The sequence below is a fragment of the Rhipicephalus microplus genome, chromosome 2 (assembly GCF_043290135.1).
Source record: "Rhipicephalus microplus isolate Deutch F79 chromosome 2, USDA_Rmic, whole genome shotgun sequence".
Taxonomy (NCBI): domain Eukaryota; kingdom Metazoa; phylum Arthropoda; class Arachnida; order Ixodida; family Ixodidae; genus Rhipicephalus; species Rhipicephalus microplus.
The window spans coordinates 260,631,974-260,704,062 of NC_134701.1; positions in this window are offsets into that span (position 1 = coordinate 260,631,974).

A 72,089-nucleotide genomic window follows, 5' to 3' on the forward strand; every position below is an offset into this window, starting at 1 on the left:
AAAACAAGAGCAACCTTTTGTGTTTTGTTTCCTATTTTATTACCACGATGCAGCATTTTAGATAAATTAAACGAAGGAAAAGAAAGAAATGTAAAAAGAAAAAAACAAGCCACTGTTTGCACACCACACTTGCGAATTTCGTCAGTTATGCTAATTCACTTAAGCTGCGTTGCACCCTCATCTAACGGTAGCAAGTCCGCGACTATCTTGACAAAGCTTCTTCCTAGACAGTGTCCCTCCTTCACCCCCTCCACTGCCTTCTTCTAACGTGAGCCGTTCTCTCACCCTCTGAACGTGACTTTCTTTTGTGTGACACCTGTGCGGAAACAGAGGACTGCTTTTATGCATGCAAAACACCTGAGATACAAGGAAGTAAAAACGATAGAGAGGAATTTAAAGAACGAGACAGGAATAAAACGATGAAGATGCATAGACGGATACGCAGCGAGAGAGAAAAATACAGGAACGCAAAGCGTTAAAAAGAAATTAAAAATTATAGCGCACAATTGAACAACAGCTCCTTTCCACAGAGGAGAGAAAGAAAGCGATTAAGGCGGATAGAGAGGGGGTATGAAAGATTTTTTTGAACGTCAGAAATAGCCAGAAAGTAATATAAAGAGCTGCTTATGTTTGTCAAAACTCAACTTTTTTTTCCAGTCTGCGGCTTGCTGCAGACGAGTAAGTAGAAGCACAATTTCTATTAAGAGGAGTCAAGACCATTAGGTACGCGGAAATGCGTCTTAGAAATGATCAACTCAGTAGAGTCGTGAAAGCTCTGCTGTGTCAGCAAAAGGCAAAGCGAACAATTTAGTGTTGAATCGTAGGATCGCACTGGTTTTTTTTGCTTTCTTACTTTTTTTTTCACGTATACATGTTTGAGTCCTCAGCGGGTGCAGATAGCACTTACAACCGAGGGACAGGGTTCATAATCGTCCGATAGACACAAACGTAAGCAGTATTCAAGACACTCTCATTCATGGCACAGGTTCAGCACACATTTCGAAAGGAGGGAATGAATGCCAATAGAGAGAGAAAGAGGACAATTTTCTTCGTGATCGGGTCGAGAGAGAACGCTATAAAAATAAGAAGCAGGAGAGTGAGTGGTGCCTTTTGTAAGGAACCTCTTGACTGTCACTCTACAGTCCCTTTTTAAAAATGAGAGTGTTTTATGCCTGGGTCTAACACGACTCCACTGACGTATTTCTGTCACGGATATGACGTGGTGAAATATATTTTAGGACTGCACAGAAAAAAAATTAAGAAAGAAAGGGTCTGCCACGGGGCGTCAAACCAGCGCCTTTTTCATCCACAGCGCACGGCGTTAACCATTACTCCACGGAGTGTTTTTATTGTTTATTGTTTTTGCTTTATCACTTGTTATCCAACATTATGTACATGAACGATGACGTAAAGGTCACGACAACAAGTAGTTCTAGTCCTACAGAATACACACCAATTTTAAGCTTCCGAGAGAGCTGTCGAGGGTTCCACCCTTGGCAACCACTCAGGTACATATTTCTGTGTTTTCTGAAATTCCACAAATTTCAACATGCACTCTCGGAAGTATGTGCATACTTGCAGGTCGTACATCTGAATCACAGTGGAATCCTCCCAAACGAACCCGCCATAAACAGCGGACGCCTGTTAACTTTAATAAGTCAAATGACAAACCATCTCTATTTATTATTTATCGGGAGAAACCTGATACCATGTGAGTCCAGCGGGAATTCCTTTTTGATTGTTCTTTGCAATGCATCCCTAAAATACATGTTGTAGGCCCGTGTACTCAGATTTGGGTGCACGTTAAAGAACCCCAGGTGGTCAAAATTCCCGGAGCCCTCCACTACGGCGTCTCTCATAATCAAATGGTGGTTTTGGGACGTTAAACCCAACAAATCAATCAATCAATCCCTAAAATACACTCCCATTCGACAATGCAAAAAAAAAAAAACGTGGTCAGTAATTTCTGGCTTATTAAAACTGAGACAATCTGACCGCTAAGGTAGAAAGACACCCCACTCTTCGAGAAACACCTCGACGCGCGAATCACCACTGTGAAGCCTAAAAAAGAGGGTCTTTGTGGCAGTAGCCCCTTGCACTCTTTCAACTCTTTTAAAAATAGGACGTCTCGCCTTTCACTACGCCATGAAGCTTACGTTGTGAAGGTTGCTAACGGCAAGCCATTAATATAGACCATATACGTTTGGAAATTCTCAGAGTTTTGTAACTTCAGCACATTTTGGTCATCAGTAGCCAGATGACGTGGAGGCCTCGAGTTGACCGAGCTCTCAAGGTTGTCACCTCTATCGTTTCGATCAGTCTCATTTCCACTGAGCGTGGTCGTTCCTGAGCGTGCGCTATAGGACTCGTGATTCGAGAGAGCACCAGGGATCACTTCGCTCGCTGCCACGACCGTGTCAACGAACAGTGCACGCTGCTCACACACGAAGAAGAATTGTGACAGTTGTTCGCACTTGTCTTGTGTATGCATGGGCTTTCGTTTCGTGAGTCGTCCTTTCTGTTTGAATAGCGCGCTTTGAGTGTGGAGCTGCTACAGTTGCTAGTCTGCGCAACTATTGTATATGCTCGTTTTATGCGTGTTTTCTACTTTAATTGCGCCCTGCAAGTGCCGAGCTGGTGTTAGTTCTTCGCGTGATTTTGCAACTTATTGCGGTAGCATTGATTATTTCGCCCTCGTGGCGAAACAATGCGCAAAAAAAAAAAAAACACTTAACTACCTCGGTGATGGCGCGTTTTACTTTAGTGTGATGCGAACTCCTAGAAGAGGGATCAACCACTTTTTTTTTCCATCCCTCGTTTCTTTGCAAGGTTTCTCAGATGAGTAACATAGGCGAACCTGCAGCTGATAGGCACGCTCTTCAAAAGGATCGTCGTTGCATCATCAGCATATGACGATGACGGTGTTGAATTCACGAACTATTTTTGATCCTTCTCACGTTTTTGCCCCTTCTCGTATAGAAACTGAGCTGCTGAACCATTGTCGTGGCCGCCACGTCCACAGGCACGCGTTTAGACTGATTTCTTCAAACTAGCGACCTGTGGTGCGGGTCAAAGATGTCGGCTTCATTGCCGTCGGTGGGGAATCCTCTATATTACTAAGTCTTGCTCTCACATCTCTTTTGACAATGATGAAAGATGAGCAGTCTATAACTACCGGGAGAAAATTAGCAATAAATCTTCGGAGTGGGCGCTGAAACATAAGTTGGTGTGACGTAATACATAGTCGCACACACGCTCTCTTTATTATTGTACAGTAACAATGTCTCGGGTACACACACAGAAATTTTTCGAAAACTCCATGTCAAATAATATTACTACTCTACGCAACATTAACAAGACCCTAGATAGAGTATACTTCTGTTCGGTACCCTAATGATAAAACATTAACAACTATAATAGAATCATTCAGAATCGTTGAGCGTGTTCCATTAACTCAGAGTATTCTCGCTCAGATAGCAGTTAACTAATAAAATTGATCCTTGGTCTAACTAATTTGAAATTTTCAAGAAAAGCTTCTCGTCTCTCTTTTGCAAAGATGATATACTATAACAATTCACTTAAACAGGACCTCATCTCAGATTCCTTATAGCTATCATCACCTTTGATCATCAGTGTAAAGTTTCCATTCTTTTTCATCTTACTTATCTTTTTTCAGACTCGTTTTTACCAAAAAAAAAATGAATGCTCAACGGAACCGCCTTCCCCCTCCATAGCCTGCATCGAGGACGCTTCATCCTTCAAAGCTGCACTAATTGATTGCGTCTTCAGCCTGCTTAGTTTGTTTGAACATGTATTTTCATTAATATGTTGTAGTTCCATAGTATTTTTTGCATTTTATGTTTTTGTATACACTCGCACCTCTGTAATGCCTTTATGTGCCCTGAGAATAAAATAAATAAATATACAAAAACTTGGCGTACATAACACGCTAGAAGAGATCGCCGAAGCTCAGGAACGTGTGCAATGGACCCGACTCACTACCACCAAGGCGGGCCGCCATATTCTGCGCGAGCTCGGCTTCTTCTCCTCGAGGGCCAGGGACCCCCCAGAGTTGACTCTAATTCCCCGTGAAATCCGCGACCTTATCACGATCGCTCCCATACCACGAAATGTACACCCCGAATACAACAGAGGCAGGCGCCTTGCGCGGGCGACCGCCATTCTCAAGCGCATAGACATGGAAGCGGACAACGTCTCGTTCGTGGACGCCGCTGCCTATCGACACAACCAAGCATTCGGCGCGGTCGCGGTATCATCCGCGCAGCAGACTCTTAACTCAGCCACAATCCTCACCCGAAACCCCGAAGTAGCGGAGCAAGTAGCTATAGCTATAGCTACGCTCGACAGCAAACGGGAATTCATCTACAGCGACTCCAGGCCGGCCATCAAAGCCTTCGAACGCGGAGTCATCTCTGACCAGGCGTTACGTATCCTGCGCAATGCGGACCCGAGTGCCCTGAAGCACCACACTGTCATCTGGTTCCCCGCCCATCTTGGCCAGGTGCCGGGTGCCCTATCCAACCTCAACGAGATCGCCCATGATGCAGCGCGCGCACTTACCGACCGCACTGCCACAGGGCAACCTCATCTTGCTGGGTTGGATACCAATCGGGATGCACCAATTACGTACAATGAAATTACAAAGCACTTTTACTTGGAACGCCGCATTTTTCCACCCCCACATGCGAAACTTAACCGACCGCAGGCATCAACCCTACGCCTATTACAGACACACACGTACCCAAACCTTGCCACGCTTCACGTTTATTATCCCCATGCATACCCCAGCGACACATGCCCATCATGTGGACACACAGCGACACACGAACACATGCTCTGGGAGTGTAGAACAACTCCTCCCGACTCTACCTCAAGCAAGTGGGAGAGGTCCCTCAGGAGCTCACTTCTCGCCGACCAGCAATGGGCCGTCCAGCAGGCCCACGAAGCGGCCGCCAGGTGCTCCCTGTCAGCCCCTACGTGGGAGACGCCCGCTACGCGCTAAGCACGTCCTACAGGACCGAAATAAAGTTTTTTCATTCATTCCATACAAATAATATTTGTCTGGTAGTAGAATAGTTAAAATAAACATTGCTATTTTTAACTAATATATTATACGATATTTTACGTGCCAAAATTACGATAGCTTCTCTCATATTCACATGATGGTTTCGGGACGTAATATCATGTTATTAATATCACCATTACGATATGAATAGGCTTTTGGGTGCGCTACAGATATTTGAACCACCTGGTGTTTTTAACATGCGCTGGCTTCTCGCAGTGCACGGGTGTGCTAGAAAAGACATTGTGTAATTCGGTTGACAAAACAAAGCGTGAACAATTTCAAAAATCATACTACGTACCTAGTATGATTTTTGAAATTGTTCACGCTTTGTCAAGAAATGAAAAACATAAAAATTGCGTATAAGAAGTCATCTATTGTTGTCAGCTCGGGTTCACCAGCAGCTCTTTCCTAAAGGAAAGGGAAATCTCCTTTTCCGTCTAATAAACAGGAACTACTGACTGCAGTATATCGCAGGCGGGCGATAAAGAAACAAAACATCACGGGGGAACACTACTCGTAGGAGTGCCATAGATAAGAGAAGAAATCTACTATGTGTCAGTATCGGGATTCTTAGGTTTAGTTAAGCGCGCATATTTTACGCAACGCCATCGTGTCCGTTTTATTTATTTATTTATTCGTTGAACTTCATTACTCGCCGTAACAATCCTAGGCGTCTGGTGGCGACTGAGTGAAAAAGGTCTGAGCTGTGACTACAGTGTCTCACTAAAAGTGTGCAGTGCGCCGAAGGCTGCCATGAGCGCGAAAGTGAGCGCACAATGTTGGCCTAAAGTGCTACTTCGCTGAGACGCCAGCTCTAATGCGTACGTGACTTCTACACCACTGTCGGAGCGGCGGCTGCAGCTCAAGTCGGGTTACAAGTCTCTGGCACAACCACGTGCTCCGTAGTTATATATACGCCGCATCCAGTGGTCAGGTGAGACGAGTGTTATTCAAGTTAGCGCGTGCACCGCTGAGAGTGCATTTCACCTTGAGAAGTGGACACCGCACGTGGAGCGTTCAAGCTGCGTGTCTCAGTTCTTGCGAAATATGGCGTCCCAGAGGCAGCCTTTAGTTAACGAAGCAAACGATGTCAGATGCATGGTTACCATGGAAACCACATTCGGTATACGTGAGGTGAGTTTTCCTAAATCTGGAACTCGATCTCTTGTTTTGTATTGGTGCTTATTGGTCTCGTTTAGTGCTCTCGGGGACATATCGTCCGCAGGGTCCTAAATGTCACCTGTACGTCATAAGGAAGCCGCCTCCATGACTGCACGTTGCTTGTTGCCTCTGTGGTGTTTGTGAGCCTCCTGCAGGTCTTCTGAAGGTCGTGTGAGTATTGCCTGTAAGTTATCTGTATGTTGTTTGCATGTATAGCGTGTAGGTTGTCTGTCGGCTTTATGTGGTTCGATGTAGATTAACTGAAGTAGCAAATTGGGCTAGTGGGAACATACTCATCATGGTCAGCACACAAAAAAGAAAAAAAAAAAACACAAGAACACAGCACTTGTGTCGTGCACTTTCTTGTGTTGTTGTTTTTTGTCTCTTTTGTGCGCTGATTGTGATGATGACAACGCAGAATAATTGTAGGTGTTTTTATGTGGTCCGTAGGTAGTCTGTAGGTCTTCTAAAGGGCCCGTTTAGAGGTATAGGTATTTCTTCTCAATATTGCCGTCGAATTGCTTGAATACCTTGCGTAAGTTCAAGCCATACGTGAACAGACGATATGGCCATGGATTACTGAACAAGCCATAGCTTCAGCATGTTTAGTTTTTGTCTATAGAACGGGTGCTGGCCCAGCTTTTTTTACGCTGCATAAATTTACCTAGGCGACGTATAAAAGCAGGAAGTGGGAATGGTAACGGTGGCACCATGTTCAGTTTCTCCGGTCGTGCAGTGCCCATCCGGACTCGTTCTCGCTGAACGGCCAAGCAGTAAAGTCCAGCCGATACCGAGACGGAGTTTAAACGAGAGTAAAAGCAAGGGCTCTCAGAACCGCAGAGAAGACTTAGTTCACTGTCTGGCAGCGGAAATCGCGTCAACTCACCGCCAAATGCGTCCCGGCACACTGCCATGTTTTAATACGTTGAACGCTACGATCACCCTCTCCAGGTCTGGTGAATTCCCCTTCTACACTGCTTGTATAAAAAGTACAGAAAGAAACCGAGTGAAAAAATAGTAATAAACAGATAGGAAAAGAAATACGGCATCAACTTCCGAAAGCAATAGCGACCGGTCTTTTACGAGGTGCAAATTAAAATAAAACGTATCTAAGTTCAATCACATAGCCTTTGGGAAGTATTGAGTTTTCCGGAGTTGGGCAGAAAGCGCGCACTAGGTGGATATTTGTGTGAGCCTCATTCTCTACTTGAACATTGGTTCTGGCTAATATAGCAAGTTTTCATAGTCGTAGCCTAATTATAAGAATATTATTGAGTTCTTTTTTTTAGTTCTTACATCTGTCAGAAAATTATACTCTGGGTGCCCCCAATTTTTAGGAGGCCAGCAACAAGCAAAACTTCAATGAAATTTTTATTGCGTGGGAGAAAAAAACTCATCAGATACGCTTCTATGGCCAGGTATTGGTGCACTGTGGACCGGAAAAAAGTATTTGGATATCTAAAAATGAACGGTGCACTATTGTGCATTTTATTTCGTCACCGCACTAAAATGTGGCGCGTGCAGCTTCACGTCGGGAAATGCAAATCTTTGCGATAGTTTGTAACGAGAGCGAACTACGCAGACGCGGACAAGATAGACAGGGACCGCGTCTACGCAGTGCGCTTTCATTTCAAACAATAATGTATCAACAACTCGCCCAACCAACCATATTGACAAACTGTGCGATGGTCTCCCGATGATGAAATATTCCCTGGATTTCGGCCTAATAACACCCCTATAGAGATCGTAAGAACATTCAAATACATCGGCATTCGTATGCATTCGTATCGGCATAACGTACCCTGAAAGTACCGCATCGATTTTACAGTGAACTAAGTTAATCACACACTTAAATATCACTGTACAAACTTTTCACTTGCATAACTATCAATTAAGCTATCGCTATATATGACATATACTGGTCGTCCATTTTAAGAATTCGCATCGTCAGTGAGGAACGCACATCATGCCGCCTTCATTACAAAAGAATTGATATCTCCCTAGTTGATTCCGGTTAGATGAAAATGACAGCAAAACAGAAGGAGACACAGAAACACAGTAAACAAGACAGAAGCCGAAAACACTGCCTTTTGACCTTATTACTGAAGTACAGTTTTCGGCTAAATATTGGTATATTCATAGAACTGAAACTAGAGAAAAACAGCTGGTAGCCTAAAAGCGCTACTTTGCAATCACGAATGACATGACTACAGTGTATAGCGAATACGTCCCCTAAACTGCATGAATAGTTTACGTGCTGAATAAGCTGTTCATAAGCAAGGGACCGCAGTGCAACTTAATGTTGGCACTTGCTAACTATATATACGAAGCATAAAAAATAATGTAGCCACTTTATTCATAAAGAGCTGCGCCGTTCACGAACATTTTTTGCGTTATCAGACTTCAGCCGATTATTGCCTTCACGCGATAGTCCCCCTTAGAGCTGTGCTTACAAGAACTGTAGATGTTGACAAGACAACAGCCAAAAAATTAAGAGCAGCTGATAACAAGCGTAGATTGATTAGGTGCAAAAGTTACTGAGAGACGAACCTGGTGCAGGAACCTAATAAAAGGAGAAATAAATGACTATGTCAAAGTCGATATTTCATATTGGTGTATCTGCCATGGTTAGCTGTCACAGGTTTCTACACTTGCTTAATCAAATGGCAACGTACCGAACACGCGACATAGTTTTTCTTAGTATCAAATGTCGTTGCGGGTGTCACTTAACAAGCGCAAGTTCATTTGAATGCACGGTGACCATAGTGGCTCAGATATTTCATATTAACAGTGTTTGAGGGTTACGTGTTACCAATACTGTTTCAAGAAAACCGAAAAGAAAAAATTGACACCTGTTGTTGGGTTCCAAACAGCACTTTTTATCCGAAAGGATTGCAAGTGCGTGATGAGCGCTACCGGTTAAAGGTCAAGTTCAGGTGTCTGGGACACAGCCTTTCGCCAGGTGTTGCGTGAGTGCATACCAACGCTGCTTATAGGCGACGCCATGGCGGAATTGTTAGCTGTTATATTCAGCAACGGCTGTTCTATGCAAAAGAATGAATGAATGAATAAACTTCATTTAAAGTCTGGCAGTTTTCACCGGGCGAGGTGGGGGAAGAGAGGATTAACCGCTGTTCCTTCCCACTCTCCGTCGATTATAATGGCGGTGCCTCAGGTGATCGCTCGAAGTCTTTGCACCTGGGCGGCATCTTCAGCTTGCCGGACGGCCCAAATCTTGTTGGCCAGCTCGTTGCTGGTGAGTGCCATCTCCCAGCGGCAGCGCAGCTGACGCAGCCGATCGGCAGCAGTTACCACAGCCGCGGCGGAGGCGAAAGAACGCAAGCTCCTTCTTCACGAATGCGAATGATTATTCACGAATGCAAATGATTATAACACGCCAAAAAATTTCAAGTAAGGAGACGCGTGTATTATTTTTTTCGTACTTTGATAAGGATCCCTTTTGTTTACATCAGTACATCGCAAATGAGTAATCAATTTTATTTATTCATTCCGCTGGTTTCTTCAGTACGTTTGTTTTCGCTTTCGTTTCTCGCATTCACACATGGCAGCCAGTTTGAAGGCATGCGCTGACGTCAAAGTTCGATCTACTTACTGGCCATTGTAGCGATCAAGCTATGCCTTGACCCAGCGGGTCATTCGCCACACCGGATTAGTGCCAAAAGGACAGTCTCGCCACGGCTGGACGGAGGAAGCAACAGGGGCCGACTACACGAGACGGCGCCCACTGATTGACAGCGGCGCCAACTGTGTGGAATGTTGCCAAAGAGGGTTTTAGAGCCGCTGCTCTATCTCCCGCCTGGGCCACGCATCGTTAGCGCGTTAACCGGCAGACGACGACTGCGCTGGTCAAAGGGCTCTCCCCAGAGGATTCCACGAACCTGGCACCTCTCGAAAGGGCACGCTAAGATCTTGCCGTGGGAACGCAGCCCGAGGCCGGCACCAAAGGGGTCGAGGCGCCCGTGCGTCTTCCGCTCTCCCCCTCCCTGTTCTACGGCAGCGCTGCGACTAGTGGCAAGGGTGTGTGTGTATGTGCAAGCCTGTGTTGTGCCTCTATGAACATACATGATGGGCGGTACTTCACTGAGAGGAACTTCCTCATCACTATTGGTCCGCATTGTTTTGTGTAGTGATCCCCAACCTAGGGACCTAGGGAACGGGGGTCAACAAAAAGGGCGTGCAGTGCCTCGCCCAACTCTCTTCTCTTCTCTTCTGTCTTCGTCTCGACAACTCACTGTAAAGATGTAAATAAATCCGTTAAGTTTGCTCAAAGCTCTCCCCTAGTCCTTGGCTCGACGGAGCGACGGCGACCGGCCCCGCTACCCGCAGACTGTGGTCGCCACGACCCGCAACACCATGCGCAAACGCATAGATAAGCGTTGTGTGTTACACAAAAAGGGCAAGTCACTAAAACGATGAACATGTCCTAATATTAGCTTGGTTTCGAAACATGCCTTGTGTTTCAATGCCAGCGGGACCTTCAGCACGCACAAAGATTACTGGATAAAAATTCGAAGAAGCAGTCATTCAATGTCGGAAGGTGTAATTTATGGTACACATCTCTTCCTATTGCTTCTTTCTTCAAAACTTAACTGCAGTGACGCTTTGGAACAAGAAAATTGTGGCTATTATCCTACAAAAAAATTGCAGCCGTGCGGAAGCTATCGCTAAGTCGTCGAGCCTTCTCTGTTCGTAGCTTTATTCTTAAATCTGAATCAAACTATCCAGAAGGTATAACATATAAACCTTAAAATTTCTCAGCAGGATGCAATCGAAACAAACCGCAGATGTATGCAAAGCATCTTTCGGAACCGCATAGGGCTGACATAAAAGTAGCTGCATTTTCCGTCTGCGCCATCCCGATTCTATATAAAACGAGACAGTTTCAAAGCTGGAAACAAAGAACACAGACGCCAGAGGACTGTTACTAGGGGAGAACCGTGACAAAATCATAAATGTTTAAAGAGGCAGCATTTCAGCGAGTCGCAAGCGCGTCATGGTAAGGAGCACATTTGTGAAGAGCCTTAACTGAACAATAAGCGGATATATGCAGATTTCTTTCTTTCTCGCAACAGCAGCAGCCGCCTAACGGGCGTTTCATGCGCAAGCATGGCCGTGCATGGGCCACGCTGGATTAGTGGCGCACGAAGAGCGGCTAGCGACACGTGGCGAAGGCTGCTCAGCAGGTTGGTACGCGACAAATAAGAAAATTTAACAGTGGACGCTTGTCGTCCCAACATTGCGAAAGCTGGTGGGCAGAAGCTCTCCCATTCACACCGTTTATTATTCTGGGCTTTTTTTTCACATTGGTAGAGACTTCTTCTCTGTGCCGAAGAGGACAGTAGTAGCCAAATTGTCGGGTGATATGTACGTGGGGGATTACTTCAAGTTACACATGAAAGCGCGAAGACAAAAAAAAAATATTTTGTTGTTTACCGCCACCCACACATTATATTTAGCGTATTCTGCGCGCTTTGTTTTTTCATTCTGAAATCGTGGCTTGTTCCTATTCTCCTCTTTTCTTTTCTTTTTTAGTGTCGAAGCCTACAATGAAGGCGGCGGCCAGCTAAGCCTCGCCTAGAGCGCAAAACCTCGCTGCCCATTGGAACGTGGCTTGCACAGCAGAGCTAGCGAGACAGCATTACGTTTAAAAATTCACGCGCGTGGTTCTTTGGGAATTGAAATGCGATCCAGTGAGAAAGGACTAACTGCAGCGGTGAAAAAGAAATAAAGAAAGAAAGAAAAAAAGATATGGTAGTCCTGAAACAACCTAGCTGTATTTTCCCGCTTTGCGTGTACCCCGTATGTAGAAAATAAGGTACGTTTGGGCGGCAAGTAGCAGTGTCCAAAGTGCCTTCGACAGAGAGTGGAAACGAAAGTACTCAAGACGACTCCGCATTGTCCTTGCCATACCAAGGCGAGTGAGAGAGAGAGTAGAGACCAGCAATCACGTCGACCCGACACTGAGAGAGGAGGAATGGAGCAGGGTGAAGTAGAATGAACGAGAGGAGGAAAGGAAAAAGAAGTGCTATACGTGCAATCAGGTAGAAGCTTTCACAGCGCAGGAAGAGGAAGAAAACCTCCAAAGCATCGGCACGTACGACTGTGCCTAGCCACAGAGAGAATGTTTTGCTGCGTCCGTTCTTTGACAGAAGCATAGAAAACAACTCAAAAAAAAAGAAAAGAAGAGAGGAACCACTGCGGTGTCATTAAAAAAAAGCTTGTACAGTGTTTACTATTGTTACAGAACTGAGGCGTCAACGTGTAGCTAGTTTCCACAACTTCTGCGTTGCTTCCATGGATAATCCATGGCTATATGAATTCCGATGTAATTAAAGTTTGGACACAAAATAGGCGCTTTGGTTTTCGTATTTGAAATATTTTCAGCTATTTAAATTGATGTCGGCTCACTGAGCCAACTTCTAGGCGTTTACAGTGACGCGCTTGACTTTACTTCGATTCCTCCAAACAGTACGAGTTGAGTTTTTTACATTCATTCATTACGAAATAAACGCGAAAGGATGAAATGCGCGTTCAGTCGGAAGAAAGGCTTTCTTTTTGCGTTTATTTTCATTATGTATACTATATTGCCAAATTCGTTTTCTTTTCTTCCTGCGTGCCATGCCCGGATGATTAAACGCGCCGAAAAGTTGGCGGGAAACTCGCACTCCGTCACTGCGTGCACACGCACTGCGCAGTTCCTCCGTCGCCGGCCAAGATTAATTAAGGGTGCTTCACGGCAGTTCTGCTCCAAGTTGCTGGCGGTAATGATTATGTGGTATTAATTATAATGGCTCGTTCATGGTCGCGACCGTTGGTGTGAACGCTTTTTTTTTCTACAACCGTGTGTGTTTGGGCTCTGGCAGCGCGCGGGCTCCATTGATACGTGTTTTTTTCCCAGTCGAGCAGCTCGCTGTAGTTCGCTGCTCCTATAGCCCGACGCCTGATAAGGGTACCCAGCTCTGCTGGTGGGCGCCAAATAAGGTTCATTTTGTGGACGACCGGTAGCGGCAACACGTGCATCTGCATGGCTTGCGTTCCCCTGTGTCTGCAAATAGAACTAACCCCTACTCCCGGTGCTTCTTGCAGCCTTCTTCACTCCTTTTTTTTTTTCAGGAAAGAAAAAAAAAGCAGAATTGCCGCTGATGATGGTGACTACCATGTTTTACTGTCTTTTCTTTCAGGAAACAAACAAAAAAGAAACAGTTATTGTAAAATAAAAAAAAAAAACAGCTCTGTGGGAGCTCAGTAGAAAAGAACTAATTAGTGCTGTTGAAAGCAAGCGCGAATGTTAGTTTGGCTACAGATTTACTGGAGACTAGTAAGAGTGAATGTCAACGTAAAAGATGTTACAGCTTCAGAATGCGAGAAGTGTTCTTGCTACTCTCAAACTTTGCTACTTCTTTGGCAGCAGTGTACAAATATGCATACAGAATTTTGTTATCCGAGAATCTGGAGGGGTGCCGATGTCTACCGCAGGACGTATAAAGGAAGAAAAAAGAATGTTGGGACTGCTTAGGCAAATGAAGTAACTCTGTCTGCAAACGCGCCATTTCCATTAGTAGATGCGACACAGCTTATGGTCGGGGCTTGTTTCTTGTTCATCGTCGTAGCCACGCTAGGACTCGGAGCTCCCACTAGATGGTTCAGCGGTATAGAGCGCTCGCTTCACTCCGGTGCGGGCTCTGGTATGAGTGGAGACCACTAGTGGCGCTGCGCTGCTCTGTATAACGAAAATAGTTACTGCTATGCCTTCCTTTTTCTGATATACACAGTGTAATAGTATGAATGAAAACATGAGCGTGAGTGCGGCGGAGACAAGGGCTCAAAAAGCGGCTCTGTACGCATACTTCAACGTCTGTGATCAATAAAGAGTACACTTTTTCAAGACTCTAAGTCTTCCCATGAAAGCTTAGCATTAGTGCACGAGCGCTAGCCACAGCAGGTGCGTCGCCATGAACCTAGATGATTCCGAAGTTCTAAGCCTGATTGTATTATCCTCCTTCAGCTTGAGTATATTATAATAAAGCCTGAGTATATTGTCATATAGCTTCAGGAAGACAAACTGCTATAGCTCAAGTGTCCTAATCAAGTCATGGAATCGGAGGCTGTACTGACACGCCCTCTGGTATTGGAGTTGACTGGCGAACAATAAAAAAAACACGCATGTCACGCGCAACGAAGAAAGCTTACCGGTTCAAGGCGATATGGCACCGGTTCGCCGTTGACACCTCACGCCTATAAGTGAGTGTCTTTTCGTACATCGTCAGTGAATGCAATGTTTTCGGCAAATTAGCGAGGAAAATCGCATCAAATACAGGATAATCACTTGACTGATATATCTTGTAGAACGCGTCTTTTATTGCTCAAATTCTGTAGATTAGGTATTACATTTAATCGAAAACTTTGATACCTCATAAAATGATAAAGTTTAACCATCAGTGGTGTCCACATGAGTATTGCAAAAACTCATAGTTCAAACTGATATGCCGTCTCACATGAATAATTGATCAATATAGAGCCTACCAGCATTCACCTATGTATAACTCTGAATCCATGCGGCTGGCCACGTAGCACCCAGCACGCTGCAAATACACACCACAGCAGCATTTCACGACTGCCCATTGCATCGAGCAAAATGGTTCCCTTTCTTCGTCAGCTACTCCAATGAAAGCGCCAGGGCTCTGCCGTGGTGGTGACAAATCACGCGGCCAGTCCTGTGTCACTGAGGAGAAGTCGCCTCCCCAACTTGTGTGCACCCGGGAAACGTCGCCGTCTCATAAACAGATCGCTCTAATTGTGCACCACTGCCCGCTGACCGAGCAATCAATTGCGCGTGAGCCATTGCCGCCGCACCGAAGGGTGCATGAGTCACATGTAGAGTGGGCATTTTGGCCAGCCTGCCCGCTTCGTCAACACACACTCGATTGCTTTTATATATACATAACTTGCCAATGAATGACTTATCATAGTTTTCTTTTGTTTCCTCCTTCGTTCTCTCTATGGAGCCGCATTCTGCTACACGCGTCAGTCAGAACCTTCGATGCAAAGAGAACTGGCGCTCTTCTATTCACGAAGGCGGAGCTAAACGCCCTTCTCAAGCCTATTCAGTGAATTGCTGTTTCCACGTTTCGGAAAATGTTTAGATCGGATGATATCAGCAGCAAAACACGAAAACTCGGGAGTGTTACGAATGCGCAGAAGAGAACAAAAGGCGTCCCCGGACCACTCTCATCGCCGATAGATTCAAGGTTGTTTTACTCCACTGAGGTCTTCAACTCGCTCCGACCAGTCAGGCAGTGCGTCTCCGATGTCAGAAGGGAACACAAGTGCGCACGCACCACTCATGCTGACGCAGGGAAGGACGTGGAGTGCCCAACGGCCTTACGCGTACTATAGCGGTATACATGTCCAGGAGGGAATGTCAAATTATATATGCTACATATCTGCTCTGCTCCCTATCTGCTGACTGGGTTCGGAAAAAAAAATGACGAGGAAGATGCGAAAGCCAGACGTGAGGAGTCCGGTGTACACGCGACAAGCGATGGCGAGGGCGCCAGTTTAGCCGGTACGTCAGTACAGTGACGGAAAAGCAGTGGCGGTCAGGATCATTACATAATTGGTCTGCGGAGCCACTTCCGGAAGATATACGGGCAGGGTGGAGGAGGGGGGCAGCCTGTGTGATCCACTGCTATTGTTCCATGCAACTGCCATGCTTCGGCATTTTACGGTCAGTCAGGTCACAGGGCCATGCGACGAGTATCGCGAGCAACAAATAGCCATTAAAGGCAAGTTATTTTGTTTATTGCCCGCTCTGCGGGGGTTGAGTTCAGGAGGGGAGGCGGCAGAAAGCCCTTCGGCTTTTCATAGAGTACAGTGATCAGTGTGTGTCTCGTGGTACTAGGACGCATGCATACTAAACTGGAAAGTGGAGCAACGAGCGAATACGGGAGAAACGAAAGCCAAAGGCACTCTATACACGGAGAGCTTGGAAAAGGAAACTTTAGTTCAGAATGTGACGGCTTTGACGACCCATTAACCCGCCCGACCCCTCTCGCGCCTACGCAAACCTCACGACCTTTTGCCAGCTGCCTGTGTCTTCGGGCAGGCGCCCGCCTGGCGGAAAGAATAAACACTGTGAAAGTTTGTACAGTTGGGACGCCCACCTGTTGATTGAGTGTTTATGCGGCTCTCCAGTTATTCGTCTATTACGCGCTGACGGAAGCGTCATAGTTGGCGAACTTGCTCATCAACCTCTTGAAAGCACGGCCAAACTGGACTGCACGCGCGCGTGCAATCTATCTCGGCCATGGGGAAAGTAAGCAGATGACCACCGTCTTTATTTACGTCGTTGTTCGTGTGGTACCATGTTTTTCGCGTTTCCGTTTCTGTTAGAAAATGGCAACGTTCCTCGTAAGTGTGGTGGCTGAAACCTTTAGAGATGTGGGTTGAGTGCTCTGTGCGATAAGGTGCTCAACAGCTTGAGGAACTTGTCCACAGCATGGTTCTACACGTTTACCGCTAGGTCCAATGAGATAGAGCGACAGAAGCAGTGGATCGCCGCTGTGCGTTGGAACACATGAGCGGCTCCGACATTATGCGAGTGAATGCGTCGCTTCTTGTTTTCAGGTTTCCGTTCTGCCGTGTTGGTGCTCGTTGGATGCACTCAATCATGCTGACATTGGTACACGACTAAATGTGCCGTAACCTAAGCATGTGTTGGTTCCGTCCCACCGCCGTGAAAGGACACTTCACTAGAACGTTCTGTATTCATTTGTTTACAGACACAGCATTGCGGAACTCGTTGACTTCAGAAAGAACAAGCAGTGATTTAGATGTCGGATTCGACACAGCAATTAGCCATGTTTTTTTTCTTTCTTCATTGCGTATATACACTTTCGAATGATCGAAAGCTGACATGAAAGCATGAATGAAGGGTGATTTTTAACACGATAGCGTTAAAGAGCTCGTGTCGCAGAAAACCCACCACCGGCGTCGGCCCCGTTAGTTGTGAGCGAAAAATCATATGCGCGTCTGTGACCGAAAAATTAAGTTACCGAAACAGCCGCGGGAAGCCGCTACTTGTCCACGCGTGCGCACACGATTTCACTGAAAAAGCCGCACATTCGAAGGAAAAAAAAGGTGCTCAAAGTCATGAGGCGCGGTAATTTCTTTACCCTGCCACCCCTCCCTGCTTAGGGTCCAGCGCTTTCGTCGAGACGAGAGAAGAGATAATGCAATTGCAGCATGCGACAAACCTTTGTAACTGCACTCGCACTGGACGAATTCCTAAAATTTTTTTGCGGCGTTGAATTCGTGAGCAATAGGTCTCTTCATTTCATGGTTTTTTGAAAAAGTGTTGCAGGGCCCCTTTTAACGCATTTTGTTCGACAGGTGGTGTCACAACGAAAACTAGCCCATTCGGCGATAATAGCGCGCGCTGGTTCAATCTACTGTGTGCGTGTTTGTGTGCGTTCGTGTGTATGTGCAATCCTAAGATGCGGACGTGATCTCTTTGGGGAATTTCTATCACTATTCAGCGAATCGACCAATCTGCCAACTATATTGGTCGCCTTCTCAAGCGCGTTGCCAACAAGAATGCAGGCATGTGCGAATCCAACCTTCTTCGACTGGTTCAGGCATTTGTCTGCACACGCATCACCTACGTGGCTTGCTACCTCCGCCTTACGCGCACTGATCTCGATCGCCTCGATACTTCGCTTCGTAAGGTATTCAAGACCACCTTAGGACTCCCGATGTCCACTTCTACCTCCAAACTTAAGGCCCTTGTGGTGTCGAACACGATCAATGAGCTTATAGAAGCTACCCTTGCGACCCAGTACCAGCGGCTCTCACTCACGCATGCGGGACGTGCTGTACTGCACCAAATTGGACTCATCCCTACGTGGTCGGCCACCACTTACCGAGATGTACCGACAGATCAACGACTCAGTCTTCCTATTCCTCCAATCCCCAAGCACATGCGCCCTGAACATCATGCGGATCGTAGGGCTGACCGAGCGCGCCAACTGCAGAAACGTCTCTCAAATCGTTCCGATGTCACGTACACAGACGCATGCGAAAGCCACGTCTATCACCAATGGTGGCTGTCACCCTGGCCCCACACCGTGGGTGGAGCACGGCATGTAGTGTAATTCACTCCACCGATATAACAGTTGCCGAAGAGGTTGCCATTGCTTTGGCGATGACCAACCCAATAACCAAGGTGATCGTAGGTGATTCCTAACTCGCCATCCGAAATTTTCACCCGGGCCGTATCTCTACACAGGCATACTCAATCATAAAGCATCATAACCCGCCTGTCTCACCTAGTTTTCTTATCGGGGCCCCAGCTCATGAATCCCTCAGTGGAAATGCGCAGGCACACACTCTCGCCACAGATCTCAACTGCCGGGCGAAGGTCCTTGCGTCTTACACTTTTCAATCTTCGCCCTCCCAGGCCTGCGAAAAACTAACTCATTTGGTCACTTACACAGACATTCTTCAGCACTACAGACTAGGCCGTGTCCACTATCCTCCAGCTCATAAAGACTTCCCTAGACGGGATGCCGTCCTGTGGTTCAAGCTTCAGACAGGTGTCTTTCCCACCCCTTGGCTTTATAGCAAGGTATACCCACACCTCGTCACACCAAACTGTAAATACTGCTCACAATCGGCCACCCTCATACACATGGCATGGACGTGCCCACAGTACGCTGACGCTTCTCATACAGAATATACATGGGAGTCCCTTCTGCATATCACTGACTCGGCACAGCAACGCCGGGTAATCTCACGTGCATTGGAGGCCAGCGGTGTCCCAAAGGATCCCCGCTGACCTCTTTTAAGCAGCGTAACCGACCTCTCGGCCATTCCCCTCTTTTGGGAGTAATAAAGTTTTCATCATCATCATCGTGTGTATGTAACAAAACATATGAATAAGTATGCACTTAGCGGTTGATGGGTGCACTGGGGGCCGGATCCCGCTATCACGTTCAACTCTTAAAGGCGAAGCTTAAGGGCTTAATTTTTTTCCAGGGACTCTCACATAAGAAGAAGTATCGCGTATAGTAAAGAAAAAAAAAAACAGGACGTTCCAACGCATTTGGCCCACAAATATTATCGAATCACAGCACACAATAAAGCGAAGAAAAAAAATTGCTTTTAGCAAGCCGAGAGCGCAGTAGATTTTTCGGTGGCGTCTCCTATTTGTTTTGTTCTTGTTATTTATCTTGTACATATCGTCAAATTAGAAAGAGAAAGTTGAACAGAAAACAGAAGCGACACTTGCACGATCAACTGGCACTGCGGTATAGCTAATATGCTACGAGGATGCAATGACAGCACCGAGTCGACATACACACAATAGACACGACAGGCGCGATGTCAACAGCGAGCGAGAAAAGTAGCTGGTAAAAATTAACATCATAATGGGAGCGTTTTTTTTTCTTTCCTCCACTTTCTTCTCGCTTGGAAACTCTTGACACGAAAGCGACGCTGCTGCCAAGAAAATGCGAGCTCCTTGCCTCGGGGCAAAATAATCGAGTACTGGCTGCGAGGCCTGTTTTGTTGACAGTGCAAAAGCACTGCGCCATGGTGCCTTTTATGGCGCATTTATACAATACAGCCAACTGGCTGTAACGAAGGAAAGTGTAGAGACAGAAGAAGAGGTGGAGTGTATCCAAGAGCCCGTTGAACGTCAAGGGGCTACTGTAGCAGCAGTCGAAATTCTCGTAAAGTGCCTTCTATCGTACATCCCTCTATCAGCGGGTGAAGGATTGGGACGAGACGCAAACGCGGGCAACTCTGTATCAAAGTTGTCCTAAAATGGCAGCTCAAAGAAAGAGAGTAGAAGCAATGTATAACTCAAGTAAAGGGTACCATATATGAAGATTCGGCGTGATGTTCTCACTAAATAAAGAAAGAAACTAAGCAATTTACGGGTCGGAAGCTCTGTAAGCTCAGCGCATTCCCTGACTGCTTACATTGACGAGTCAAGCAGTTTCAATTTAAGTCAATGCCGAAAACGAACATTTCACTTTGAGACGTGAAACGGATCTTTCTTTCATGCGTGTTTTCTGGGCTCGCCTTCATTCCGGTGCTGCGTTGAGTGCTGCAGCAACGAGTTCTACCGAAATGGATGAGGACGAACACAACGCGACTGTCACTTGGATTTCGTATAAACTTTCAAGTGAACTGTCACGTAGTTTGGATGGATGAGCTAAAATTAGTGACACAGGGAGAGGCAAAAATGAGAAATAAAATGAACAAATCAATAAACAAAATAAAGAAAACACATTGTTGCCGTCTTAAATCACATAGAGAAGTCGAAATCTTTATTTTGTGTATTTAAGCGTCGCATGAAGACATAGAAAAAAAGAGCAAAGTTTAGTGGGGTCTCTATTCGATCCAAAATATATTTCGTAAACTTGTACAGACTATTTTATGTTAGAGCCAGAAAAATGAAGAATTCGTGTTGTAACGTCCTGTTAGCGTTTTTGCCCATGCCGCTTCGACAGTTAACGACGTTCACTCTGTGATGCTATTAACGGACAAATGATGAGAATGCACAGCGAAGCACGTAACTTACCAGAAAATAGGTAAAGAATGCACGCACGTGCAACCGCACACAAACACATACTTATACACACTCAAGCGCGCCTTCAGCTAGAAATGGTTCATCGCTAACGCAACAAACTCGTCACGTAACGTGCCCAACTTCACACTGTTGTGGCAAAAAACTGCTTGTGAGAGGCTCGTGTTTTTTAAGAGCCGGCAATGGAAATGAAAGGTAATGCGGCTGTCTTCTCAGCCAAAATGATTGCAGTTTGTTATTACTACCAATTTTCTTTTATCTTTCGAAGCATCCTGCGGAACGCATCACTGACATTTACACCAGTAGCACTGGCCTAAAGTGTAAATTCTATATAGAACTAGCACACATCGCGAAGTTCGGGTACTTCGGCATGTGTACAGCTACACGCCAAGAACACAGCCAGTGTAGCTCTCCTACAAAACTAGAGATTCCCGAATGAAGCTTGATTCTAATAGGAAGTAATCCTTGGAAGTAATGCTAAGACCGAAGACTAATTGCCCGATTAGCCAATTTTTGGGCCACCTTTTTGGTTACATGCGATGTAACACTGCAAAAGGTGGCCGGAGATAAACGTGACTTCTTTTTTTTCTGAGCGAGTCTTACCTCTATCATCTTTGCGATTTTTCTTGAGGGCCACCTTGTAGTATTCCTGAAGCTCTGTTCTGTAGACCTTGCTCTCATTGTCCGATGAGCCAGGCATCTTTCAGACATCTCTATCTAGCCACATTCAGAAAAACTGCGAAGAAAAGTGAATGGACCTCATTGAGAATTCTATTAACAGTGTGTAAACTAAGTGGTTTGAATTTATACCCATCCTACTATGGAAGGTAATGAAACTTGAAACAGTAGCTCTTTAAAAAAGGAAACAATGAAGTATTTAGTAATATTATCTGAAATAGTCTACGAAATACGAGTGCATATAAACAGGCGAAATGACGAAACGTCAATAACCAACAAGAGTCGGGAAGCCAAAGGTGTTTGTAATTTGATGAGAAATTCGCAAACAAGGGGTCGACGTTTAGACCACCTGTTTTGTTTTCTTCAAGGATGCAACTGAGTTGCAGCCTCGGGAAAAGCAAGATGGCTAGTCCAAATGTCGGCTTGAGCCAACGTTGTATTCTTCAAGAAAAAACAAAAGCTGATAGAAACTTTGGTTCCCACACCTACCCCCTATTTTTCGAATTTTTCATTGCGAGCTTCTTTCTTCCCCTTTCCATCTTTTCTTTTTGGTCTTTCGACCATTCGTAAGCTTGTTTGAAATCCCTATCTCTAATCATAACTTGTGCACGTATTGCATCGAGAGACGAACAATGATCGCCGAAAAGCTTAACATTATGGCGTATAGCTTCTGGCCGTGCTAAAATTATGAATCGGGACCATCCAAGTATGATGGATCTTCAGAAGAAGCTGTTTACAGTAAGAAACAGCAAGGTTAAAATGGTTATAAAGTCTTTTCTCTTCACGCTAATCTCGCATAAGAAGCTAATTTAAGTTGAAATTCTGTAGTATACAAAATTGATAGTCTCGCTCATCACAGGCAGTATGTGCTAGGTACTTCCCATAGCTAAACAACGTCGAAATCTTGGCTTATGTAGATGAGGAGTAAAATATTGGGCTTTGGACAATAAAAACCCAATAATGGCAAGACTGCCTCCGACGTTTTTGTCAGTTCATTTAAAAATCAATTCACGCAATCAAACTTTATTCAAGTGAGAAGTAAAAGTTGTTTCATCAACAGCATTTGCTATTTGCTATGTGTAGTTTGGAGCTGCACTTTTCCATGATCACATGTCTTTATGTTCTGAACTGAAACAAAAACTCTTTACTGTTTTATGTTTGAAATCAGCTCCTTGGATATCAGAGAGCAGTAGGTCAGGCTGAACAGTTACAAGATAATATCTTTCTGCGAGATATCTACAACATTTTGGTAAATGGACGTGTACAATGGACTTGCGTTGAGCCCCTTAACAAGATGAGGGACGACATGAGCCTTCGATTTATAAGTCTCCGGCTACAACACTCACCGGTACATGCACCAGATTTCAGGCTGGTGCGTTTGAGTTGGTCAATTCTAGCTTGACTTTATCTTGTAACAACGGTGATATCTGCTCCAGTCTGCCGTGAGAAACGTCCAGTTTGCCATGATTCCTAATGAAAAGACGATCTACTGACAAGAAGGCGGTGTAGGCTGCTGCGCTATAAACGTGCTTCAGTTACTACCTGACCATTTACTTTAGGAGATCGTTTTGACTAGTTTTCAGGGGAGAGAAAGGGGGTGCATCTACGGCGGCGCACTTAGCGTTACGATCAGTTGTAAAAGACAAAACAGGGGCGTGATCGCGAAGCCTAGATTAACGGCTGTACAGCAAACGTCCCTCTTGAAGACAAAAGCCGAGGAACAGGAGTATCACTAAGAGAAATGCCCCCGACCATGGCTCATCACCACTACACGACCCCTCAGTAGGAAATGCCGCATTTTCCATGTACTACCGAACGCTGCTGTGCGAGCACCTTCTAGAATTAAGTGGAGCGGCCACGGGGAACAACACAGAACGTGCGTCGCGATAAACTGGAACTACTACGCTTGGCCAGAATGGAAGCATGGGTCTTTAATTGCGCGTGTAAAAGAACGAGCGTGGGGAGGGGAGTGATGTAATGGCTCCCAGCTAGCGTGAGGCGGTCTCCGCAAAAGCACGGGCGTGGTTGAGTGGGCGGGGGCGTTGCAGTGTGAGTGTCTCTGGCACGCTCATTGCGTTCGTCTTCATCATGGCACGAATAAAGACCGCATCAGGAAAGTGAAGTGGAAGAAGAAGCAGAATACTCAGAGGGTGGAACGCTATCCTCGTGCTGCTTGTCCGGTGTCTTTTTTTGCAAGCGGCATGCTTCGATATGCACGTGCTTGAAGGCTGTTTGGTCCACGTACTCAAACGCTAACGTTCCCTTTCATTCTGACCCCTCCATCTCTGAACAGTTCTGGATAGCTCAAGGGACCCGACAAAAGTTAGTTACAGGAACGAGGTCCTCTGCAATCAGCTTTAGCAGCAACGCCATCCGTGATAGTTTCAGTAGTTGCTGGTGAGAGCATGGGACGGCATCAACAGCAGCAGTCGAGGGCGTTCTCCTTTGTGTGGTGTAGCTCCCTTGATGGAGCGAACGGACATCGATAAGGTCCCATAGAGCATGGGCGTGAGAGAGTCCTCGGGGACTGGGTCTGTTTAGTGTGTGACCTTCAATATTGCATTGTTGATTATATATTTCTTCATCCCTTCGAGGGGTCTATTTGCCTGGCAAAGCGAGCCTCGGAGTCTACAGCGGACAATAGGTGCTCGTAGCTTAGATGATGAGCTGGCGTCCACGTTCCTTTGTGTCCGGGCAAACAGATTGCGAGGCATCGTTACAATACGATGGGGGCAGTTTGAAAGTGGGAGGCAGAATGGGACACTGTCGGTGTTTTCTCGTATAATTCGGGTGAGCTTCAAATAGACTGGAGGTTCATCTTAAAGATTAGTATACTTTTTCAGTGTGACGCGAATGAAGCAACTATACCGCTGCTGCCTGTCTCCGCTGTGAACCTCATACGTGTTTTATTTTTTCTTTCACATCAGTGACACGGCTTTCCGCTCTCCCATACATAGTAGAGTACCACATGCTCTAAATCGTTAAATACTTTTTCTAAATACACACTCATTATGAGGTCACACTGGGGGGTAAGGGGGCTACAAATCACAGGTGCAAAATACTATACTACTCGCTGCAGAAGTACACGAATGAGTGTTCGTGCTGTCGGCCACCGGACATGTTTTTTTCAAAAAGCAACAAAAAAGCTTACTGTTTAGGGAGGGCCGCTAAATGTCACATAATGTCAAGGAACGAGAGAGACACGGACCAATGTGCTAAAATTACCCCCAAAAGTTAATTAACACGGACAATCTATTTTCCGCTCAGCTCTTTGATATGGCATGACAAGGTCGAACATGGGCGTTCGCTTCACGCGCCTGCTGTTCGACCTAGAGGGTCGCGTTGCGTTCGCTACCATCATCGCCCTTTCGAGGATTTTCTACCCAGAGTTTCCTTCCTAGGTTTTATTTCTACGCGCATGGGAACAGGATCGAAAGATAAACTAAGATTTTCATAGAAGCAACTCTTCGGGCCGAGCATACGGATAGAGTTGCAGCGTAAAAAAAGGATATTTTCGTCTTTGCCATTTTGACAACCACAGTTCTAAAGACAAAAGTGATTATATAGCTATTTTTTTATTTTGTGCAGCGTTCACAATTGAGCCTGATGATTCTTCCTCTTAGTTACATCCAAAAAACCCCGTGCTTCGAGCTGTTTGTTATCTTGTCGTAAGTTTGTACCTCAGAACCCTGTAAAAAGTACAATGGGAAAGAGCAAAAATCCATCAAATAAGAGTGATTTCCCGTGGAGATGTTATCTAGGCTGTTGAGTGAACTGCTTGCGAACCCTAACGTGTCGCTACCACAACAAAAAAGTGAGCTATGGTGAGAGAGAAGGAGAGAGCGGCACAAAAACTAAGGGAAACAAAACAGAAGTGGCACTCGAAAAACTATGCCACTCAAGCACCCGGCAAATACGCCCACCTCGCTTGCGATGATCACATAGATGCCAGAGCGACACATCAGACAGACGTGGCGGGACGTTATTTATACTTCAGCCTCCCGTACTGCAACTTTGGGTTGAGCAGTCACACAACGAGAACACAAACAAAAAAGAATAAACTTGTAACAGAAATAGGCAGGGCGAGGAAAAGCACACACTCTGTTTGTGTAACCACTTCGGACAGGAACACGGCCTGGAATGAAATTTATGGCGCCATTAAAATAATTCTTCTCAGCGCGATACCATATACAACTGGTTCGTAGCGAAACCCTCGTCTTCTTCGTTGTGGCTTCCCGTGAAAGGTGTGGGAGCGTCGTGGCAAGGCGCCTAGATCCGATCGAGCCCCAACGACCAGTGTGCATGATCGGGAACCCACGCACCTGCTGTGTTTCAGACGACACTTGAAGAACAGTGTGGCGTGACAGTTTGAGAGGGATGCACAGATTTATTGTCCCGTGATAGAAAAGGCTGTTGACAAGCTCGCCTTTTTCAGAACGAAAATTGTGAACTTTTAATTCCTTTTCCTCCACCCTCACTGATATGTGTGTGTAAGTTATATGCATACGTTTGCACTTATGTACACATGTCATACATCAATGTGTCCCATTATGGGAAGGGTGGCTCCCGGAAAGGGTAGTGGTCACTATTCCTTCTGGTTCACACTAGAAAACAAATTTGCATGGGAGGGCCGTGCATTTATACGAAGAGCGGCGATAGAAAATGATAGAAGATGATTCAGACGTGTCTTGCATGTCTCGATCGACGGTCTTTCTACGACTTCAGTTGGAAAGATAAGTTGGCGAGTAGGGATGTCTGCGTATGCGTTAGAAATCTGGCGAGCTTTGTACGCCTTTGATGCCTGGATATATATATATATATATATATATATATATATATATATATATATATATATATATATATATATATATATATATATATATATATATATATATATATATATATATATATATATATATATATATATATGTATATATGTATATATATATATATATATACATATATATATATATATATATATATATATATATATATATATATATATATATATATATATATATATATATATGTGTGTGTGTGTGTGTGTGTGCGTGTGTGTGTGTGTGTGTGTGTGTGTGTGTGTGTGTGTGTCAATGTACTATATGCTTCCACTCTAACTATATGTTTTTGTAAATTGTACACACAGCTCCCGCAGAGTGCGGAATATGCAGATTTGAGCCCATGTACGAAAACGCATCTCAAGGACATCCTTTTGACCTGACATCACATCGCGAAAAAAGGAAGGGGGAGTAGGTGAGGGAAACTGCGGTGTGCTTGCGCAGAATGCCATTCAGGCTTTTCTACAATGAACCGTAGTCCTACCATAAAGAAGATAATAAATGTGCAGAATACAACCGATTCTTACACGCAGCCTTGATATATTATGAGAAGGCACTTGATGCGATCAAAATATCGGTATATATACAGGCCCTGCAGAATTAGGGCATCGACGAAGTCTATAAAAGCGTACTGGAAGAAATCTCCGGTGGATTCCCAGCTACCACATTATTCTATAAAGAAAGCGACAGAGTCTTAATAAAGAAGAGTGTAGAGCGGAGAGATACCATCTCTCTAGTACTGTAGTAACCGCTTGTTTACACGATGCTTTCAGAACCAAAGATTGGAAAAAGTTAGGGATACGAGTTAATGAAGAGTATTTTAGTAACCTGTGATTCTCTGACAACATCGCATTGACAATCAACTCATAAGACGAATTACAGCTCCCGATTGCTGAAACAGACACAGAAAGCGGAAGAGTAGTTCTAAAGCTTAATATGCATAAAACTAAAGTAATGTGCAACAATCTCGGGAGAAAACAACACTTTGAGATAAGTGGAGAGACGCTGGAAGTTGGAAAGAAATATGTCTACTTGGGAGAGGTAGTAACCGCGGAGCCGAACCATGAGAGTGAATTAACTCGAATGATAAAGATGAGGGGGGGGGGGATCACATTCGGCAAGCATTCTCAAATCATGAAGGGCAATCTGCCAGTGACCCTCAAGAGGAAGGTCTATAGCAGCTTCATCGTGCCAGTACTTAACTACGAAGCAGACACCTGGAAGCTTACAATTAAAGAAGGTTCAGCTTAAATGGAGGACGACGAAGTGACCAATGGGAAACATGTGTAACCTTAAGAAACAGGAAGACACAAGAGCGGGTCAGGGAACAAACGGGGGTTAAGGATGTCGTGGTCCAAATCAAGAAGAAGAAATGGTCATGGGCAGAGCACGCACCACGTTGACAGGATAACCGGTGGTTATTAACTTTCACTGACTGGATTCTAAGTAATTACAAATGCGTGACATGGAGTCAGAAAATTAGGTGGGCAGATGAGATTAAGAACTTTGAAGGAAAACGGAGCAACAAAAAGCGCAGGACCGAGTGAATTGGCTGAACATGGACGAAGCCTTAGCTCTGCAGTGGCCGTTATAACGTCAATATTGTGACTCCAGGAGGTGGAGCTTTCTGCCATGATAGCTTCAAAGCTGTTTAATTGCATTATTTTCATCTCCCGCTAAATGAAACATGAAAGTGAACCTAACTCTAAAATGAAAATAGACGCTGAAAGCTTTATGTATATAAATGAATAAAAATCTATAAACAAGGGTACGGCAAGGTTCATTTGAGGGCTTTCAAAACACTTTTCTGTACAGAAATGCACATTTTTAAAATCGCTTATTAGTGCCCATTGCTGAGATAACATGTGCACTTTAACCAACTGGTGATTAGCACAGACAGCGTAAGGTACGTGGATGATATTTTATTACGAAGATATGAGTCTATCTGATTATGACATATGATTTAAATAAAAAGCGATGTTAAGTTCATGGGTTTAACTTGCGGGAGTCGCAATACGATTGCCATACGCGACGTAGCGAAACGCTTTGAAATTATTTTAACCACCTGATGTTTTTTTTAAAGAGCAGCATAAATAGGACGACACGAACATTTTTCTTTCGATTTTCGTACATTTAGCACACTTTTGCATTCAGCCCACGAGATAGTACCAGTGACTTCGCACTCAGTGGCAAGACGTTAGTACCACAGGGCTACCACTGTTGGGTGTTCTGATGTTTCCCAGTATTGAGAAGACGCTCAGGCATTTTACACCCAAAACAGGACGGGAAGAGTTGAATACGATGATGACCGCGAGACTATTGCCACTGTATCTTGAAGGAGGGCTTTCTGTGCTCTTCTAACGACGCATCACTGTGGAATAGAGGGTGAATATTTTAGAACGACGCAGCGCAACTGGGGTTTGTCATCTCGAACGTCCTCTCCACCTTTTATCTCTGCCCTGCTACCATGCTATGTTCAACCTACAAACGCTGTCAGTAACACAATTGTCCTCTACTTTTTCACTTCGATCAGAATCTAATGTTTAATGTATCTAAAAAGGTATAAGAATCAGCCATGCAGATAATAATGCTGAAAAAAAAAATACCAGGGAATGATTGTTGCAAACTTGTTCCGAAGACTGATAAACTGATACGTCCGAGCTGGTACGAAAATGAACGCGAGCACTCGCAGGTCATTGCCACCTTACAGCAAGTATTTCATAGGCAACTACTATCAATTTAATGATCAAATCATGTAACGAACTCGCAAACAACTATCACGGAAACTATTAGAACAGGAATGAACCAATCGTAGGGAGGTTAACTAGACGTTGTCCAGTTTGCTCTCGCTAACCACTGTTCATACTGCCATTATTATTACCACAGCTCGAGAGCATCAAGGAACGATGGAGGCGGAAATGTTGTAGGCCCGGGTGCTCAGATTTGGGGGCACGTTAAAGTACCCCAGGTGTTCAAAATTTCCGGAGCCCTCCACTATGGCGTCTCTCATAATCATATCGTTAGGGACGTTAAGCCCCACAAATCAATCAATCATCAATCTTCAGGGCATCAAGGAATTGAAAAAGAGAAGACATGAAACATGAGTCTACTATGGCAGCGTGTTGAACTATGAAAACTAATAGAATTCACCCCCGCTGGCCTTATTCACCGAATTGAGCATGTGCAAACACACTGAGGTCAATAAAAAAAAAACAGGTGGTGCAGACGATTTGGAGGTATTGTGCACTGTGTTAGTGTTTGCGGGTTGTGTCCCACTGAAGTAACTTATTGACGTCCCACTGAAGTAACTGCCAACGATGCGCCATCATCTACGTGTACAAAGCACATGCGGCAGGCTTCCTGCGTAAGCACGGTGCATTTTTACCTGCCTCTACACCACACAGCTCCATGACAATAAAACGGCACGAGAGCATTTCAAGTAGTTCTATTCATTGCAACAGGCACGATGATGTAGCAAAGGTTGCACCGATGTCTCGTTTTGCAACAGCGTTATATGTATAATCTTCCCTGTTTCGTTCCACGCTGGTATTGTGGCCTTGACAAAGGTTGTTGGCATGGGTCGAAAGAATAATGAATTTCTCGCCATTCCCTACATATATCGGGTCGCAGCGACGTTTGCGCGCCGCCCTCGGTGACGGAACTTTTCGAGTGCATCGAAATTCAAGCGACAAAATAGAAAGGTTGTCCTAAAAGGAAGGCAATGACGACAGCTGCATCGACTAACGCCAGGTGACAGTCAAAGGAAAAAGAAAGGGCTCTGTTATTGGATCTGGACTTCGCCGCTCTTTGATTAAGGATTAGAAAACAGAATTATGTTGTAAATAAAGCAATGTTTCTGAGGGACAGGTACATAGATAGAGGGACAAAAGAAAATTGGTCATTCATCAAATGTTAGAAGAAAATATTGCTATTGTTGGAGAGTGAAGAGCACTTCTTGTATAGAACCGCTTACCAACTGGTGCTGTCGCTGAGGCGTAATAATGACCGGCGCATCAAGGACTTGACGTTTTCGCAGCCGCATTTGCCTTATGAGTGAACCGCCTGTCATGACTTCGTGAGATGGCATTTCTATCACCGATGTCTCATGGCGGCAGGTTGCTTTGGCCTGTACGTGGCTGTAGGGGGGAAATGTTAATTAACGGGATCATCGATCATTACTCGGGCAAGTGGCCTCGAATTCTTGAGTTTGTGGACGTTAACCTATGAGGAGAGTCCTGCTTGCAGGCAAGGGCTGACAGACCGCAGTCAATATTCATCGTAAGGAACTGCCAGTGGTGACTTTCGGAGCTTTAGACTTTCCGAAAACAAGTTTAGCAGCAAGTCATCAATTGATGGTGACAGTGTTATAACGAGTATAATGAGGTAAATATGTTCAATGTGTCAGTTAGAAAATTGTAAGACGCCATGTCTGGGACACCCCAATACGAAAATATCAACTAAATTTCACTCCTAGATATGCAAAGAAATGTAATGTGTGCCCCAACTTCTTTTAAGTGGGCAAATTTTGCTGCGTATAGCGCCAGTTGTGTGCAGTTGTACCTATAAGAGAATGAGGAGGAGAAACAAGAATGACAAAAACAAAACGTGAAAGTTCAGCTTTTCAAATATCAATTTTAAGGGCTTAACGTCATAAACCACCATATGATTACGACGGATACCTTAGTGAAGGGCTCCGGAAATTTCAACAAGTGACATTCCTTATTGCGCATCAAATATAAGAACAAGGGCCTTAAGCGTTTTCACCTGCATCAAAATTCTAATGCCGCAACATTCTCGTCAGCAGTCGAGCAGCAATACAATTAAAACAGCGTGGCGGATGTGAAAGCTCTGCGTAAAACAAACAGGAAAAGAAAAGTAGGCTTCAGGTGTTTTAAAACAAGTGTTGTGTTTCCATTGTATCAGTAACTTATTTCCAGTGTCTGCAGCTGCTTTCTTGTCTTCTATATCTTGGCTCACTTTTTATTTTCACAAGACATCGACGACGCTTAGGCCTAACACAGAAGTTTCACGTTTGATATAGACCAATAATCAATGATTTGAGGAAACCAGTTGAGCAATTACTAAAAAAGAAACTAGGTTATATTCGCATGGACCTCAAAATATACAGTATATGATGGTGAGAAACGTGGCCAAACAACCGAGGTATTAGTAATGTTGCAATTTAATAGTGACAAACTATACGGAAGTGATAACTTGGATACGTCGTTCGTAGTTCTAGGCTTCATTCACGTAGTCCAGCTCGAGAAAGATACAAAGCTACAAACCACTTGCCGTTGTTGGACGTGCATTGAAGACCTACCCAGCTTTATCAGAAAGGATGAACACCACACACACTGGCAGCTACTACAAGAGTACGTAACTGGAATCCCAAGAGTTATGAATATGGGCTACGTGTTATCTCAAAGCTCGCAAGTCGCTCCCGTACGCGCAGTTCTTGACCGGAAAAACTGAAGCTTATTAACAAGCGTGCTTCTGCTAACACGACCCTCACAAAGACATTATTCAGCGCAGTTAGCTAATTGCACCGGCGCGATATATTCTGGTAGAAGGAAGAAAATAACAAGCAAGCGAACAAACTTACGCATGTCAGCAAAGCCCGAGTGCACCGTAATGGATATTAGAGATAAGAAAGCGACACCGTTCGACGTCGGGCGTAGCCACGCGACAAGTCGGAGTGGACTTCTAGTCTGCTCGTAACTAAGGGACCAGCAGCTCGTGAAAAGCTTATCCGAGACCACACTCGTAATGCACAAACGTTTGCGGGTCAGGTTTAGTGAAATGCGCGAACGTGCATGATTCTTGGCTAGCCCTGCTGTGCAGTTCTTATGACATGCACCAAATTTATGAGCATGCCATCGCTCGTCGTTAGACTGGCAACTGTGGAACATTGGGCAGGTTTTAGCGACCAACACGCAGTTTCTTCATTCGTTGCTTGTTGGTGTGTGTATGTAGGCGTGTGCGCATATAATTGTTCGAGTTCCACATTTTTCGTATGCGTAACCAAATACGGGACTGTGGACAGATATGCAAAGACGTACAGCAGCTTCTGAGGGCACGTACACAGACGTACTAGCTTCCACATTCTTCTTTACAATTAAGATTTGCGGTTATTGTGCAGTTCTAGCTTTCGCCTACCGATGGTTAAGAATGTGTGAAAAATATATCTTCCCCCCCCCCCCCCAGATATTCTCACGAGAAATCTGTTAAACAGTCACAGGCAAACAGGTGCAATAATATATTGTACATATCTTGTGTGTAAGCTAGCAATATGAATTTCTCTTGTGATGATAAAAATAACGGGTATGTTTCATGTATGCGAAAAGGAAGAAAACGTAGATGAGTATTTCATAGAAAGCATGACGGCGAGACAAGCTGCAGTGAAATTTGTGGTGCTTTACTTGTACTAAACATCAACAAGTTTGAATGAACCTTACGCAAGTCTTTCGCACACCTTCTGAAATTTCCGTTAATGTTACACTTAGCGTAATAAAAGAATCTTGAGCACGCATGAAAACAATGAAAACCAAAGCAAAAATATTATAAAATTAAGAGACAATGATAAGCGGCAATAACTGCTTCTGGTAATCAACGCACCCGAAGGTGAACGACTGAATCGAGCAGGTGCTTTCGAGAGGCGCTGTCACTAATACCTCAATCAAGGGACCGAGTTTAATAACTCTACTTTAAGCTCACTTCTGACATTACACATCAAAACATCAGACAAAACAAAAATATGAACACAACAACGCCACTATTTTCTGTAAGAGCTCCTGACAGCACACTTCTAAGTAACGAGGTCTCGGTTGCGAAGAATCGGCATCGTGTTGCGTATACGTGTTGCTCGTGTTCCGCCGACACAATGAAGTTTAGAGTGTGGTGAACGCGTAAAGTTTTTAATTTGCGACAATCGGGAGCCCGCGGCAATACTGTACAGCCTGTGACGCATTCTCGGCATGCCGCAGCCGTCAGTGGGGTTGGGGAGTGCGCTGCGCAACTTCGCCTAAGGAGCAACGATGCGAGGACGCGAAGCCAACGACATTGTGTCAGGCAGGCGCACCGCCAGTCACATTGCTGTACGGCCACGCAAAGCTTTCTCAGTCAATAAAAGCAGCGGTGATGTAGCCTGCCCGTCAGCATCCGATTCAATCAAGGTGTCCAGGGCGCCGACCGCGAGATGAGGGGACACCTCATCGCCTGCGGCTGGGCCTGCAAACGCCATTTTCAGCTGACTCACTCCAGTGCCCCCCCCCCCCCCCCGTTTTTTCTTCTCTCAACATCGTTCAGCTGCTATTTTTTCTATTTTTCGGGGCATACGCATCTAATGGCACCATAAGAATGGATGCAAGAGCTTGCGGAGGCATATGATGTTTTTCGCAGCCTCAGATTTTGCGTTGATCGCGTCCGATCATGACATGGGTCGCATATTCGAAAGGTCCTTCCTGGCGAAACGCCACCACTTTTTCAGCACCATGTCGTTTCCTCTGCTATCACTGCTGGATAGTGCCAGTTAACTCTTCTAAGTATTGTTGTTCCACACAAACTTTTTACTGTGAATAGATTACTATATGGAGTGCCTGAGATATTCCATGTCTTTCATATACAGGAAAAAAAAAGCCACCCCTTTTTGTCTGACTATGCTTCTTCTCCCCCTCGAATAAAATCAACGTAGATCTCCCACACTATGGAGGCCGATGATTTTCATCAGAACAACGGCCGAGATAAGAGCGAGGGGGGATCGCATGTGAAAGCAATCTTTTCGCTCTCAGTCGATCGAATTACAAGATAAGACGCAAGTGAGGAACAGCGCTTCCGGTAAAAATGTGGAAGCTGATGCCAAGTTTTTTACCATGCTTTACTTGCAAAGCACTTGTTGAAATTACATGAACGAGAGACACTGAGTGAGAAGTTAGGCCGGGGGACGAAGAGTTTGCTACCATGCACCATGGATTGTGTAAAGGTAGGGGGGTGGGGAAGGGAAGGACCAGAACTTGACTAGAGGCTTGTGGGTGAACCATAATGTCACTATTAAGGTGAATTTTGACGCTGAAACTCTACCCCACAAGAGGCAAATGTCGCTTCATGCTTATGACATTGCAAGCAAACGACCACTTAACTGAGAACCAATAAGGGGCGAATAAAATTAACACTTTCGGGCGATCCAAGGGCTCAAAAAAAGAAAAACAATACAGATATGACGTATGCACAGGAATTGATGGTATGCGATGGGAAGGATGCAATGGTAAGGTGTACCTGGTGTAGTCGTTTACTGAGTGAAACGTTATGAAATCACGCCCAGAATAAGCATAAGTATCTTAAGCAGACACGTATCTTCAACCCTCACATATAATTTGTATAACCTGTTGTTTACAGCCGCGTAACATTGTGAACGGCAGCATGGGTATCACCTACATCAGAAGCAGTAAGCTGATATCTATAGCACTTATTCTTGAGAGAATGTTGGTCTACGAGCGCTAGCCCTGGCTAGCGTTACATAGACCAACATGAGTGGACGACGGTTTGGGTAAATACCGACGTGAACGTGACGTGACTCCGGTATTCAAGGAGTACTACGTAATGTTTATAAAGTTAGATAGCCAACACTGCAACTAGAATTGTTTGATGTTTCATGAACATAACGCCTGCGTAGAGTCTTTTTCCGAAGCAGTCTTGAGACATGGCGTGGCTTTGTCAAAGAATACTTAATTGGCACACAAAATTATTTGCTCTTTTCTCGGACCGCCATATCTATTTTTAGAATTTGTCGGTTCAACGCTGTCTATGCCACTCTTTCATAACGCTCTCTCATTCAAATTACTAATGACTGTTCTCGCAGTTCGTGGGTGTCTATAAACTGTGAATCATCTGTGGCACGCACCCACATACCTGAGACCGTGGTATACGGTTGAGAGATACAGAGGCAGAGTAAAGGCAGGGACGTTAACCATGTTACCTGGTTTGCTACTGTACACTGTGGAAAGGAAAAAAAAGGGAGTGAAAGAACAGAGGTAGAGGGAGGAAGATAGAACAAAATATATGGGTATGTGCCATATACCCTAGCAAACGCACACCAAAACCGTCGCCAGAACAGATGGTACCCCTGAAGTAGACGCTCATCTTCTCCACCTGTGGGAAGCAAGAAGAAACCTCACCAAAAGATGGAAAAGGCAAAAGCGAAATAAGAAACTCAAAGCGAAAAATGAAGAAATAACGCAGCAAGCCGAACAGTACGCTAATCAACTCGCGACAGCCAACTGGGAACAATTTTGCGATTCACTAAATGGAACCCTAGGAACAGCAAAGACATGGAATATCCTAAAAGCCTTGATTGACCCTTTGAAAACTAAACGCGAAATACATAAATCTCTAGAAAGGTTATTGCACACATATCCAGGCACACGAGATGACCTCTTTCAAGACATATATATTAAGTGTTTCGGTGCCCGAGCCGTCACAGCCCCTTACCAGGCTAAATACACTAGGCTTCCACACTCAGAACTGGATGCACCTTTCACGCATGCCGAGGTCAGAGCGGCAATCGTCAACATGAAACGCAACACAGCGCCTGGGGCGAATCAAATCACCAATGCCATGATTCGCAACATGAATGACGAAGCCATAACAGCGCTTCTAAACTTCATTAACAAACACTGGGTGAGTGGCACTATACCTCAGCAATGGAAGCATGCTGTAATAATTATGATACCCAAACCAGGAAAGAAATTGGCAATAGAAAACCTCAGCCAATCTCTCTTACCTCGTGCTTAGGCAAAGTGTTTGAGAGATTAATAAATACCAGACTTCAACGGCATTTTGAACAAAATAACTTGTTGCCAAACACAATGTTTGGTTTCCGCTCGAACCTTTCGACACAGTACATCCTTCTGCTTTTAAAGGAGGAAGTACTAACAAATGTTCCAAAAGCAGGAGAAAACATTATCATGGCCATCGACATAAAAGGCGCTTTCGACAACATAAGCCATAAGGCCATATTAGATGGACTAGCAGCGACAAACTGCGGTCGAAGGACGTACAAATATATACAGAACTTCCTTACTAAAAGAACCGCTGTTATCAGATTAGGAAAAGACGAAACCAATGTCTTCCACACACCGAGCAAAGGCACACCACAAGGCGCTGTGATCTCGCCTACGCTTTTCAACATAGCCATGATTGGTCTAGCCAAAAAACTGGAAGGTATTCCCGACATCCAACACTCCTTCTGTGCGGATGACATCTCTATATGGATAACCAAGGGTAGCTTGGCAGAAAAAGAAGAGAGGCTTCAACTGGCAGCTAAAACCATCGAAGATTACACTAAAGAAAGGGGACTTCTGTGCTCAGCAGAAAAATCGGAACTCATTTGGTTCTCCAAGAGTAAAAAACAAAGGACAGACCTGAGCCTCCGCCTTGAGGTCAAGCTAGACGGCAATATTATTCCAGAGAAAACAACCGTTCGAATCTTAGGGATGTGGTTACAGTCCAATCAGCGATGTCTCCACACACTGAATATGCTTAAACGAACAGCTCAACAAATTGTTCGTATGATAGTTCGAATAACGAACAATCGTGCTGGACTGAAAGAACAAGACGTGCTTCGTTTGGCAAAAAGCTTCGTCATCAGCAGACTAACATACTCGCTACCCTACCATAACATGAATAGAGAGGAGAAAAAAAAGCAGACAAAATAATAAGGATGGCGTATAAAGCGGCTCTGCAACTACCGCAAAGCACTTCAACTGCGAAGCTATTAGCGCTCGGACTTCACAATACATTTGATGAGTTGGCTGAGGCACAAGTAACCACTCAGATTAACCGCCTGCTACAGACGCCAACCGGCAGAAAACTTCTTCAGAGGATCGGCCTCGGTGAACAAGTACAGGCACATGGAAGAGCTAAGGAATTGTCATGCTCAGTCAGAGCCTGGTACAAAATATGCCCCCTACCGAAGAACATGGACACAATTTTACATGCTGGAAGACCTAAAGCAAGAGCTGCTTACATAGATAAAAAGACAAAATATTTGACTACGGCGAGATTTACTGACGCTGCACCATATCAGGCAAATGCAAAGAAGATGGTGGCCGTGGTCACAGACCGAAAAGGAAACGTCACAAGTTGTGCCTCCATAGTCCAAGCCTCTATCACAGAAGCGGAGGAGATAGCGATCGCGCTGGCAATCAAGGAGGGCAGGGAGCGAAAAGCCCCAATGACAATAATCACAGATTTGAAGGCTGCATGTAGAAATTACGAAAAAGGTAGAATATCTATGAAGGCCTTCCAAATTCTAACCAAAGCTCATAAGGACTTCCCAATTGAATACACCCAAACCATTATCTGGGCGTTAGGGCACGAGGGCGTCACCGGGAACCAGTTTGCGGATGAGGTGGCTCGAGGCTTCACAAATTACCGAGCTTCCTTGCACACTGCAATAGAGGATCCAACGCCCCTAGACCCTAACTTTGGTACAATTCTTCAGTATTACAGGGACAATAGAAAAGTCTATCGAGCACCGCATAAGAAACTCACAGCAATGGAATCGGTGGCATTACGCAAAATCCAAACAAACACATACACGAACTTACACAGGCTGCATGTATTCTACTCCACAGCATACAAAGATATATGTCCGTGGTGTGGGGCCACACCACTCTGTTTCACATCACGCGGGAGTGTACGCATCACAATGAAAAACACCACAACATGAACAACACAGAGGAACAATGGGAGGCACTGCTGTCCAGCTCGGCCATTGTTGATCAGCGCTGGCTGGTCCAACGGGTAGAGATGATGGCTAGGGCCAGCGGAGCCCTGGAATAGGGGCCCGACCATTTGGAATGCTCCGCGTTATGCGCAAATAAAGTTTTCTCTCTCTCTCTTTCTCTCTGTGCCATACCTGTCTAAATAAAACATGTTTATGACGTACGAAACAGATTTTTCTTGTTATTCATGTCATGACCAGCCAGACATCTTCGTCAGACGCTCTTATCCTCCCATACTAATTTCGGTTACCGTCTTGTTAAGGAGGTGATCACGAAAACACCTAGATGTAGATAGATAGACAGATAGATAGATAGATAGACAGACAGACAGACAAACAGACAGACAGTAGACAGACAGACATACAAACAGACACACAGACAGATAGATAGATAGATAGATAGATGAATAGATATATAGATAGATGAATAGATAGATAGATAGATGAATAGATAGATAGATAGATAGATAGATAGATAGATAGATAGACAGACAGACAGACAGACAGACAGATAGATAGATAGATAGATAGATAGATAGATAGATAGATAGATAGATAGATAGATAGATAGATAGGAAATGCTTCGCATATAATAAAAATATTACACGTTAAAGATGCTCTGATAACACGGCTTTCTACCTCACTTTCCGCCTCACAGGGTTGCCTAACCTTTCTGAATACGGCACATGAGGTCAGAGCGCATAACGCACGTTTTTACTATCTGCGCTACGTCTGGCTTTTACACGCATTGCTGAGCAGTAGCCAAGCAGCACTGCCTACGTGAATGCCCCCCACTCCCCCCCCCCCCCCCCCCAAAAAAAAAGAAATGTAAGTTAGCACACTCCATGTTGACACACGACGAACCCGCCCAGACTGCCGAAGTTTAAAGACCTTTTTTTTGCGTATTTTACCCGCAGAAAGAGCGCCGAATGTTGCGAAAACTGCGCGATGTCGACGTTTTTACCAGCCTTATTTAGGACCATCCCTGATTTCACCCCTGGGCTGTTCTCGTTATAACTGATGTCCTGACGGCAGCCCATTAATAGAATGCCTTACGCGAACGTCACGTGAGAAACACCGCAGGAGTGCCGGGCGAAAAATTGGGGGGGGGGGGGGGTAGATAGCCTTGCATCTCTACTTTTCCTTTCACTCCCGTAGGCTGTGGGCGAATTTCGAACCCGCCGCAACGAGCCACATTTAAACGGCGCCCACCATCGATCGCAAACAGCGTCAATGCAGGAGGTACGACCACACAGCCAGGAACTGAACCTGACCCTGTGCAAGTGTGCCGAAAAAGAAAGTGAAGCAAATACCGATTTAAGTTTCTAATAATCCACCATATGCCACCTTTACTTAGTTATAGATTGCTGACTCACAGCTCTTGTCGACAACCACAGTGGGTTTTTTTTCTGTCTAAATACCTATATATGATGCTATGTTGCCTCTATGTAACAGTGTAGAGAGATCTCGATATAAATGGGATTGACTAGATAAGTGGAAATAGAGAACTAACAAATTAAAGAAAAGTCATAGCAAATAGTAAGGAACGAGAAGCTTCTGAAAGTATTCTGGAAACGAATCGCAAGCAGAATGCATGTCCCTTTCTCCACGCACCCATTGGAATCGCACCGCTCTATGACGGAGCTTCCTCCCGGCGTTATTTATGACCTCGACAGAAGTGAGCATGCCCCAGCGTGTATTGGGAGAGCCTAATCTCTCCGGAGTGCCGTTTAGACAACAATTTGTTAGCAAAAACCTTGCATCACTGCACGCCTTTTTCCAGCCCCCCCCCTCCTCCCCCCCGGGTTCCTTTAAACTGGACGTACAGCACCCGTCCGCGCTGCCCTCCATCCCCCTCCTCGTTGGCGGCCCCTTCGGCAAACATTATTGAGCCCGAGGCGTGGTCGTCACCAAAGAGCAGTATGAAAGGCGTCCTCAATCTTTTCCATTGTCATTTCGTGACGCTGCAGTTCCGCCGATGCCCGCGGTGGACTTGGTGCGCGTTACTTTGCTATTAGTGGCGCTTTAGGACAGACTGAGGGGGTTGCAAGGCTAGAGAAAGTTAAAATAAAGGCTAAACGAGGGAGAGAGGCAAATGCAGTCTCAGTGTTCCCCCTTCCACCCCCTTTGTGACCCTCCCCATAGTTCTGACCCCCTCTCTCTCACGTACAGTAGCGCCCATGTTGCAGCTGCTGCTCAGGCTCAAGAGGTGCGAATCGGTGACCACTTAGACGAAGTGAAGCCGCACATCAACAAAAGGGCCTCGTAAATATGCCGATGGAAAAAGAGCCTTCAACCGGAAGAGGAAGAAAAAAAAGGGCGGGAGCTCTGAAGTTGCCTGGCTTATCCGTTCGTTTTGGACAGATTAACGATGGTCATAGCGACGTCCTAACAGAAGCTTTGGTCTCTCCGAATATTAGGAGTATATGTTTCTACTGTAGTAAAACATCCTTTTATATTCTATGGCAGCTTTCATTAACTATACTGCTTACGCAGATATAGAAAAATCACTGTACTTGGCCAAGAAATCTTGCGAGTGTAATGAATAGAAAGTATACTGGCGCACGTACGATAGCCTCGAGCATGAAGCACAAACTCGACCTGGCGAACTATTCTCGGTGCATTGCACAACTAGCCACCAGCTCCGCTGCTCGTGGTATCGAACCACCCAGACAAGCACCATGAATGCACCACCTTTACGTTCCATACATTTTCAGAGGTGTCGCACTTTGGAGGTATCCGTGAGAAGGTCGATAAGAGACGCTGTCGTGGGGCCACTGCGTTGTTCCACACAGTTATATTAAACTCAAGAGATGACAACGTGTGCTCACACAAAGAGTCATCAGCGGCTTTTAGGAAAAGAGGCGAGCGGGAAAGTGGGTGAGCAACAGAATGTTTCTGCCATAAACAATAGACGTCGCATTTGTCGCCATACGATCGAGCAAGGTGGTCAGACGAAATTTTTACGTCGAAAGCAAAAACACAAGAATGGCATCCCTTTTATAACTAGACAGGCGCCAAATGAGGCAGGAGTTGTCGGCTGGAACAAAAAGTTCTTTTATACAGAAGCAGATTTGCTGCACAATCTTCGTTTTATTTTTTCTTCATTGTGAGGTAGCCGAATTAGTAATAACTACTACTTCGTATTTTTACTACCATGTCCACCTTAAGAATATAGCAGTCACTCACTCCTAATTGCAGTTAAATACAGTAACACTCGTTTGAAATACGTGCATATGTACCCACATGAAAGGAAACCTTGTCAAAGGCTTCCTTCTGCCTTTCTCTTTTAACAATCGTCCTTGAAAGATGTCGAATAGGTGATGAAATAGTGCGTTCATTTGTTTCCTCATCAGATCATGCCAGCTTCACTTTTTAATCAGTTTATAACAGAGTATTTCATAAAGCTGCGGTTATGAATAAACAATAATTGACAACAGGTCTGTCTTATTCACAGACGGTCTTGCTCTCTTCGCGGTATTCTTTAAACGCGTATTGTTACCTAACTAGGTTCTATGTCCAGGCTAGTTGATGATATGACGCATATGAAAATTTAGGTGCACCAAGACATACTCAAGAACAACAACAAAGCGTTCTCCGTGTTCTCTTTTTTTTTGTCTATCATTTACCCTCTCAACGTTTTTTATGCGTCTGGCTACACTATTTCTTACTGAACACTAGCTTTCACGTTTTGTAAAGCAAGCTTCACGTTGCGTATGAATGCAACAGAAGAAGCCTCCTTTACAAAACCGTGGCAAACTAATGTTCACGAAATTGTGTCTGAGCAGAATTGTCAAGCGCACGAGAGTACCTAATATTGAAAGTATGTATTACGCATACCACTGCCAGAATTGCACTCTTCCCAATTGAAAAGCCAAACTAGAAAATTTACACAAACCGAAGAGAGAGACAAGAAACAGCGGGCGAATAATGAGACACAAGTGCCTACTTCGTCACTATGCGCATGGGTTGGCAATTAGGTCGTTCCTAGTAACAGAGAGAGTAATACTAATGGAGAGCAAAAGAAGTGCTGACTATAACACAAATGTGTTAGAGGTTTAATGTCTATGCTACGAGAGACGTTTGTCTCTCGCACTAAGTGCCTGAAGGTCAATTCTGATGTCAACACTGTTCTCTGGGGTGGCGTAATCGCAAGGAATAAAGTGAAATCTGATCTAAAGGAGCTCATTTTGCTGTTACGAAAATATCTATGATACAGACACGAATGAATGAGATTTTATTGCTGCAAAATCAATGCAGGAAGTCACCAAAACGCCGAACACAGTCGTACGGGTTTATCACACAGCCTGTTTTCCATGCGTCGCCTAAAAGCATTCTCCGTACCCAAGTTTGTGTGTCTAAATGGCAACGCAGAGGACAAAAAAGGCACTGCAAGTTTGCGCTGTGGCCAGTGGCTCTGGGAGAACAAGCGGGTTGCCGAGTTGAAAAAAGCCGCAACCGACTGCTTATCGGCTGCCATTGGCGTGGTAGGTTTGAGGTGGCGTGACAATGGCACCTTTCCGTTAAGGGCGTGCTCGTGATTGATTCGAGCACGTCACGTGAGCCCCCGCTCCTCCGCACCGTGGCCGCTATCACTCATGGCTGAGGGCCATGCTATCGTGCGCAACAAGGTGCCGAAACCACCGACAGTTGCCGGCCGTCTTCTATCGTTGTCTGCTATACCACCAGCATCAAGAGAAAGCTGACTGTGGAAAAAATTGTCACGTACTAAAGGACCGAATTTTTCTTATGTGCCCTGCATGAGATAGCGTAGCGTTCATGGGTGTAACTAATATATCGCTGTGTATACTGGTTCGAAATTCATTTCATGCGATGCAATCACATGACGTCATCAATTGGCTCCATCATATTCTAGCCACAAAGTAGTAGCTCAGATGCTTGCTTACGATAGGTAGATAATTTTGAAGCTTTAAAAATATATGCATAGACTCCTCAAGAGTTGTCTAAGCATGCTCACACATTTTGTTTTACAACAGAGTGTTACTGGCGATGATGCCATACAGAGAGACTTCATTCGATTTCATCCAATATCGAACGTAAAAGGACCCACGTAAGCTCTAATCAGCACTTAGCGTTATTGTTCATTTTTCAATGAGTGTTGATTTGTTAAGCGTCATGATAACTTGTACCTACAGCTGAGTGCAGGCGAGGCATCTCGTCTGAAGGTTTGCACTGAAAACCGAAAGAAAGAAAGAAATGCCTGGCCAACGAAGTCCAAACGGGCACTCAAGTAAACACCGGGTGCTGTCAGAGAAACTCGCTTCTCTCGTGATTCAAAGTACACTGCCTATGCTTTGCTGACATAAAACGCCATGAATGAAACTTTTAAAAGTTGCTGTTGCCACGCGTGTGAGATGTGCTCTGTTTGCAACACGTAGTGTCTTATTCTAGTTGTGGGTTAGGGGGAGCTCTACATAGGATATTTCCCACTCTCCTTTTACTCCCCTTTTTCAACGAAGGCAGAGGATCCGGTTCGGTATTTGACTTTCACACTGCGGGAATGTTTTCTGTGTGATCAAGTTTTTTTTTGTATCTGCCCGCGGAGTTCATTCAAACAACCCTGACGTTCGCCGTGTTTGACATTTTCCTGTGTGGAGTATACTGATTAGAAGAGTGTGATGCCTGCCAACTCACGATAGTAAGTGTGGTTTATACAAAAAATAAGGAGTTTGTTGGTAGTCTATGCTGTCATATTGTACAAGAGCATTGCCTTTCCTTAGCAGATTCTTGTAAGTTTAGCCGAGGGCCTCCTTTTATTCTACAAAGTGAGCCAGAACATTCAAGATAATTCCCGAACCAACATCGTGTGTTTGGGAATACCTACCTGTGTCGTTTTCGCTCCAGGAAAGACAGTAACAATGACAATGGCAAGCGTTTCTTATTAGCATTTTACATTATAGTTCCCGGGGTACACACTACACATTATGTTATTGTGACTGCAGGATAGAAACAACCTTTCTGGAGGTTATAATCGTGTCCCTCAGTTGTAAAAATGTGCTGTGAAACATTATTATTGAAACAAATGAATATTGAGCACAGAAGATATACCAACATTTATTTATAGGCATAAAACTACGTCGTGGTACAAAGTAGAGGTTCGGACTGCCAAACAAAAAGGCGAGAAAATGGTGCTGGTCTCTAGTGGGAGTCAGTCTCAAAAGCTTCTCTTCACAGTTGGTTGCCTTTCAGGACGTCTCAAAGTGTATCATCTTCGATACAGTTATATTACTACCGGGCCTCTCGTGCATTCTCCTAAGACAATTGGAAGTTGCCAGGCATCTTAATTTTCTATCAATCGGTGTATTGATGCTGCCTCTCACCAGTCCGAAAGCTTCCGTCCTCTAATGTGCTTTCGCACTGTCCTCAGCATTGTAGCTATCTGAAATTCTCTTCTCCTCCAAAAGAACTTTAATTTGGGCGAGTTGGTACATAATTGAATAGGCTTCAGCGCGATTTAGAAGAAGACCATAAGAGACAGACGTCTGTGTGCGTTCGTCGGTGTTCTGTGTGTGTGTCCTATGGTATTCGTCTAAACCGCACTGAAGCCTATCTAATAATTTTCTTTTCACTTGGTTTTGCACTGCGTCCGAGATTAGATCATCTTTGACCGAGCGATGGTTTCACGAATTTACGTCATCATATGGTGCACCATGACGTGACGGGGATTCATTTCATAATTCTTGTTTACACCAACGCTGCGATACACGTCACGTTAGATGAAGCTTCTAAGGCTTTCCCGCGAATACTTGTAATATCCGGAGCGGCACCACTGGCCACCATTGAGAGTATAATATTGTACAGAAGGCCACGTTTCAGGCTCTAAATGCACGCGCAACTACGACCACGAAGTTCCTGCTGGCCAGCATGTGCAGCTACAAGGGAAGCGGTTGAACTATAATGAGGCATTGATGGAGCTATCCCGCGGACGGCTCCATCCGGAGGTCTAATTGAACAAGCTGGAGGACATATGAGCAACAGGACACCATCTCCGCGTAAATGCCTCCGTTTAGTGGGGGTCTGCCACCATAACGAGCTGCGTGTGCTTCTCCGCCGCTCAAACTCGGCCTATAACACCTGCCCGCCCTTTTCTCCCTTGCCCTTCTCCTTAACGCTGAGTAACTTGGGGACAAGAAAGCACGCAGTGGACCAGAGGTGCGCTTGACTTTGTGCAACGTTCGGGAGCGCGATGTACTCGCCAAAAAACAGAGTGCGGAAACGAATGGTGCAATGGCCTGGTTGAGTTACACGAGCAGGAAGACCTATCAAGGCGACATGAACATCATATGCTGTGGTGTGAGTAGCACACCATGGAGACGCGAGAAAAGGAGTAGGAACAAAGTATCTTTGATTTAGGCTTGAGTGAGCAACCACACCCGTTGGCACTCATTACTCTTCACCCAAACCCTAGGTGAGAGGACTGGGAGGTCCCTGCTCGGCTGCTCAGACCTTGAGCTTCAGTAGGCCTTGCTCCAGAGAGCCCCAACGAAGGCTTCAAACAATGGATTCCCGGAATAGCGACCCACCTAACCTGCATGAACCTCTATAGAAGACCGACACCTCTCTTTTGAAACTAAATGTTTTGCATCCTCCCAGCGCACACAGAAAGCCGTATCACCAACTGCAGGCAGTGCGTAGTACGCTCAGGGTGCCCGCATCGGTGCTTATAGGAAGGTCTGTTGTGGTTGAGAGCCGTTGAGACCAAAGAATATGTAGTGTGCACAATTCGCTAGAGAGGCTGCAGCACGGTGTTTAGCGTAAGTGTTGCTAGCTGCCAAGTCAGTATTCTGGCGACTGGAGCGCGATTATTCGCTCGTGTTAAGGCTCTGTATTAGGCAAGCTACGGAAAGAAAAAAAGAAGGAGGTCTGCCAGTGTGTTCGTGTGAGTGTTACGTTGGTAATGCCTGTAGTACGGGTCACCTTTAAACACGTAAGGGTGGGAAAGTGTTTAGGCTTAGCTGAAGGGATAAAGCCTATTCAAGAGACAAATACAGAAAGAGAGAGAGAGAGAGACCTAACTGCTTCGTAGGCCACATGCTTGTGCATGGGAACGAATGGCCGCCGTAACAGCAATGCGGCAAAAAAGAGCACGCGCAGTTTGTGTTAGCCTTACCGTTCTACGTGTTGTTGGGATACCGTGAGGTGTTCGTATGTTTTAAACGGTGTGCGAGATAGTGGAATAGGCTGACTGAAGTGGTAGCATACTCTAGGTGGATCATATATTCACGTCGACGTATAGAAGCCTACCTCAGACTAATAGTGTTGGAATAGTTGGTAATTCCTAACAAATGATATAAACACGGAAGAACCTGGGTCAAAAAGAAAGTTATTTCTAGGAATTTAGGGAAGGATATATAAAAGGTTTTGCATTTTTTTAATACACAGTATTTAAATGAGCAGAAAGCACCTTAGGGTTCTTTTAAAGGTGTCGATGCTGCGTGTTTCTTTTTTAAAACTCGCTCACAATTTTTCAGGGTATGTTTGAGAACCTATCAGCTTGAAACGCAAGATGAGACATTTGCCAAGTTTTCAAGAAAAATTGCATAGCGTACACAAGCAGCTTGCGGTCTTCCGTCATAAGCAAGCAAATGTGCTTCAAAAAGCTGTTCGAACCCTCGTCATGCCAGTGCAATGCACTGCGTGAACATGCGACCTTTATCCAGGGCGCGTTTTATTGGCAGTTTTATTTGAGATACTAGAACACTCGAGAAGCAGCGACAGCTTTCACACACGACGACAATGGCAACACTACAAATATTTGAACCGACCCGGTATAGAATCAGTCGGGTCTGTTCACTTATGTTAACCACTGCCGTTGGCCCGTAGAGTTGGGTGCCACAAAAGCACCTGATATTGTTGTGGATGTGCATTCAGTTCGCTAGTTTTGTTTTCGATTGTATCAATGATGTCCGTGGTGCGAAATCTTGTCCACTAGATGATCGCTATCTACATTCATTCAATCTGCAACCACTCTTTGTATTTCCTCTTTTTCTTCTTCATCTTCAGCAGGCAAACGTTGTCTGTGACCGGAGGCAGTCGCCAGCATGCTCCTTACGTATTTATCTCACCGTGTCTTCGAAATTAAATCAATTATTCAATAAATTGGTCAATTTATTATTCAAACTCTAAACGTAGTGCCCACGAACGGCTTAGGAACATCTGTACTTGTGCACTTATAAAATAATGCGCGATGCGCAAAGTGACTAATAATAATAATAATAATAATAATAATAATAATAATAATAATAATAATAATAATAATAATAATAATAATAATAATAATAATAATAATAATAATAATAACAATAATAATAATAATAAACGAATTGTTCAAAACGAATATGCCCAAAATCCTACATCGAACACGGTAGTGAAACGGTTTTTTTTTGGCACGCGGATTGCAAACAAATTTGAAACTTTCAACCGTCCCGATTCTCCAGAATCAGAACAAAGAGTACCTCAATTACGCAGATTCACCGCGTAGGAGTGCCGCACCAGCAGCGGCGTATTGGTGCGTGAAATTCTTTTGACTTCCCATGTCCCCGTGGTGCACAAAGAACATCCCTTTTTACAGTATCGCATCGAAACAGCGACTAGTCTCATAAGGCTTAAGTTAAGCGCAAAAAATGTTGATTGATTTGTGGGGTTTAAGATCCCAAAACCACGATATGATTATGAGAGACACCGTAGTGGAGGGCTCCGGAAATTTTGACCACCTGGGGTTCTTTGATGTGCACCCAATTCTGAGCACACGGGCCTACGAAATTTCCGCCTCCATCGAAAATGCAGCCGCCGCAGCCGGGATTTGATCCCGTGACGTGCGGATCAGCAGCCGAATACCTTAGCCACTAGACCACCGCGGCGGGGCACGGTGAGTATAGGCCACCTATGTTTTGCTTATTGGTGTCACGTAGCACGTGCATTTATTACGAGCCGGCAGCTGACCAACCATCCTCTTATACCACCTGAAAGCACGAAGCCTGCCAGAACGAGACCCTCGCCATGAATTAAGGAAAGAAAGATAAACTTATGGGCTCATTTTTTTTTTGTTAGAAACAATAATATAGAGAACTGACAGGCAATTGCGCCAAAGAAAGTAGAGGGAATATTATTACAAGTAATTTTAATGTAAATGTGAAGGAAGAAAAGTGGATTAAAAGATAACTTCCCGTGGGCAGGATCCCCACCTGCGACCTTCGTCACACAAGGGAAGTCACACAAGGAATGAAGCATTACTTGTCGCGCAGTGTTTTTAGAAGTAGGGATTTATAAAGCTTTAAACCCTAACTCCCCAAGCCCGACCTAACAGCGGGTGAGTGGGATGAGCAACAGCTATAGAGTGGAATGAGTTGCGTTGCCATGGTGCGCGGGAGGTTGTCAGGCATTAGTTTAATCAGCGAGAATAGACCCGCGAGCCGAGATGGTACAGTAAAAAAAATCATGAGCTTTACATTGAAGCTTAGAGTAGAGAGGAGTGAGCCCCAGATCAGCCCGATCATGTGTCCATCGTGCCGTCGTTCCTCAGGCATTCACAAATAGAGCAGAGAACGCCTCTTAGGCTCTCTCGTCTCCTGGTTCCGGGGTCTTTTCTCTACATGGGACACCCGAGACCAACGCTTGTTGTGCGGTGAGTCATGGGTCAGTGCTCCATTGTTGTCAGCTCCTTTTCTCCTCTCACTTTTCTAATCATTCACCATTTCAGTGTCCTTTTTCAGAACTGTATACGCGCATCTCGAAGTGCTGGTGTTGACCCTCTTAGATTTCTTCATGGCCTGTGCCGACGACCCACTCTTTCCGCCACGCAGATATATTGTCCAGTTGATTCATGCGAAATTGGTGGTGCCCGTAGCGCAAGAACAGAACCTAGTCATTTTCTTTGGCGTTGATTTACGTTTATAGTGGTCGATGGTCCAGTATTCCTTCTTTTTAATGTGTTCCGATCAGTTTGAGATGACGCTGCTCGATCCGAACCCGGAGTTTTCAGTAAGCCGCAATTTCTGCGCGATTTCCTCATCCTCAATCATTGGTGGTGTGTAGTCTCCTCCCTTCCCCTTCTCTTTCGCATCTTTACATTCTTTTTTTTTCTATTCCACCGTCGCAGGGTAGCAAACCTGCACGCGCGTCGTTAACCTCCCAGCCTTCTCTCTTGTTTTTGTTCCTTCCTTCGTCTAACTGGAATTGAGGCTCCTGTCTCCTTCGCCTAGTTGTTATCTTATTATTTTCGTCGCTTACAGCGCTTGCGGATGCTTAACCTAATTCCTTTAAGAAAAAGTGAGAATAAAATGAGGGTAGGGCAGGGAGGTTAACAAAAAGTTTGAGCATCTGGTTTGCTACCCTGCACTAAGGAAACGAAGAATAGGAAAGAAAGATGAGAAAGAAAGCGAAGAGTGAAATAGACGAGCGAAAAAATTGTGACCTAGGTTGCTATAGCCTATTCAATAGGCCACTACCACGAAAAAAGTTCTATAAGGCTTTCACTGATTTTCTTTGCGAAGACGAATCATGTCACCTATCAAGGACTGATTGTTCTGACAAACGTCTGTTGGCAAGGCGAGCTAACGCAGCAGCTAACTGCAGTCTTTGCACACTGTAACGAGGGAAGGGACAAAGGACGTGCTTTATCGTTTCATCGCTGCCGCAATGATCGCAAGCAGCACTGTCTTCCATGCCGATTCCGAAGCTAAAACTTTGGTGAAAGCGATGCCAAGCCACAGTCGGCAAACCACCGTTGTCTTAAGGCGAGAGAGTCCGGACGGAAGTCGAAGTCGACGAGACGTGTCCAACGTATGCAGTCGCATGTGTTGTAAGCACTAAGCGTTCCACAAGGATTTTACTTCTTCATTGGCGATTTCTCGGATTTTCATTGCAGTATCAGTCCTTGAAAATAGGATAGATTTTTCTTCACCATCTTCGTGTGCTTATCGAGCAGCTGCATCGGCATGTTCTTTGCCGAATATGTCGCAGTGAATCGGAAGCCACTGAAACATGATTTCGAGTCCTTCGTCGATAAGGTGGTGAAGCAGCTCTCTAATTTCCAGCACTAGTTGTTCATGAGGTCCTCGCCGTAAGGCGAATACCAAACACTGTAGTGCTGCTTTGGAGTCCGGGAACACGCACCATTTCTTGTTCTTGTAATCATTCTCACAGTGAACACCACCGACAAAAGGCACGAACAGCGAGATGCAATATCTGTAATGTGCGATTAAATTGGAGTGTAAAACGAGTCCTGTCTACAAAAAGCCGGTGAACTTGTGCAGAAGATCTGATATAATGCTATAGTGTTCACCAGTACCTTTGAGCTATAGAAGTAATCGTTAATATTATATTACTACTACTACTACTACTACTAATAATAATAATATTAATAATAATACAATAGTAATAATATATTGCTATTATCTTGGTTTTACGCCTCTAAACGACAATATGATTATGAGAGAAGCCATAGTGGAGGGTTACGTGCGCCGCTGACATTACAGAACACACGGGTCTCTGCCAATTCAATTTGTCGCCTCCAGTGAAACGGGACCGCCGCGGCCGAAATCGAACCTTTGACCTTCGGGTCAGCATTCGACACCTTAAGCTTTGCTTGACCATACTGAAGAGAAGTCATTTGCTTCAGTGGGCACATGTTCGTAAAAAAAGAAACTTCGGGTTTCTCGCCTGATCATCTATCTAGTTCTTCACAGTAACCGAAACGTCGCATCTTGCGAAGGTGATTGTGCTTCAGGCAAAACTTCATACCACAACTGGCCAACGCCCTTACAAACTGCTTAAGAAGCCGCAGACTACTGATACTACTGTTGGAGTTTTGTGTTATTATAAAAAAATCGGAAAGAAATTTATACAAAATAACTTTAGGAACAAAGCAACTAAGGCGTTGCAACTCAGGCATTGGTTACCTTAGCCGGGTATCGAGCGTGCAAGAGGTGCAACTTTGATTGCTGAACATGGTGGCCTACCGTTTTTTTTAAATGCGAAGCATTTCTTAGCAAACTTCAGCGACTTTGAGCGTATCTGTCTGTCTGTCTGTCTGTCTGTCTGTCTGTCTGTCTGTCTGTCTGTCTGTCTGTCTGTCTGTCTGTCTGTCTGTCTGTCTGTCTGTCTGTCTGTCCGTCCGTCCGTCCGTCCGTCCGTCCGTCCGTCCGTCCGTCCGTCCGTCCGTCCGTCCGTCTGTCTGTCTGTCTGTCTGTCTGTCTGTCTGTCTGTCTGTCTGTCTGTCTGTCTGTCTGTCTGTAGCCACCTGCGACTTTTAGCTCTCCCGCCCGTTTCGATTATGGTATCGATACGAAACTTGGTATGGCATAACATGAATGTATGAAGAACATAGTTGAGTAGTCATAACAAGAAATCATGATATGTATGTGATGGGTGTAATAATTTACATTTCATGGTCCTGCAGCTCTTGCGGTGGTTTAGTTCACAGGGCATGTTTCAAAACTGGTATGGTATGGCATGATTGCATGACGAATACAAACGACAGACCCTAACATGAAAATCCATGAGATGCGTGTCATGTAACAACATGACTACATGCCACGCTCATAATGCTCTCGCGGATGTTTCGCTAGCGTCACATATACAAAATTTGGTATTACAGTACGTGAATGCATGGCGAAGGTATGTGACTGGTGCAGACACGATAATCATGAGATGCGTGTCGTTTAACAACATGACTACATGCCACACTCATGATGCGCTCGTGGCCGTTTTGCTAGCGTCACATATGCAAAATTTGGTTTTACAGTACGCGAATACATGACGACGGTATGATTCCGGTGCAAACATGATAAACATGAGATGCGTGTCATGTAACAACGTGACTACATGCTACACTCATGATGCGCTCGCGGCCGTTTCGGTAGCTTCACATGTACGAAACTCGGCATTACACGACGCGAATGGAGACATAGGTAAATGACACATCCAAACATGATAATTACAACATACGTTTCATGTAACAACATGACTACATGCCACACTGATGATGCGCTCGCGGAAGTTTCGCTAGCTTCACATATGCCAAAATTGGTGATATAACGAGACGTCAATGGATGAAGAAAGTATGTGACTGGTGCAAACATGATAATCTTGAGCTGCGTGTCATGTGAGAACATGACCGCATGCCACAGTCAAGGCGCCAATTCATTTGGACGTGACATGGTGGGCGTGCTCGCCGGCGTTCACTTAACCTGGGTAGGGCCCCCAGACGGTATCTCCTGATGGGGGCATTCTCGTCTTCTCAGCACCACATAACGTTGCTTGACCGACGGATCGACCGACCGACCAAGCGAGCGACCGAGCGACCGACCGACCGAGCGACTGACCGACCGACCGACCGACCGACCGACCGACCGACTGACCGACCGACTGACCGACCGACCGACCGACCGACCGACCGACCGACCGACCGACCGACCGACCGACCGAGCGACCGACCGACCGACCGACCGACCGATCGACCGACCGACCGACCGACCGACCGACCGACCGACCGACCGACCGACCGACCGACCGACCGACCGACCGACCGACCGACCGACCGACTTCGTCACTCACGCCAGCATTGCCCCGCAAGGCGCCGGCCCTGCCATACACTCGGAGTTGCCCGCCGCGCTGCGTTGCTTCGACACATGCGCGTCTCAGCGCGTCCGGCATCCCTCCGTCACGAAAAGAGGGAGATGCAGTGTTGTCGTGGTAACGCATCGGCGCGAAATGCAGCATGTCGCATTTCACGCCGGTTGCCGTCGGGCCTCGCCGACGGGCGCTGGTTGCGCCTGGCGTCATGCTATATAGTGGCCGCGTTTTGCTAACGTGGCATCGCTGCGCCACCGTGCGCGCACGTCGATGGTATACATTGGAGTATATTGGGCCCTTCATGACGCGCTCGCGGCCGTTTCGCCAGCTCCACATATATTAAGTTTGGTATCACTTGACGTGAATAGATAACGAAGGTAAACGACGCATCCAAACATGATAATCATGACATAAAAGTCATTTATCATTCACGTCCACCTCGTAACATTTGCTGATTTCAAAGTGACATATCAATATTTCTCAATCGTGCTTCACATATCATCGGTTCCCGCTGTGCGTGGGATCTGCCATTTTTTTTATTTGGGCGAAAAGCAAGAGCACTCTTGTACCTATATCTGTGGGCAGGTTAAACAAAAGCGGGTGGGCAGAATAATTTTGAAGTACGAATTGCTTTATAAATATCTCAAGGCTTCGGTAGATGATACAAGAGAGTTGAAGGGCTTATCGCATAATACTAGTATATCGACTTCCTATATAATTACTCGTGCACAAAAAACACTCGAACTAATAACTAAGAGACACGTAATGCTGAGACGCAATCAAATCGTTGGACTGCGTTGACGAAAAAATTCTTTCGCTAAAACGTTTTACGGGAAAACATTTCTGGCAATAGTCATTGATTTGGGCATACAAGTGAAGCCGACTGAACAATGAGAAGAGACCCTTGCGTGAAAAAAGTTTTAGAATTCGGTGCCTTGTCATTACCTCCGTGTAAAGTTGACTTCCTACGGAAGCGGAAGTGTTGCAGGAAGTGTGTAATTGTTCTTTATAATGACCGATACGATCATTTTCACTTTGGCACTACGTTTCCTGTGTGTGCTTGTGCCTATAAAACGCCAATCGATGCTTCAATAAATCGCCTACACTTGCGACTTGTCGTCAACTCTTCCTGAAGCAACAAATATTTGTCATTACGTTTATGATATTCGCATACGGTGGAACTGTGATTGAACAAACATGTATAGAAATAACATATTCTCTCGGGCGCTCAACCAAAGCATCTGAATTGATTGCGCTCAGAACGTACCAGATTGAATTTCTTACTTATGCATATCTATACCACAACAGTTTCAAGGGAGCGCTACGCAATTCATACACACTACGTGGCGTCTAAAACAGCATCTGACGTCCCCGTACTAGTACTCCGGGTCGACAGGCTGCAGCTTTAAAAGAAGGAAGGGGAACAGCTCGTTCTTAAAGAAGTTGCAACAAAACATTGGACAAGAAAGTATAACGCCTGTCCGTGACAGGAAATAAGAATTTGACTCTCGCGGCCCACTCACCGTTTTCAGTCGAAGCCTCCCGCAGCAAACGGGCAAAGTGTTCTTCGAGCAGGTGAGCATTCGTAGTCGGATCGCATGACTTAAGTCTTCATACAATTACAGACGCAAGGCCTTTTCATGCTCGGCTGTGAGGAAATGCGAAGCTTCGACGCGCCCTCATTTTCTTACCCTCCGTTCCAAACAGATGTCGTCTCATCGGGCTGCGAACAAGTTGTGCCTGCAATGAAGGCACGTGCGGAACCTCAAAGCCACGTGAAGGGCTGCATTTGAAGTTGACCTTCGTAAAAGTACCAGTTAGCTATAGAAGATTTCGTGGAGGGGCTACCAAAGGCCACGCGTATTCTCTACTATATATATTCCGTTTGTTTATCTTTATTCTTGTTATAGAATAAAGGCTGCTACGTTACAGGCGGAGTATTTTCGTAAGATGCGCCAGACCACCCACTACCCGTGCTAACGCCAAGCTAAACCTTGAAATGAGAGATAGCGTGCAGATAAGAAGGGCAGAGAGGTTAAACCAAATTAAATGAAAACGATTTTTAATAGCGCATATAAACGTGAAAAATGGAGAAAGAAGGAACACAGGACGTGCGCAAATTGAGCCGTATGCGTTAGGTGTGCTACCATGAACTGAAAGAAAGGTATAAAGAGGCTAAGAACGATATAAAATGACGGAGTGAGAGGGCAACAATCACGCACCCACATTGTGCTACTGCAGTTACGAGAGGCCACAATAGTTAAGGTAAAATATACATATCCAGCTAGGGTAGACTACAACAAGCGGTGAACCTGATGCATACAGACATTTTCAACGGAGAGAGGTACACCCTTTCTGAACCCATGCATGAGACTACAAACGCCTGCGCGCACTATTGTGGTGCTGCCTCCGCAGTGTTTACTTATGGAGTTACGCATATTTTCAACGTCCCAGAGATACTTGACAATGGTACCCAGGGAATATTTGTTGAAATGTGTATATGACCTCTCTGAAGTCATCCAGAAAAAACTGTTTAGTCCCCAAAATATCAGGTAAAATGATGTCTAGAAACGCAATCGAAACAATGCTCTTTTACCCCATCTGCACGTGAGAACACTCAAGTTTGGCCTTTTTTTTTTTACTGGCAGATAAGCAGCGGTGTTAATAAACAGAGAAAAGTCAGCTGCTGCTCAGAGTTCTAATTATCACTATGGCAGGTCAAGCGGGCGTAACTGTTGTCTGCTTCTCGCCGAGGCCGCATTATAAACCACATGCAGGACGCATGTTCGCACTCCCAAACGAGCGCAAAGAGAGACATCAAACAGCTAGCATATGGCAAGTTACTGCTTTTCGACCATGCAGTTTCACTCGTGCCCCGGGTCGAGGTAGCCACCAGAGTTGCAGCCGCGATTCAGTGTACCTTTACGTATACGGCGTCTTGTCCCGTGTTCTGGGGTGGGGGTCAGGCGTGCCGATGATGGGTTGGTCATTATGTGACTAGCGGATGCCGCAGCGGCTGCGCAACGTCATTAACGAGCGATGCAGAATCACACGGCCAACGTCGGCAGCAAGAATATTTGAATTCCATCTTGCATTCTTATATAGAGTAGCATGCCAGTGGTATATGCATTCCAAAAAAATCAGTTTGCAGTGCAGAGCACCCTAAGAGGGATGCCTGTCGTATGCTGGTGTCGTCGATTCGCGCACTACCGCAGAAATCACATACAAGGCAAGAGTCTCCAACATGAATCCCGCGGCCCATGCATGACTCTCTTCACCCAAAATTTCCTTAAAATTTTCTAAATTCTTATGTCCACACACACCACAAGCCTGAATGGCTTCGGGCAGACATTGTGTATGTGAGGCGTCCCTTGTGTTCACCACTTTTTAAAACATAACCAGGAAATAAAAGTTATGTTTCATCTTCGGCGTCTTGATTTCAGTCGTTTTGAAGATCAGTATCAACGTGTTGCAATAGTGGCGTTCAATATTCTTTAAAGGTGACGAAATAAGCTAATACAAATGTCATTCGTTGTCATCGAGGAAACATCTCTACACCAACCCGGAATATATTTTTCAGAAGATTGAATTGCTAGATGTCCCGATATTTATTTTCATTTGAGGCAGCGTTTCTGATGAATCAGTACAGATACACGTATGTTGAATAGCCATGCGACTTAACAAGAACACACAAAAGCAGATATATGCGTTTTATCAATGTTGGTGCGTGAAGTTCATTCTACATTAAAACAACTACACTAAAGACAACAATTTGTTGCAGAATAGGAAGTGAACTAAATTGCGTTCTCGTTGTGCCAAATTGCATACGGGTTCTATTTTACCATTTATGGCTGCCTAAAAGAAGTGGTCCAAAGGTTTACAGGCTTCATGGAAGGCCAGTGCTTGTGCTTGTAAAAACAAGGTGTGTTTTTGCAAGAATCAAGCATGCGGTTTCAGAATAGAAAGTTGGGCGAGTTGGTGTGTATTCATATTAAAAGGAAAGCGGCGCACAACCTTTTTTTTTGTGCGCCGCTTTCCTTTTAATATGAATGCGGTTTCGATTCCCGGCAACGCTGGCCACAATTGGATGCCGGTGGCATACAAAACATACCAATGTCCATAGATTTAGGCGCACGTTGAAGAAGTTCAGAGAGTCAAACTGAATCCGTAGTCCCCCGTAAACAGAAACCCTCCGCATCGTATACAGAATCGACGACAGCTGTCCCCTCCATTTGCGTGCTACGTACTTCATGACGCATGCTATCCGAAACAAGGCTTAGTCAGCAAACGTGGTCGGCTATGGCCGATGAGTTTCCACCCAGCAAGACGCGACAGACCTGTAGGGAGAAATGAGTCCCATATATCTGAGCACGCAATGGCAGTCTGTGAAGGACGTACGTGCGGCGATGACCACCAACTGTCGGCGGCGAGCGCCGGTGACCGTTTCGGCGCCTTCCACTCTCGTTATGTGAGCAACGGAACAAAGTATGAAGTACAGGTGCGCCCGACCAATATGTGTGAATTAGTGTGCGTCGCGTGCGTGTTCCGAGTTCGAAAGGGTCTCGAGATACATGATATCACCCCATCAGCTGAAACTCCTGCTGTTTGTAACAAGATTTCTCTAGAATTTTACCGCTTCCTTTGTTCGTAGCCTTAACTATAAGATCCGATAGTGCTCTTCAATTACATCAAATGTTCTCCAATACACTAAATTCAGTGGGCACCATTTAAACACACAGACATTCTCTAGATCTCTTAGGTGTGCCTTAAGGCGTGTTGCGTGCATCTTATTTGTACCTTAGTTGTCATATAAACCCATAGACAAGGTATTTATATGACGCAAAAGTTAGCCTATCTCTCCTTCCGTTCACGTTTCGATGCTAAAGAAGAAATGAATATTTCTCACTTAGTTCTTTCTAGATGTTTTATCTTGCATGTTTGTAATTGTGGAACGTTGTATTATGTCAGATTGAAGTATTGCAAACACTGCTAAATATACTTTATTTTCCAATTACTGACTGCCCATGTTAATTAAGGTCGTGTTTCGCCCACGCTCTTCCTTTGTTTAGTTTTTCTCGTGGGTGTTACTCTCTTTTTACACTTATTTACTTCATAGTGCACTTTTCAGTTAGTATAGTTTAAATTTATTCTTTCCTGTATTTATCACATGTTATATTTTACCATGTATCGCCCCCCTTATCCAATGCTCTTATAAAGAGCCTGTAAGGTATTGTGAATAAATAAATAAATAAATAAATAAATAAATAAATAAATAAATAAATAAATAAATAAATTCATTAATAAATAAATAAATAAATAAATAAATAAATAAATAAATAAATAAATAAATAAATAAATAATGAAGTTGCGACCACCAGTAAGGCTTAGACCTCCTATTTTGCTCTTATTTTATTTTTATATTCCCAAATTTTGTGCTTTTGTCGAAGAAATAATGCTGCCAGTGTCTGTGATCAACGCTGGCCATCAACTGGCCATCAACGCTGATTCCGAAGTTCTGGGCTATATTGCATTGATGTGTTTGGCTAACTTTACTCTTTCTAAAAAAACACCTATTGGTCATAATTGTGTTGAAAAAGACGCACCTGCCACCCACTTTTTTTAAAAGCTACATTAGTGCATAGATTCATTACAGAACAATCCCACAGACAAGCATAAACTTGGATTAGGCAAATACCGTTCTCAATAATGGTCACAAAAGCATTCTTTTGCGTCTATATTTTGCGCATGTTGAACCTCATTGCTTTCTGCTCAACTGCGTTTGCAATCGTTTATTTTGTAAATTTGCAACTTACATGCATTTTGTACGATTTCTCCAACACTCAGTGCCCGCATGGGGCCAGTATGCTACCTTGAAATAGAAATAAGATTGAAAGAAAAGTAATTGACGGCCGAGCATTTCTTTGGTAACTTGCGTGAAAGTTTCACTTGCTGCGGGTACTTAAAAACTCCGGTAATACAGTGACATTATTTCGCAGCTTTCTCCCAGTGTGGTGAAAATGTAGCGCTCCGACTAGGCGCAGCACATGAAAATTACGTGATCGGTGACCTCAAAAGAAATGGAAATGAATCGGCTTTGATTCGGTGACAATGTAGCATGACAAATGTATCCGCATTTCGTACGTGCGCGGCAACACGCATGTCTCGTCGTAAAGGGAAGTCGTTCAGAATGGCCTTGCACGTACGCGTTCACCAGAACAGAGGTGTGATCGTGGAGGGCGTCTAGGAAGAATTGCAAGGGCAGAATCGTCCCAATAGTCATTTCGCCTGATAGGGGCAGTTACAACTCAATTAAGGCCTCGGTAACGTCGCACAATACCGACAAAAAGACAGCGCTTAAGCGAAGAGCGCTGGAAAAAAAAGATACAATAGACCCCACACATGAACAAAACAGCAATAGATGAACAAAAGCGAGAGAGAAAAATCGCTAGTTTCCTTGAAATTCAGACGTACTCATAAACAAAACACGATGACAACGAGTGGGCTATCGTCAAGCTCATGCCTGTGAAATGTGGAGAGAACGAATGCGGAAGGGAGAATAAATTACCGAAAAAAGCTAAGTTCGCAAGCATGCACGCACACAGAAGGCAGAAAAGAAAAAGAAAAGCGAGAGGAGTAGGGTAAGACAGCTCAGACGTGGGACCATTTCCAAGTGTGACATTGTTCTCTTGTCACGCCTCCAAATCGAAACGGAGTTAATGTTTAGGCATTTCGTTCGTTGAGATCTTGTCTACTTCGGGTGTGCCCCCTCCCCCGCTAGACGCCGTTTGCCTTCCACGATTGCTTACGCTTGGCCGTTTCAGTCCATAGCCTGGCTTTTGCTTTTTGTGCTGCGGTCACGTGCTACACAATGTTGTGGAGAAAAACAAAAGACACGCACACCTGAGATTAGATGTTGAAAAGACATATAACGAGGGCTTTAAGAAACTGAAAAATAACGCGAAAAAAAACTTCAACAGTGAGGCAAGCCTCTTCATAAGATCACGCCGCAAGTTAAGGTAAAAGGAGTGGGGTACGAGAGCAAAAAAAGTCAGTTTCATCGCATGGGTAAAGCGATGAATGCGATAGCAACGAATTGGAATGACACGCGATGAATGGCAAGCAGATCAAAACGTGCAGCGTGCTGCTAACGCAACAACACGTCACAAAACCAGCGCACACAGGACGAGGGTAGACAAAAAACGTTCACAGCGCGACACGTAACATGCTGCCGAAACAAAAACGACACAGGAAACGTAGTTACAGTCAAGCTCGAACTATCAAGTGTCACAGTTTTCAGTTCGTTGTTTGTGAAAAGCGTGCCCTTTGCGCAAATAGGGAGTGTGCAGTGAGCGAAGTGACCGTCGTGTGCTCGTTAACTACAATGCAATCGTTCTGGTGGATACCCTGAGGCGCACAATTGTCTTGTACGTCGAGATAAGCACGCGTACGCCCGCCGCGGGGCAAAGTACGCGTAGAATTAGGATGAGCTCATGAGCGCTCATCGTGACGAGTGGGGTGCCGACCATGATTTTTGCGCTATCTCGCTGTTAAGGCGGACAAGACGCTGATATTTCCCCTTAAATTGGCATCTCCATACGTAAATGGTGTACATCAACAATGGCTTGCTCTTTAAATATTGAAGGGCGTGCGCTATAGTGGCTCAGTGGTTAACGTCCCTAGCGAAAGAGCGAGAGGTCCCTCGTTCGACTTCAGGTTACGGAAACATTTTTCTGCACTATATTTAGGCTTTTTAAAAATATATCGATACATAAACATAAAAAGGCGTGACACTGACGGCCAAAGCTGCTGCTAGTGTCCATATATATATTTGCCATTGCAATGAAACAATAACCCACCGTCAGTGGCATCTATCGATCAGGTGGTCAAAAGTAATAGAGAGCGCGATTCCCCCCCCCCCCTACCTTTTTCTGCTAGCATCCCAGTTACACTCGACTCCCCTCTTCTAAATGTTCTCTCTCTCTCACCACACACTTCAACTGTCTCCCGTATCCCCCAGGTGGTCAAAACTTGCGGAGTCTTCTACTATGGCATCTCTTATAATCATATGGTGGTTTCGAGACGTTAAACCCCACAAATAAATAAATAAATAAACAAATAAATCAACTGTCTTTCTTATCCGCAGTCGCCACCATGAGATTTGCCGGCAACGCAATCGGCTGTCGTTTACGTGGCAGTGCTTTCTGAAAGTGGCTTGCTCCAGCTCGTTCCGGCTTTTCCACTCTTGCATGCTTCCTTGCGAATTTACTCAGCCTCTTCGCCATGGTTTATCTTCTTCGTCGTGTTGTTTTCCCATGCTGGACCTCTAACATGGGTCATGGCTATACTTCTTTTATTAATATTTGTTATTCTACTCTGTCTCTCCTGCACTATACACGTACTTCGCATTCGGTTTCGGTTCCAAGTTTGTCACCTGTAATAGAGGCCGAAGCTATCCCTTGGGCTGTTGTCTTCTCCTTGCAGCACTAGTTCTGTTTCTCTTTTGCACGCTTCAGCGAGCACTTTTTCGCCGCATGGCTGAGCAGCTAATTTGGACATGGATACCTGGTGAGCTCTCTGGGGTCACGTTTTCCACCTTTGCAAAATTTTTTTTTGTTTTCTTCTCCGAACACCGCAATTGCTTGCGAGCTCTCGTTTTCCGCATTTCCCTTCTCCGGACACTCTTACTTTATGACGTCGGTCATTCAGTGTGATCAACTTGCCTATGTCTAGCGAATGTGAAGCTGCCCCAAAGCAGCCTTCTTTTACACTTGTCGTGATATCTATTATTCTTAAAGTAAAGGAATTTTTCATTGTGTTCAAATGTGGTCTACTAAAGTGAACACTTCACGTCTTTAAGAAAAAGTGTATTAAGACTGATGGTGAAAAATAAATAAATACATTTTGCGTAAAAATATTTTTATATAAAAACAAGAAAGCAAAAGCATTTTTTAGACGTTTAACGTGTCGTCCGCCGTATAGCAGTGACAAAACTTCTTATATAATTCAGCACGTTGATTGTAACACTAACTTACATGTACGACGTCACATGTGTCCGTTGTCAGACCGCCGTGACTGCTGGCTTTTTCGCAGCACCCTTGTTTAAGGAAGAAGCCCACTTCTGGGTGTTGATACACATTACAGTTATCACACATCGACTGGAAACATTAATTGCTTGAAAATATAAGTTTGTTACAATTACTCGATAAGCAGTAGCAAAAGCAGGAAACACTGCTTTCGGACGATAAGGTTCCACGTGCACAAGTATTAATGCAGCTGGAGCGCAAAGGAGCGGCTAAGGCACGACAACTCACAATGAAAAGAGAGAGAGAGAGAGAAGGCAGGCAGGTCAACTGGTACAAGTGGGGTTAAAGAAAAACGGAGAATAACTGCACAGGGCGGCATGCTCACCTGTTCGACTTACGTCAGTGTCTGAGGCATTGACGCAACGTGTGAGATGAACACCGTAATCACGTGACGCCTAGTGGCTGTAAGGCTCTCAAACCTAGCGTCTATTGTAATTCAATAAATTGCCAATGAGGCGTTGTGGTATGAAAGCTGAGAGAAGTGTGGCATTCGTCGCAACCCGTCAATGTATACAGCAAAGAGCTTTTATGTGGTGCGCGAATAAAAATAGAAAGGAATGTGATCGACTAGACCTCCATTTCATATCTCCAACCTTAAACAGAAAGAACGTGCTTAGAGAGACATAAAATGTGTGAATGGGTGCAGGCGCCAAATAAGCGCTTTTGGGCAAGCTTAACGGCTCAAAGCTCATGTAATGCGCAAGCAACAGTGCTCGATGCGTGTCTGCATGACATTGTTGCTCTCGTGGGCTGCTATGGAAACGGGAATCGATATCCGACGTGCCTGACTTCAAAGTGATTCATCAAGTTGAATGGGCGTGGTGGTATCGTTACAGCTGAGGACAGGTTTTGAGGACAGGTTTTGTGAGACCATGGTGTGATGCTGTAATATCTATATACCCCAACGCTATCAAGATTTCACAACGAGGCTGTTTATTGATTGCTAACAATAACACCAAACCCACATCTCTCTCTCTATTTTTAAACTGATAGTGTTGCAGCGGTGTTTCAATAATACGTTCACACATGCCACAAGTCAAACATAGACACAACCAATAAAATCGGCAGATAGCTGAGACAAAGATCACATAAGAAACGTGATTTGTTGTTTTTAACTGCAGTGTAATGATTGACATGTTGCTTTCATTTGTTGTGCTTAACAAAGAAACAAGCCCTTCCAACAGTTTCTTTTAGCGAAGCGAAGCAACTTGAGGTAGCCGTAAATTGCACGGCGTGTAACCATTCATTAGATTGTATGTGCCACAGAAATGGCGTAAATCTCACTAGTCACCACGCTCCACTAAAACTAAGATGCAAACTTTCGTCTTTCAACGTGTAGGTGCAATCCCATTGCCTAAAGAAAAATTTCATCATATTCTCCTTTTCCCCCACCCCAAGCGTAGGGTAGCCAACCGAGCCAAGCTTGGTTAACCTCTCTGCCTTTCCTCTCTATTTATCTCTCTCTCTCTCATCATAAACGCGCATGTGCCACAGGAATTCAGCAATTCCCACTATTGGCCACTACTGGTCCCTAAAACCGAACAAGCAACACTGAATGACTGTGAACCAACGGCAGTAGGCCCAAGACTGCTAGTAGGTCCAGTGAAAGAAACAAAGAAGTGGAATGCCAGTTACGGCTGCGGGAGAACCCCAATGTGATGGAAGGATTACTCCTAAGACGACATGCCCATGGATCTGCGAGGAGTGTGAACGCTTGGCTTCAGTGCAAGGTTCTGTTTCAGGAGTTTAGACATGCGTGTCATGTCTCTGACTGCCCGGGGATTGTTTTGTACCTCTTTGCTTTGAAAATCGATGCAGAAACAAACTAGCATTAACTAGTTGGAAACTAGCTACTACCTAGAAGCAACCTAGAAGTAGCCCTATTAGTCTTCAGAACCGTCCGGCTTCGCTGTTTGAAGCGTTGCGCAGGGTACTGCAAGCTTTGCCATTGCCTTTTAGGGGCGAAGCTCCTTAGGGCGTGGGCTGTGCGTCCCCTGTAGCCTGTATGTAGCCACCTCTAGTTTAGTTCTTGCAGTGTTCACTAGATGGCGGTACAGTCCCTTGTATGTAGCCACCTCTAGTTTAGTTCTTGCAGTGTTCACTAGATGGCGGTACCGTCTCCTGTATGTAGCCACCTCTCGTTTAGTTCTTGGAGTGTTTACTAGATGGTGGTACTTGTAGCTGATGATGAAAAGATGCAAGATGTTATAAACTAGAAAGCGGTACTTGTAGTTGATGAAAGACGCGAGATCTTATAAAATAGGAATGATGTCACATATGGCGCGTGTCATTGGTTGAAGGCAATCGTTCGATTTAGTGCGGCGACGTACGCTAGGGGGAGCGATGTAATAAAATCGAGTGGGCAAAATGTACAGAGGATTCATGGTTTACCAGGTTTACCTCCGGAGCTTCGCCCACTCATCATCATTCAATTCGTGGATATGGCGGAATTTTTTTGTTTGTACCTGTACAACGACTTCTTTATTCTTTCAATGCCAGTGAAAACGCATGCTCCGTAAAAAAAGCCATTGGTCCACCTTAGTTCCAGAAGTGGTTGTGATGAGACGCCACGTGTACAGTAGGGCTGCTTGTGTCCCACGTGAGTGTGAGCGTTCCTTTACGGAGACGCGATAAACGTGATTCCTTATCCAATATTATACATCTGTTAGATTCGTTCCTTCATGCTCCTTGTTTGTGGCTCAAAGGGATGCCACCACTGCCTCACAGCGCTCCTAAAGTCAGCGCATGTAGCAGCGTCACAGTGATGCTTTCCCATTGGTTGCCCGCATAGCGCCACGAATGACGACACGCTGCCTCAAAACATCGTACCTCTTACAGAGCCAGCATAATTACCAACATTGTGAACACGAGGAATGCAAGACGCCGTCCCACGTTTCTGTACGCAACTGAACAAAATTACTTGTCATGATTTTCCTCGTGAAGGCCACATGCTGGGTTTTTCTCCTCAAATCAAATCCCGGCTGTGGCGGCTGCATTTCCGATGGAGGCGGAAATGTTGTAGGCCCGTGTACTCAGATTTGGGTGCACGTTAAAGAACCCCAGGTGGTCTAAATTTCCGGAGCCCTCCACTATGGCGTCTCTCATAATCAAATAGTGGTTTTGGGACGTTAAACCCCACAAACCAACCAATCCTATGACCTCAAAGCACAAGTGAAGCCTAAACGAGCGTTGAAAGCAGGAATCGTTTATAGGAGAAGGTGGTGAGCGGTTGGATTGTTGGCATCTGGCTGGCATTGAAAAAATAGAAGAGGCTCTGACCAGTGAATGTTGTCAGCCTAAACATATTAAGCCTGAATAATCACTACCATAACAACTGCATGCCAGAAAATGAATAAAACGCTCCTTCCTTCTTTCAACCACGCACAAAGAAGAAAAAAGAAGCCCAGGTCACCCCAGATAAATCGTATAACTAAGTAAACAAGCTTTCGCTTGCTTAACCGGACCTAGCCGAGCTGAGCCGCAGCCATTTTTTTTCTGCGGAAAGGTCGCAATGTGCGAAAGATGTACTATAGAGGGACACATAAACATAGATGTAGCTCAATCTATCATTTATATGGTACTTGTAGACCACATATAATGTTAGTTTTCAATCCTATAAGAGTGAACAGTCAATAGTAATTAACCGCTACCATGATCATAGATGCAACTGCTGCTATGCGAGCAATAATAGAACACTTTACACGAACGATGGACATTTCATAACGTAAAATACAGTTCTAATTTATAGATATTTTTTATCGTTACTAACGGCTTGCTATAGTGGTTTGTAAGTTCTACAGTGCACTTCAAGAAACTTTGTTTTGCTGCTCTGGATTTTTCTTATGACGTGACACATTCTCCTTCACCCTCGATCACTTTCTATAAAATGTTGCATATTATTCGTGCTATTGTTGTTAGAAAATAGACAGCTTCTCTCCTGTGATAGCAACTGAAAGGCCGGGAGGATGAGTTTTCATTTTATTATCTACATTGAATAAGCTCTTACCAGACACAGTGCTCTGCAGTAGATAAAAGCGGGTTCAGCAGATGTCTTGGAAACTGCACTGCACTAAGGAACAATGAGACGAAAGTTGTTAGAACTGCGTTAAAAGAAAAGCTGAGAGCGACGAATATTTCCTCCTTGGTTCGCGGATCTTATCTTGCTCGCCTACGTTGCTTAAGTGCTATAGTTACGGAAGGTCGATAGTGCATACATCCGCGGGATGACCCTAAGTACCAAATGGGGCACTGAGTGCCGGTTGCCTTATCTATGGCATGCGCAAGAGTAATAAAGAGTAACCTAATGTCATCTTGTTGAATTTCAGATTGATGCACGAGGCACATGCGATACCGAAGTAGGTCACATGTGGCAACACGGGTTGGACTAGGGAGACCCAGCTATATTTTCACAAGCGGCTCGATAGACACGAATTATGCATCAGACACTTAGAGTCAGAACGGTGCGCGTCTCGCAACGCTTAATCTGCATTTATCTTGCATTGCCCCCGAATGAACCACTCATTTTTCTTTCGTTTCAACTTACCCTTGCAGCAAGTTAAATCACCTGATTCTTCTTCTGGGGGACCGCACTACAAAGTAATCATATTATGTGCGCTTTGCGAGGTGTGCGCAAAGGGTGAGCTTCTTTAAAACCTGTATTGTGTTGATGCATGCAATTGAATGGAAGATGAGAACATGTAATGCGTTAAAGGTATAGCATCACCTCGTGTCGATTGTTTTGTTATCTTGAAAAGAAGAAGTAGTTGCTATGCAAGATGAACGCGACTGCTTGTTAGTACATTTAGTAGACTGCAATATATACGATTATGAGAGACACATAAAGAGAGCGTGAGAACGTAAAGTAAAGGGGACATTAATGAGTATTCCAGTGGAGATCTGACATGTTTGCCATCTCGCTGAGAACAAGAAAGGGTAGCTTGAAAGAATGAAACAGAAGAGCCAAAGATGATACTTCAGAGTACTTAGGTACTTTGGCGATATCTAACTCAGAAAGAAAATGTCAGTTCCTAGTCGCAATTGGTCGTTCAGTCTTGCTCCTACTAGAAACCGTCACCGCGCTCTCTTTGTCTGTCATGGATAGAAAAGGGCAAGGCAAAGGAAAGGAACTAGACTCGTTGGAAGCTGTTTGCTACTCACAAAAAATGGCTGAAAAAAAAAGCTGTATCTTCGCGAGGGCTCGCGAAGATGCAGCAGAACGTCAACGTGGACAAGTGAACCCGGAGGCAGTGAGAGTGCGAGAAGCGGCTGCAAAACGCCGAAAGCGTTACGCCACAGCTTAATCTTATAACGTACACGCCCAAAATTATTAGTTATCCACTTGGAAACACGCAGAGCAAATGTGCAGGAACGTCTGCAGCGTAATTCAAAGTAGGTTAGTGATCCCCGCACTGCGACTACTCATCATCATTCACTTCATAGATATGCAGTGATTTTTATTTGTATTTTTGAACAGACACCTCGCATTGTGGTAGAACAACAGCTTTCCACGCAAATGGCCTGGGTGCGATATTAGCTAGGACTGAAAATTGTTTTTGATTTATTTTATTTGCATCTTTTTGTATTTTTCGATCTCGCACAAGATCGCACAGAATTCCCTGGATATGCTTTTTTTTTTTCTTTGCTGCCATTACTGCTTCTCCAACGCCGTATATGAGGCACTAAAAGGAAACTGCAATATCCAGGGGCCACGAGCAAATCTATTTATTTTGAAGAAGGTGAGCAAAAGCATTGGCGAAGAAAAGCCCACCCAGCGTAGAGATGGCGCCGAACTGCGTCTCAAAATCGCCGCACGGACACGAGGCAAAAGCCATTAGCCGACGGTACTCCTGATGGCAGACTGGCTTCAAGGCATCGTTACGGCGCCGGCGGGTTGAAGTATTTGGCGGCTTCTCGCGCCCGCCATGTAGGTTGCTCGTGCGGTTTTTATTTGCGAAGTTCTCCAGCCCACTCAACGCTATGGCTTCGTTGGAAGTCGCATTAATGATTTCGAAAGGCGAGAGTGCAGCGACCTCGCACGCTTCTGTTAAGCACTATATATACGGCGCTCTATATATGGGGACAACGCCGACGAAGGTCATTGCTGATCGAGCTGTTCGTGAGCAAAACTATCTGTGAGTGACGCCTAACAACGACAGTTCTAATAATGGCGTCATAATGACAGTGCTCCAAAAATTGCTTCGAGTGAAACATGCGATCACGTGACCTAAGTGATCATTCGCTCATCGCGGTCATGTATTTGGCACGTGGAGACCTGGGCAAAAAGCAGTGTATCTACCAATAAAGCAACTCAAGCCCAAATTATCACTATACATTATAGTGCTTTGTAACCACAACCCCAGGTGGTCGAAATTCCTAGAGCCCTCCACTACAGCGTCTCTCATAATCAAATGGTGGTTTTGGGACGTTAAACCCCACAAATCAATCAATCAATCAATGCTTTGTAACGACGCATTTATGCAATTGCGATATTGAACAGTCCTTCAATATATATTTTTTTTTCAATTCAGAAGCGTAATTCTTAATCTATCACGATTCGCGGTGTAGCAAGCTTTGAGGCTGGCATAGAGTTAATAAAATTAACAAAAAAAAAACACCTCTGATTTCGCTGTTGTTCAGCCACTATAGGAATAACGGGTAGTACACAAATTTGCTTATATTATTCATATTTGTGGCTTGGAAGTCACTTTTAGCTTTTTTATTGCTTTGTTCTGGTGTTTATTTCGGATCAAATAATGGGCCAGATTTCAATTTGTAAGCCTTAAAAAGTCAAAGTGGTAAAGTGCAGATTCTGAACGTTTTTATGAAATTCATCTTGCCATAAAGTGAATGGAGGCCACACTAAACCAAAAGGAGCCTAAAGAACGAAGTTTAGACAAATACATGACATACACTTCATTCCCGAGCTGACAATTATGCGATGTAGCTTCTATAGACACTAGCGTCAGAGTCACCTCTGGTGTACTTGTAAGGAACTCTATCAAGGCTGAGGCACACGGTACTATTATCCCTCTGATGTAATGTGCAACTTAATGGTGCTGCAGCCGGAATGAGGCCGTTTCATTACACCGGACCAACGCATCGCATCCCAGGAGCCATATAAGGGTGGCCCGTACGGCTGGTCTCTATTTCGTTCCAGGTGTGCTGAATCGTCTTGCTCTGCATGCCGGATCATGCGACACCGCTAATCACATCGCATAAAAAATTTTGCCCTATGTGTGGGCATTTGAAAAAAACATGGCAGGCCGGGTCGCAACCAGTCATTGAGGTTATTTGACGATACCTCTTCATATGTTATTATTGCTCGTGTATTTTGGGTGTTCCACCTTTTGCCGCTTGTCAAAGCGACTCTTAGCTCATTTTATCAGTAGTATATATATATATATATATATCTTGTACTGTGTACTAGCGACGTGCTGTATATCGTTTTCATATATATAAACGAAAACGACATACAGCACGTCACTAGTGCACAGTACAATATATATATATATATATATATATATATATATATATATATATATATATATATATATATATATATATATATATTGTACTGTGCACTAGTGACGTGCTGTATATCGTTTTCGTTTATATATATAGCGAATATCTATCCTGACCTTCTGTGTGGTTCAATGTGTCATTGTGAGCAGTAGTTGGGAAATAAATTATTCACTTGTGGTGTTATAAGGTAATTATCTTTTGTTCTATAGCATTTACACAGCGCCTAAATTTGTCCTTTTTTAATCAGATCACCAATTAATATACACAGGCTAGACATGGAGTGAAGTAGTGCAACGCAGAATTTGGAAACATGCTTACACTGTCCGCTTTTTTAAAGTTGTTCTCAATAAGGGCACTTAATTATTATTATAACTCCTTGCTTTGTTCAGCCTAATTGAATGTCTGACCAACGCGAAGAACAAATTTCGAAACAAAGGGAGTGGTGAGACTTGTCTACTTCCGATTGAGATCAATTCTAAAGGTGACAAACTTATCTATGAGCCAGATAGAATATTATTTCGACGCTGATGGCTACTAAATTGAACTTTGTTGGCATCGTGTAGACGGCGTGATTCGACGCGAGCCAGGTGTTAGTCTTGAGAGGCACGCCTTCGTTATTGCGAATCTAGTTGCGCCGTGGTACAAAAAGAACGGCTTGAATTCAAGCGGCTTCGAATAAGTAAATCTGTTTTATGTCCGCTGCTATCGCTGGAACAGAAGAGTCACACGTTTGTTCAATGACCATTCTCCTTTTTTTTTCAGGAATCAAGTTCTTCCGTTTTGTGCAATACTTGCGGTTTTGTTTTACTGATAACACGCTCAACGGACTCCTTTTCAAAATATTGAGTGCCTCCCAGAGTACACTTTGCAACATTTTTGTAAGTTGACTTGCCTGCGAAGAGACTTTCTACGTAAAAACTTTGCCTCCCCGACTGCTGCTCTTGCTCAATGCATGTTCACCAATTCATGTTACCATGAAAGTGCGCGAGCATCGCATGGAATGTGAAACTTCGCCGGAGAATTGAAATAAAGGCAAAACGTCTCTTGAACGAAAAAGAAAAAAAAAAGAACAGCTTGCACGGCAGGCCTGTAGACGAGACGGTTCGTTTGAAAAATATATTTGTTGGGGCATGTACACTAACTGTTTTGCGAAATGTTAGTTTCTGGCTGAAACCCACATTGGATGTACTATAATGAATGCTTCTCATGCGCTCGGCTTAGAGCACATGTTCAATAATACGTTCGAACGTTACTTGGTTTAACCTTATGAGTCGGCTGATTGAGCGAGAGAACGGGTAACATGAAAGCCTATCCTCTTTGTGCTTCACTGTTCGTAACACAATATGTTAGATCTGGCAGGGACATTACTTGCACAGTGCAAATTTTATCGTAAAAATTCAGCGACCTAACCAAGCTGAAATCCTGCTTGAACTACGCAACGCCGAACATCAAATTCGCGTACGTGACTGGAAAAAAATTGGCGGCCACTGAAAAACTTCGTGGCCCACGTCATACGACGATCTGACGGTAGCCGACACCCGATATCGGACACCAGTCACTGTCCGAACGTCTGGTTAGTTATGTAGGCTTGTTAAAGTTCAACCTTTCTGTACCTCAGAAGAGTTTGGGATCTTTGTGTTCTCCACTCCTCCTTTCTTTCTTTCTCTCCGAGCGAGGAATCTCCGATGTCTCTCGCGCGTTGAAACAATAGCGTGCCCAGTTTCCGGCGAGGCTTAGCAAAACTCCACGACCTCAGCTTCTCCAAACAGCGAACTTGAATGCCGGAGCTCGTTAAAACTTGACTCAAGCCTTCCACTGTTTACGCTTGGGTGTCGCATTTCTGAGACTCTCTCGCCGCGGTGGTGCTCCTTTTCCCTCTCCAAAGAACTATCGGTTATTCCCTCTTCCAAATGGTGTCCGATAATCGCCTTTTCGGGGATTATTAGTTCGCAGAAAGAACCCTTCTCCGCTATCACCATGAGCGACTGCTGATAACGCATCTTGGCACTGCATATCGAAGGAATGCGCGCACTCGTGTGGTCCGCACAAATTGGAAACGGAAACCTTCCCTCCAGTGAATCTTGGTTTGCAGGGCTGAGTTTAAAAGCGGGTTGCGAGAGGCGGAGGACAAAGATGTGAAAGAGTAAGCTTTTAGGGTGTCCGGTGCGTATGCCCCGCAGCATCCGGGACCCCACCGCTACTGTGTGGTTTGAAAAGCGGGGCTCCTTCCTAATTAGCGATGCTAAACTCGGACGCAGTAATACTTCACTCACTGGTCGTGACTTTAACGAAGTCGCCTGGTGTCCGCAGTGACTAAGCTTAGCGTTTTGTTCAAGGCAACTTTTGATTCTGTATTAAGTACAGTCTAACTAAGCCCAGAGGCATAAGTTTCGATGTACCGTTCGTTCAGCGCGTGTTGAACAGCATGGAAGCTTTTTTGGCGTATCATTCACTGAAAAGTTCACAGCGGGGGACGAAGGTCTGGGTCAGTGTTCACAACAACGAAAAATTTCCGCGCCTGAGTACGTCAGCCAATCACAATGGGGAATACATCGTTGTAACAATTCTAGACCGGTGTCCCGCAAAGGGTCTGATTCGCTTTTAATGCCTGCATTTCGCGTCTGGGTATTCAGAGTGAAGTATAAGCATTTCCTCGAATAATAATAATAATAATAATAATAATAATAATAATAATAATAATAATAATAATAATAATAATAATAATAATAATAAT